At 44.4% G+C, this 72,089-nt stretch overlaps 1 protein-coding gene across 2 annotated transcripts; it reads right to left on the bottom strand.

Moving 5' to 3' along the window:
- Positions 1 to 29,825: 29,825 nt before the first annotated feature.
- On the bottom strand, positions 29,826 to 45,989 carry Il1r2 (interleukin 1 receptor type 2). Of its 2 annotated transcripts, none has more exons than XM_076833627.1 (8): positions 45,869 to 45,989; positions 45,048 to 45,297; positions 40,707 to 40,887; positions 38,087 to 38,265; positions 35,777 to 35,835; positions 33,788 to 33,923; positions 31,988 to 32,130; positions 29,826 to 29,971 (listed from the first exon to the last, which is right to left on the bottom strand). In XM_076833627.1, the coding sequence occupies exons 1-8, from the start codon at positions 45,987 to 45,989 to the stop codon at positions 29,829 to 29,831; spliced, it is 1,212 nt and encodes a 403-aa protein (XP_076689742.1). In that variant the 3' UTR covers positions 29,826 to 29,828. The 2 variants fall into 2 exon arrangements, with proteins under 2 accessions (XP_076689742.1, XP_076689743.1); XM_076833628.1 differs by having other exon boundaries at positions 35,777 to 35,839; positions 38,091 to 38,265; positions 45,048 to 45,309; positions 45,923 to 45,989.
- Between the last annotated feature and the right edge of the window lie 26,100 nt (positions 45,990 to 72,089).

Here is a 72,089-nt window from a genome sequence, read left to right as displayed (position 1 = left end):
TGACAGAATAATCAGCTACTTCTGAGGTTCACACTGGGCTCCCTGATTTGAAAGCCTCAAAGACTGAAATGAGAAGGCAGCTGAGGGTGGTTTGTGGCTGTCAAAGACTTCACACATTGGAGCCCCCAGTTAACAGTGAAACCTGTGACTCATACGGATATGTTTGTTATTCCCCCTCTCGTGGAACTTACGCAAATATGGAATTAGATGAATTATTTCAATAAATCATTTGGTTTTCCCTTGAAAGAGCTCTCTTTGGGTAATTGAAATTTTTTAGAAATTGTCCTGGGGTTTGGTGCAAGATGGCCTTGGAGGCCGGGTGGGGGGAATGTAGGAAACTATCCCTCCATTGGCTTGGGAAGAGCCAGGCACAAGTTCAGGTGCCACTCTCGCCCCTTCATCAAGTTCCAAGGGGGGAGGAAGCTAATGACTTTGACATGCAGGTCACCACCACATATATGCACATAAACACACACACATACACATTCACCAAACCATCCTCCCTCAGCAGGAGACTGCAATTGACCTGTCAATCACAGTCAATCCTAGAGCCCGCATCATAGCAGACCCATTGGAAAAACCAACAACCACCCAAGAGATGACAGTCTAGTTTCTCTAGTCCTGGAGTCTAGTTTCCTCCCCATTCTTTGTTAGCTTAATTGAGAACTGGCTCTGCCATTCTGAGTTAGTTCAGGAGAACACTGAACTGTTCTCCTGAACAACTCCAATTGAAGTCACTTCTAACCAAAAAGCAGCCAAAGTTCACCAGCAGATTTCCACTGAGCCCCACATCAAGTCGGCTGCTCTTTTATTAAAATAGGGGTGTTGAGACCCACCTTGTGGGGCAGTTCATGGCAATTTTCACATTGTCACACAGTCCCTGTGTCCAGATCCTGAATGGTGATTTACGAGCATGGGCTCCCTCTCTAGGGGCCACATGTCATAGTGCCGATGTTCTGGACCTAGTCTCAAAGGCGGGATGACTGACAGAACTCGGCTCTCTTGGTTCTCTTACCCAAGCCTGCCCTGCTTCTGAATGTCACCAGAGGGCTACCTTTTCTGATGATTTTCTTCGCTTTGTGGGTTCTTCAGTCTCTTTAATGGCTCTTCACATTATTGACCTTCTACCTACTTCCAGAAGCCACTTTGCATTTTAAAAGAGTTGTTTTTAATCTTCTCTGTATTAGAACATACACAAGTGTCAGAAGATACATAGGTTCCTTTGGTAGAGGACCAAAGAACCAAAGTCTTTTTTTTTTTTTAAATCAAGGTGTTGGTAGTATTTTACTTTTTATTTTATTTTTACTTTTTAGTTGTAGATACACATAATACCTTTATTTTATTTATTCATTTTATGTGGTGCTGAGAATCGAACCCAATGCCTCACACGTGCAAGGTAAGCACTCTGCCACTGAGCCACAACCCCAACCCAGGACCAAAGTCCTTTTTAAAGAGACAAAAAAAAAAAAAAAAATTGGGAAAGGATCAAACTACCCATAACAAACACAGGCTCTTGGAGCATCTGCGACTAAGGGGACATTGGAACACAGGAAACAGTAAAGAAGAACTGCACCAGAACATGGAGGATCTTTCCAGGGACCATGCTGGACATCAGCCCAGAAAGTATGTTCTGCACCTACAGCAAGAGCTGCCTCTCAAACTTCATCTCCTTGTGCTGCAAGCAGTTTTCACTTTGCATAAGGACATTTTGCAGAGGGCACTAGAGGAGCCTAACTTAAAGGAGGAGAGACCAGCTCCAGCCTGCAGTATTTGAAAATTCGTACAGCAACCAACAAGAAAGCAAAGAAACTTGCTTCCAGTCTTGGTACTAGAGCTTACACCCAGTCACCGTGTAATAAATGCAACAATGAGTGAGGGTTGAATAAGCACACAAGGATCTAGAGTGCTGGAAATACAGTTAATGGGACTGTGGGACTCTGCAGATATATTCTGGTCAGTTAAAGATGATTCTTGAACAAAAGGGAGAGAGGCAGAATATTTTCACTTCCATATCAGCTGAATTAAAAGTATGAAGCAGAATGAATGACATAAGATACAGAATCCCATCAGCATTAACCAAAGAGAAAGATCAGGGGAAGGATGGACACCCTACCATTGTTCCCCAGAGTACCAAATGTCCACAGGCATCTGATGAGGAAGCACTGGTAGTTAATGTGAGGAATCCATGGGTACACTCCTTCTTATAACTAATAGATGTGCACATATTCATGTCAACACTTAACCATCTAGATAAGGTTCTCACCTTAATGGTTATTATGAATTCCTGAGTCCAAGAACTTCTGCAGGTATTAGTGAGGAGGTGTATTTGTACCTGGGGATGCAGGATCTGAAGGCAGAGCACAAAGGACAGTCCACAGAAGCAGCCCCCTCAAACACAGGGTCTGAGTAGCCCCAGCTGAGGGCTGTGAATACCGCGTTGCACATAGGGATATAAGGATACCTGCAGTAGCCAGTCTCCCTGCGTGCTGGCTGGGTGGGAGGGTTCCTACGGTTGGACAACTCCCTCCAGCCCATAATCCCCACCTCCTATTTATGACCCTGCACATTGAATATTAAATCAGGATACACCCTCAGAAATGAGTACAGGTGATTCTCGTGGCTAGATCATAAAAGTCAGAGCAGCCTCCTCTGCAGACTTTGGGATCAGACCCAGAAAGCCAGTTGCCATGTCATGAAGACATACTAGCTGCCCTGTGGAGACTGCACATGGCATGAACTGAGGTCTCCTGCCCACAGTCAGCCCCAATTTGCCAGCGATGAGTCATCACTCTGCCCCACTCGAGCCTTGATTGACAGCTGCCCTGGCCAAGATGTTGACTGCAACCATATGAAAGACCTAAGACAAAACCACCCAGAATTGTTGGCCTTCTGAAACCATGAGCTAAGAAATGGCCGTCTCATTGTGAGCCTTGATAACACTGCATATCGTCAGTGTGTTTCCAAATTCGACTTGCTTGGTTTGTTAAGAATGCTGTGGTACTGCCGGGCATGGTGTCCCACACCCGTAATCCCAGTGGCTCAGGAGGCTGAAGCAGGAGGATTGTGAGTTGAAAGCCAGCCTCAGTAACTTGGTGAGGACTTAAGCAAGTTAAGGAGACCCTGTCTCTAAATAAAATACAAAAAAAAAAAAAAAAAAATGGGCTGGGAATGTGGCTCAGTGGTTAGATGTCCCTGGGTTCAATTCTCAGTACCAAAAAAGAATGCTTCAGTACTAACCGTGAACACAGCTTGTATGAGTGGCACTGAGGACAGCATGTCAGATGACGAAAATAATGACAGTGGTTCAGAATCTTCAGACCCAGAAGTCTGCATTTTGCAAGTCTGTAGTAACTTTGCAACACTGTAGTAAATTTTCTCATGTGTACTATTTCAACCAAAATGCACCAATCAATAACAACTAATGTGTTCACTTTTTTCAGGTCAGAAAAATGTTCTCTAAACTGTCATGAAGAAACCATGTTCCACAATTTGGATTATTGGACTTAAACTATATTCATAAGTATTTTGTGCATCCTACTTCTGCATCAAAGACAGTTTAGTAGTTAGCAATTTTTAAGTAATACTGCACTTTTTTAATTGAAAAAAAAAAGCTTCACATAATGGTCACAACCCACTTTCTCACAAAACTATTTGGCATAAAATCTTCAATGATTATGTGGTGAAATTTGGTAGGCAAGACAAGAGGTTCTGGAATAGGGAAGGCTGAAAGAGCTTCCTTTTAGGAAACACCAAAGACCAGGGTTCAAGGTTTGTCTCAGCTACAGGTTTCGTAACCTTAGGATCCCACCTCCAAGCATCATTAATAAATGAAGTTGGAGACTAAGTTTCTAACTCGTGAAACTTGGGGGACATATTTAAGCCACAGCACCTCCCACGGAGATCTTTTAAAGTTGTTTAATGTAAACCTAAGAAAACTATGTTTGAAATCCTACCCTTTCACATCCAGGGCCTGGTCAGCACCCACGGGATCCCTGACCCCAAAACCGTAGGAACCCTCCCACCCCGCCAGCATGCTGGGAGCCCAAGATGAAGCACGGCATCCTGGGTAGGGAGAGCACAAGATCAAGCACCCAAAGAGCCACAGAGGGCAAGCTCCCCACCCACTCCAGAGCCACACCTTCCTGAGAATTTCTAGGAAGTCCCAAACTACATCCTCTCAACAAAGAGGAGGAAGGGCACGCAGTTGTTCATTTAGACGCCCACTTTGGGTGATTTGGGACAGTCAGTTTTAAACAAAAGCGACTTTCTCTGGATCTTAAGAGCGGGTTTTCCCCTCTTCACAGCATCCTCTGGCTTGGAGGGGTCTAGTTTGGCTCAAGCAAGCTGCTTCTATAATTCCCTCATATTCAATTTTGGTCTAAACTTTAAAAAACTTACTTATAAGATTCATAATGAATCTTAAATGAGGTCTTTGGGTTTCAGTGTTTAGATCTCTCAAGCTCGGGGCTTTGGGCAGTGGTCCTCTTTCTATGCTAAGGACAGGTATGACTCCAGGCCTCACATTTGCTGTCTTTGGAGGATACTCTTGAAGAAGGCCAGCTGTTGATTTATCACAATTCCCTTGGGCAGAGTGCAGTGAATAGGATAGAAGCATCCAACATTTACCACAAATTCCTTTGAATGGGGGTTCTATCCTTTATATTCTTTAATACCCCTCATTGGAGGTTTCCTTGGCTAGGAAATTATATCCCTAACTTGTCTGCACATGATCAAATTGAATTCCTTCCACCCTTGTAAGTATTAGGCTAGGCAAGGGTGGGGAAAAAGCACTAAATAAAAGGATCAAGCAAATGAAATTTTGCCAACTTCATAACATGAGAATGGGTGCCTTGGTCTCCCTATCTGCCTATTCCATCCTTCCAAAGAATAGAATACATATTTAGTAAATGGAAAAATCTGATCATCCCGCTTATTAACCCCTTACTGTTACTCAATGTGTTAGTCAGCTTTCTGTCATTGTGACAAAACACCTGAGATAACTGACTTAAAAGGAGGAATGATTTATTTGGGCTTATGGTTTCAGAGGTTCAATCTATCCTCACTTGCCCCATTGCTTTGGGAGTCTGGCAGCACAATACCTCATAGAAAGAGTGTGGAGCAGAGGAGGTCTGTTCCCCTCTTGGTGACCAGGAAGCAAAGAGAGACCTGGGAAGAGGCTAGAGTCCCCTTCAAGGGCACGCCCCCAAAGACCTACCAGACTCCCGTTAGGCCCCACCTCTTAAAGGTGCCACAATCACCCATTAACACCGCAGGCTGGTAACTGTCACAAGCCATCCATGGGTTACATGTGGGTCACCGTGCATTGAAGCCTAGTGGATAGAAACATCTGGTGTCTGGGAATGACCAGGGGACATTTTTTCTAGTCAATGGTCCAGAGATATTGTGAATTTCTATCTCCCTCTGGCATGTCCCACACAGGACCTGAGATGGGTGTGACCTGCCAAGATGCCAATCAACATACTGACTGCAAGACATCACAAAGTAAAACTCCGCCCTTGAAACCTTATCCCTGCCTTTGATGTACCCCCTTAAATAAACCACCGGAGCCATCTTCCCTTTGTCTAGTTGCAGCTTTTGTGTGGACTGGATGTATCAGGGGCTCCACTTTTGTAAATATATTTCTGACTCTTTGTATTTAGTTCTTCACTAATTATTTTAGACTTTAAGTTTTCAGTTGGCTTATACCCTCCTCAGCAGGAGGAAGAACCCCCCAGCGAGACACTGATGGTAGCCTCCGTTAGGTAACCAAGCTCTTAACACATGAATTTTTGCGGGATGTTGAAGATCCAAGTCATTACACTCAGTAATTGAACCAGTGTTCCAGTATCATGGAGATTTTATAAGTGAGTGGTCAGCAAACCTCAGCCACAGGACAGAATCCTACCCTCCCTCTGTTTTCATAAAGTCTTACTGGAACACAGCCCCACCCCACTCCATGACTGCTTTTATGTTATGTCGCACAGCTGAGCAGTTGCCACAGAAATGTTGTGGTGAGCAGTGCAATTAAGTATGTGTTATCTTCTTTCCCTAAAAGCCTGCAGAGAGGATGACAACAGTAGCTAACACTCCAAGTGCTCACCGTGTGCCTCTCGCTGTTCTGGGTACGTAGCCTGCTCATTTCATCCTCTCTCAGACTTTGGAATTATCCAGTGAAATCATACCAATTTCATCAGTAAGGAAACAGAGACAAGTCAAGGAAACCCCTGCAGCATCAACGGTGTTCTAGGGTTGGAACCTAGTCCCGGGCAGCCTGGGTCCAGGCACCACACCCTACTATATAGCTGCACTATACTGCCAGAAAGTTCCACAAGGCCCCTGCCCTCCTGTGGCATGTTCTCCAAGCTGCCCTTAGATGCTGAATCAGGCCCCACAGTTACACCCATAAGTCGTTGGAAAGAGATGTCCCTACCGTCCTTAACAGTCTGGGATCAGGGATTTCAGCAGCTGAGTCTGGATAGGATGAACCTGGCCTTGGGAGCCTGAACATCTCTGGAAACCATCAAAGTTGAGTTTCTGGCCTCAGTTCAAGGCGGCCTGAAGACCCCAGTGGCTATGTGCACACAGAGGCAATAGCCTTGAGTGAGTTCTTTCCTGGGACACAGGCCAGACCCTGCACTTCTGACTCCCTCTTCCTGGGGCCCTTCAAACCACTGTCTTAGAAGAACTAAGCTTTGACTCAGCACAGTGAGGCCAGCCCTTCTAGAACTGACCCCATTTTAGCTGTTTGCCTTAACTGGATGTTAACACACAGCACATTTGATTCCTCCACTAAGAGGAGGAATAACAACCTATCTAAGCTCCTTAGCTTTGGTAACAGATGGTTGTTTCCATTCTGTTTTGTAAAGAGCTTCACCAACCAGCCACCAACAGTAGTTTCCAAAGCACTGGCTGGGATTAATGTCCAACAAGAGGAAAGTTTCCAAAAAAACAAGGCTCTTTGATGGGAGAATCCTGAAGGCTTCGTGTGTCCCAATCAAATAGGTTCCTGGCTTCCTCCAGCTGTTAGCCTGAATCCCGGTTTTTGGCTTGACTTAAAAAGATGAAAGTAATCTCACTCATCCACACAAACAGAGGAAGTTCTGTCACATCTGTCTTATCTACTGGAAGCAATGCAATCTCCACATTTGCCCTCGTTAAGGGACGGGAGTGATATGTGATTGACATTCATATCTCCATTGTCTTAGCTATGGGTAGAAGAGGCATTACCAGGGCAAAGAGCACTGTGTATACATTACTACCAACTTAAACATTTTAAAAAGAAACTTGTTTCAAAAAGAAGACAAACTACTTCCTGTTACATTTCAGTCTTAAAATTAATCCTTAGAAGGAGCGAGGAAAGATGTTAAAAAGTCTCTAACTCAACTCCCTTGCCCTACTAGTAAGAAATGTGACATTAGGACACATGCAGTGCTTTATGACCAAGATCATACAGTTACCTCTAATGTGGGTGGAGAAACCCAGTCCAGTTATCTAATGAAAACAGAACGCGCGCACTTGTAGAAACGATTCAAAGAAAAGTAGAACAATTCCTATCCCAGAACCTCTGGCCTCCTCTCCAGAGAAACCACATCGTTTCATATGTCCTTTCAGAGATATTTGAAACTGAGACAGTATTAGTATATATGTATAGAAACTTCTCTTCCACGAGTCTCCCCGTGCCTGGGATCACCTGGCTCTCGCCCTGAATCATCTCCACAGTTGTCCTGGATGCCTCCTGACCTGTAAGCCCTGGGCTCCACCAGGGCCCACACCCAGGCCTTCCATTGGATGATGGACACTCTCACACCCAGCCCCCTCTGAAGACCAGGGTATCCAGCTGGCTGTCCACGTGCTGCCCACCTCAGATTGCTCTAAATAGATTTGAACCAGAAGACCTTGAAACCCAGAAGTCATGAAATGCGTTTAGTGATGTTACCAAAAGTGTATATCCTGACATTTGATAGTTCACCAAGTTGAGGAAAATCTTTTTTTTGCTTGGACACCATTCAAGAATAAGTCATCCTGCCAAGAGGAGTTGAAAACATCCTTCCCTTGACTGCAGCAAACCCCCAGAAGCAAGACCCAGAGTCCCAGAATAGGTGGAGAAAACAGAGCCCATAGCCACCACTAGGAAAATGCTTCACATTAACCAAGCAGCAGCCAGAGTTGTGCAGAGCTGGGCCAGGCACTCCTTGGCCACACCATTGACAAACAGTGTGCTAGCAACCACCGCCTCCTCCCACCCCCATTTAATTGACTCCTGATTGCAAACCGAGCTGTCCTAGGTCAAACTCCCTTTTTTCCATGACTCAGTATTTTCAACTCTTGGAAACTCACTTTATGCAATTAAAAAATAAAAAGCCAGAACTGATCACTAAAAGAAATTAAAATTCACATTTGTGCTTTTAGAGCTATTTAAATCCCACGCACTTTAAAAGCAATCTAGTAAATCTCTCTTTGGCCAGAGTTTTCTGCGTGGGTGGAACAGACTGGGATTTCTTTTAAATTTGATGATTTCTGAACTAAAACCACGTGCCTCGCTTTCTTTCTATTTCCCTTTAGTAAGCATAGCCATTTTCATTATTTCAAGAACCTTGACCTTGAGATCACATTCAAAATTTAGGTCAACTGCCTCAAAAATTGTCACTGCGATTCAATCCTACAAAAAAAATTTTAATAACATATATAAGGGGAAGGAGTTGTTTCTTGTAAATCTACTTTCACTTTACCAGTCTTTTGATCTGCCAGGGCAGTTCATCCCCCAAGGGAGACAAAGTCTCGAGTGACCAGAGGGGTCTGGAGAGATTTCCCTGAAAATCTTTGAATTGTGACCTTGTCATTTTGCTTAAAATTCTAACAGGAATGAATCTCTCCTTTGCAGGAATTCATTTAAAGGCAAATGCTCTCTACAAATGACAGCCATGAACTTTATTATCCAACAAAATAAAAGAAACTGAGCAAGCGCTGGAGCCCCCACTTGCAAGGTCTTTGTCCACTGAATTGTTTGTCTCAGTTAAATGGGTGCAATAGGAGCTGCCCTGCCTTTCCCACAAGTTGTAACAAGGATTAATTGAAGATTAATGTAAAAGTCTGGGTCTTGATTTTGTTGCTTTAGGCAGGCTGTAGAAAAGAATTAGGGGGCCGGCGGTCCAAGAGGAAAAGGAGGCCCACAGATGTACTGAAAAACCCGGAGTGGGCCTCAAATCCCTGCTGTGACTGACTGGGTGGCGCCAAGAGGAGGTTGTGAGACACTGAAAGGGCTGTTTTCTCCAAGGTCAACCTCCAAGTTCAGGATGTTCCCAATGAGGCCTCAGCACACTTTGCCCTGCAGTGCTCATGGAAACTGCTCCCAGGCCTTTGGCAAACGCCCCTAGGGATGATGTTCTTCAGCGTCAAGTATTTTTTTTCAAATCTCCCGGGAATCACAAGATATGCTCGACTTCTCCTGCTCCAGAAACTGGTGGGGAAATTCATTTTCATACTCAATGTATGGATCTATTCTGCAGATAAAAACCACCACTGTTTTGCAACCCAGAGCTGCCGTTACTGTCATCAGGGCTGGGCTCTGAGTAGAAGGCATCAATCTCTTTTGTGAGCAAGACCATTCTGGGAAGGGACTTAGCCCTGGTGGGACATAAAGGGAGAGGAGGAGGATAGTGACTCCCCAGAGGTGTAGGAAATCAACCAACCAATCATGAACTCACTGTAGTCCCAAAACTTCAAGAACCTAGGCTCGTAGACACTATTAACGTTTGGCCTAAGTCTGTTTCCATCCTTGGGTAATAAAACCCTGCCCAAAGCTGCCAAGCTGCTAACTGTGTGAAGGACCTCAACCTAACTTGGTATGCAAACTGACTTCACCGTATGAGCGTACCACAGCTGAATGAATCTCAGCCAATCAGAGCAGCAGAGCTTCAGCCAATCACAGGTTGCCAACTGATCAGACCACGCCCATATCAGGCAAAAGCCCACCTCCCAGCCAGGTTCTTTCGACGTCACTTCCTTTTCTCTGGCTGTAAACACAGCCTGACCTTGGGGTAAAGTGGGGCATCCGGGACCACCTTCAGGCCCAGCGTGCTGCCTGATTCTAGAACTTTTTTCTTTTCAAGTGAACAAGTGAACTTTGTTCAGTTAAACTGGCCTCAGTTTTTCTTTTATAAGACCTAGATTTTGGAATTGCTATCAATGCTAATATATATATATATATATATATATATATATATATATATATATATATATATAAGCATTATATATATTTATATATAATGAACTATAATTGAAGAAGAATTTATTCTGTGACAAACACTCATCATATATCACCTTGATTAATTTATTCCCCAAAGCAACCTCATAAGAGAAGTATCATCCTCCTGGTTTAGAGATTTTAAGGAACCTGCTCATTGTCCCAAGCAAGTGAGTGGCTGAGCTAGTATTTGAACCCAGGCCGGCAGGAACTTATTTTGCTACTAAATCACTATATTACCTCCTGGTCTAACACATTCTAGAAAGGGGAAGGGCTGGAGGTGAAAAATCATTTGAAGCTAGAATTGTTGCTTGATTTTTTTTTAATATAAAATGAATTTGAGGAAGAAGGAAGAGTTCATCAAGACAAAGAAAACAAACTCTTTGATCCTTAGGAGCTCTAACATGCCTTCTCATAGACATACCGGTCAACCATTCTTAGTGTTCCTTATAGAACTGCTATCGTCCACTGTTGATTTCCCTGAGTAGAAAATACCAGGTCTTTGTAACCTACCCAGGTCTGGAAGCCCTCACCTCTCCTGGGTTCTGATCTTGCTTCATAGGTGCCCCAGGTCTAATAATTGAGTGACTTCACAGCACAACCAGTAGGAGCGTAGGCATATAGCAAGTCTAAACAGGAAACCTGGGGACCAAATCCAACTTTCAAAATAAATGAATACGTCTCCATGGTAGAAAATGAGGGAGTACCTAGGGAAATCTCCAACTTTGCAGATGACTCTCAAGTTTTACAGATAATAAAATGGCAAGTTGATAATACTGTAAGATGATCTGACATAGTCAGCAGGAAATGATAGCTGTACTTCTCTGGGAGTATTTTGTGATTATAGTTTTCCCCTGAAACGACTTCCAGAAACAGCCATCTCTGCTATTTTTCTAAGATAAAGGTCCCCAACCCACCTTATTATAGCCCTGAAAAGAGATGCTGAGGGGTCACTGTGGCCATTTCCTGGAAACATCTTCCCACTTCTTTCCCTCCCCTGGTTGTCCCGCCCAAGTTAAAGGGCAGGAAGGCAGTCGCTGTCAAAAACAAGCCCTCATCCTGTGGGTACGCAAAACCCAGCCTCAGCCATATTTGGAAAACTGCATGAACTTTGGTTTACCGCATCTAAGAAAAGACACATAAGGCTGAAGGAAATTCTCAGAAGCACAATGATTGATCCCGGAGAGGTCTGTACCTTGTGTGGAGAATAAACAGGACCAGAAGAAAGAGCACAGGGAGAACCGGGCAAGACCACTGACCACAGCTGGGACTCTGGACAACGCTTTGCCTCCTCAGCCTCTGCACCATGGCTGGTGTGTAGAGAGGGCTTAGAAAAAGCCTGGTGGTGCAAGGCCTGCTCTGGGAAGGGGCTCTAAAATAGTGAGGGTTCTTCAGCCAGAAGAGACGGAGGCCCTGACCATGTTAACATTGTCATAAAAACCAGGGAACCTTGTGAAAAGAGACCATCTTCCTCAGGCCGTTGAGAGGCTATCCTGTGCCCTCCCTTTGCCTCCTCCGGACAACCAGCTCTTGCTAGAAAGCACCAAATGGACCCCCAAGGCCAGTCACAGTAACACAGAAACAGCAGGGGCCACTGGAAGAGGACAGCAACCTGGCCAGCGGGGTCCATCCACCCAGGGGTCCTTAAGGGCTTCCCTCACCCTCCCACAGCCCCAACCCACACAAAGGTATGAGTTCAGCGGGGTGAGAGGTGAGAGGTGGGAGACATGCTCCAACACACAACAGCAAGGGAGAAGTGGTAGCTGCAGGGTGGGCCGAACACTCGACCCCCACCTGTCTGGTTCCTTGTTTGCCTCAAGGTTGAACACTCAGCCCCACTCAGGGTTGAACACTCAGACCCCACCCATCTGGTGCAATGGAAACCCACATCTAGGTCCTGATGACACCCTTAACAACTACTGTGTGATCCAATCATTGGATGCCAGCAAGGCAGCTTGCAGACCCAGAGACCCTATTAGATTTTGGCTATAAAAACTCCTCCTCTCCCTCTCCCTCTCCCTCTCCCTCTCCCTCTCCCTCTCCCTCTCCCTCTCCCTCTCCCTCTCCCTCTCCCTCTCCCTCTCCCTCTCCCTCTCCCTCTCCCTCTCCCTCTCCCTCTCCCTCTCCCTCTCCCTCTCCCTCTCCCTCTCCCTCTCCCTCTCCCTCTCCCTCTCCCTCTCCCTCTCCCTCTCCCTCTCCCTCTCCCTCTCCCTCTCCCTCTCCCTCTCCCTCTCCCTCTCCCTCTCCCTCTCCCTCTCCCTCTCCCTCTCCCTCTCCCTCTCCCTCTCCCTCTCCCTCTCCCTCTCCCTCTCCCTCTCCCTCTCCCTCTCCCTCTCCCTCTCCCTCTCCCTCTCCCTCTCCCTCTCCCTCTCCCTCTCCCTCTCCCTCTCCCTCTCCCTCTCCCTCTCCCTCTCCCTCTCCCTCTCCCTCTTTTCTCTTCCTTCCCTGTTAATCAGATACCACCGTATTAAAGATCTCTTGGTCACTCCCAGTGTCATGGTCACTTTCCTGAGATGAAGATTTTAAAGTGAACAAGACCAAGTCTTAAAATCAGAACTGAAGTGTTCTAATAACCCATTACTGACATTTATAGAAATAGATCAAACGGGCATTAGGGAGATTCCCTAGCCCCACAGATGAGGAACTCATCAAAAGACAACTTTGGGGATTAAAAAAATAAAATCATGTTATTTATGCCTTTGCCCTCAAAAGGTGAGATGCCTCACTAAATTAGTTACCCATTAATGAAAGACAAGATCTTTTTTCGCCCCCTAACAACGTGTATACCACCACTACCCAAAGTTATTTCGGAGGTCACCAGGGAATTATAATGAAAGCACATGTAAAGTGAGGATTTCGGGACTCTGTATGAATCACCAAGGTCTCTTCCAGGAACCTGTCTTGACATAAGTTCTACAAACCTCTCCCTGCCTGCCAAGCACCCAACCCAGGCTTCTATTTCCCCCTCTTTCACTGTGGCGTCTCCCAAGTTTGTGTTCTACTTTCTGCTTTGCTTTGTCTCAGAAAACACACCTGTAATTATAACAGTAGGTACCAAGCCCTCATGGAAAAAAAGTATAGTTTTGAGGATTTTGTATGCTAATGTTTATAAATGAATTTGTACGTCTTGTGCCAGTGACTTAAAGTTCAGTGATGAGAATTAGGAACACTACTGAATTCCAGACATGGGACTGGAGATGTAGCTCAGGAGTAGAGCACTTGCCCAGCAGGTGAGATTCTCTGAGTTCAATCCTTAGAACTGCAAAAAGTAAAATAAAATAAAAATTCTTACTAAAAAGCAAAAAACATAAACCCCAGGCTTGATTAACAGTGCCGCAGTCCGCCTGCAGCAAACTAACCGGGGGGTGACGAATAACTTGTGTACGTTGATACAGCGGGAGTGGAAGCCCTTTAATGTAGGACAGGAGTGGTATTTATACATTTTACACAGCTTATCTAATTAGCATAAAATAGATACAGCAGTCAACCAATAAGGAATCTCCACACTTAATGGCTCGCTTTTGTTACTTCACAAACCACACCCTCTGGCATTTTGCCAGGCACCATGCAGACTTGTTTACAGACTTTAACATTTCTCTGGCAAAATACCAGGTGCCATCCTGACTTGTTTACAGACCTTAACAAACAGAGAGAGAAATGAGATTTCTAAACTTCCCAATGACTACCAAGTATATCAGAAATAACTTAGTTCAAATAGCTAAGTTTCAACCTAATTTTTTGGCCAGAAATTAAAGATAGTAATATCACTGTATCCTACTGATACTGAGGGATACTGCAGCCAGCACAGGAAATAGAAAGTGGTGGCTGTATTCCAGCTATTTATTGTTGATTAGCTGCCCCCCAAATTAGACTCTTAACCAAACACAAGTATGTGGTTTTATCTCATAATTTTGTGGGTCCTTATTTGAGCGGGGCTCTGCCTACGTAATTCATCCGTTTCATGTGGCATCAATAGAGGTTACATGGTGGCACACAGCTGGAACATGGTCTTGTCTGGAGGTCCTCTCCTCCATCTGGCACTTTGGGGGATGTTTAGAAAGCTGGGCTCAGCTGACACTCTCAACCGAAGCACTGACCTGGGGCCTCACCAGCATGGAGACTCTTGAGTGGTTAGATACCTTCAGTGGCCACTCAGGACACCAATAGCAAAGTCTCCCACACAAGAGGCCCAGTTCCAAACCACAGGGATTCCTATCAGCAAAGCTTGGAAATTCCAGAAAGTCACTCTGTCTCAGTCTTTGATTGATCTTGCAAGTCGTTAATGCCAGCCGGGACTTAGGGGAAGGAGATTTTAAACTCCACAGAATTTGTGGTCATCTTTAATCTGCTCTTAGGTCGTTAATCTACAGGCCCTGTTGAAATCCCCTTTGCTATCTGTCTGATGCTTGGATTAAATCATCACAGGGCAATGTCATTTCTTCACTCCTACCCAGTGATATGGTACTTCAGGTACCATAGCAAAATCAGAAATTTTACATTATTTTTAGGACTGGAAGAATGAATGACTATTATGAAAGCATTATGCCAACATTGATATTAATAATCTTTATAATTCATTTCTTTTTTATAAGTTTTAATAATGATGAGGCCAGCAAATTTAATGTATACTGATAAAATTAACATATAATGATGAGGCCAGCAAATTTAATATATAATGATAAATTTAAATATAATGATGATGGTAAGAACAAATATGAGTTTTGAAACCACAATACCTTGGTCCAAATCCCTGCTCTGTCATCTACTGGCCATGTAAATTTTGACAAGGGGTTGAAATTGTTTTGTTTGGTGTTTTTTTTCTTGGGGTACGGAGGTACTGGGGATTGAACTCAGGGGCCCTCAACCACTGAGCCACATCCTCAGCCCTACAGGATCTCACTGAGTTGCTTAATACCTCACTGTTGCTGAGGCTGGCTTTGAACTCTTGATCCTCCTGCCTCAGCCTCCAGAGGTTCTGGGATTACAGGAGTGCACACCATGCCCAGCCGGGTTGAAATTTTTGATCCTTAGCTTTAAAATGAACATAACATTCATGGCAAGTATCTCAAGAGCCCTTGGCCTTTCGCTTTGCGAGAGAGAGAGAGAGAGAGAGAGAGAGAGAGAGTGTGTGTGTGTGTGTGTGTGTTGCTTGGGATTGAACCCAGGGCCTTACACAAGGCATGCACTTTACCACTGAATTACATCCCAGCCAATAAACCTTTTGCATCTGTGTACATTTCTTCAAGCAAAAAAAAAAAAAAAAAAAAAATGTGGAAGACCTTTATATACAGATATCCCTCAGTATCTGTTGGAAATTGGTTTTACAACTCCCCTCCCCATGGACACCAAATTTCACAGATGTTCACGTCCTTTCTATAAAATTGCATAATATTGCCTGTAACCTATACAAATCCTCCTGTATGCTTTCTTTATCTCTAGATTACATCACAGTGTACAGGTCATCAACAGTTGTCACACTACATGGTTTATGGACCAGTGATAACATTTTTTAAATGTACATGTTCTGTACAGATGCGACCATCATAGACCTAAACACATTTGTACCTGTGGTTGGTTGAATTTGGGATGTGGATTCACAGATATGGAGGGCTGGTGGTACTTTCCAGGAGATCCCAGTGGACACGAGCTCCATTGGCCCTGGTGGGGACCTCTATTACTCACCTTAGCTCCATGTTTCCTGAATTCCTGGCCGACTCTCCAGTATCTCTCACTTCTGCTAACTGGAATTGCTTCCCTGATAGACTACTTGACTCCAAGTCCTTGTGTCAGGATTTACTTTCAAGGTAACCACAATGAAGGGAATTCTAACTTTACAGGATTGTTCTAAGCATAACACAAATTCAGAAAATAATAATAAAAAGAAGAAACAAACAAATGTCTGCACATGGTTGTCCCAATCTCTGCTCTTTTCAGGTGCCCCTCCATTCTCCTCTCGCACACCAGGCCAACCCTGTCCCTGCTCCATCTGTCTCTCCTAAGGAGGAGCATTCCCCCTTCCTCTCTGTGTCAAAATCTCACCCGGTGGGTGGATTTCCCTGATTATACCTGCTCACAGCTATAACCACGCTTTCCATGAGTTTATATTATATTGGGCTCATTATAACATCTTTGCCTTCTCTGTGAAAATTCAGCTCCCACAGGGCAGGGAGCCGAAGAAGGAAAAATTTATATCTGTTGCACGAACAAATGAACAAAGAGTCAAGATGCTCTTTCCTCCTTTCTACTGCGCTCCCTCCAACCGACTCACACAAGCACCCTGGGAATCCCCTCCAGGTTCCCGCAGTGCATTGTGGAAACTTGTACACCCCACAGTCTCCTCTCCAGGACGGTTCTGATGTCTGAGCCTGTTTGTGTGTTTTCTGTCTCCTCTCTCTACCTGCCCCCTCTTCTTTCCCTCCCTCCTCTCTCTCATACAGTTTGAAGGTTTTAGCTTGTTTGGTTATTCTCTCTTGCCCTTTCTTTTCCTCTATTCCTTCCTTCCTCCCTCTTTCCCTTCCTCTCTTTTCTCCTTCTCCCTCTCTTACTCTTTCTTCCCCACTTCCCCTCTTTCCTCTTTTCCTCCCTCCCTCTCTCTCTTTCCCTCCATCTCTCTCATCTCTCTCCTTCCTTCCTTCCTTCCTTCCAAATTCCAGCATGTAAACTCTGTGGTCAACAAGAATCCAGGCATGTCGGTGTCAGCCCATCCTGGTTCTGTCTGTCTGAATTCCCTAGGATCGTCCAATTGCCTGACATCCAGCTTTGCCCCAAATTCATCCCCTCCCCCAAAGCAGGGATCGCCAGCTGTCCTACAACCCTACAATGTTCTCATGGGGAAAGGAAGTAGTTCCAGGAGAGGGAAGTCAGGCCTGAGAGCCAGGGGTGGGGCTCCCCGTCACAGGTGTGAGCAGGGGCACTTGCTGGAAGCCCCCTGCTCTTCTCAAATCATCCCACAGAGACATTTTGCTAGATCCCTAGGAAACGGGGACTTTAACAACAGAAAAGCAGACCTTCAGAAAACGTGTTAAGGCAGGAAACGGAGTGCACGGAGCTGGGGTATGGCTTTCCTAGGCTTGTGGGAACAGGAGAGCCCATATGACGGTTCTGATCAATGAGGCAGAAGCAGAAGTCTGCATGGGGCTATGAGAAGGGTTTCCAGGGAACGGTGAAGATAGGGCTGAAGTTTCCTTTTCCCTTCTGTCTGCCTGGACTGTCGACGCCACATCTGCTACCCAACAGTCATCTTCTAACCATGAGGAAAAATCAAAAATGAAGGCAGCATGACTCTGACATCACTGAGCTGCCAGGCCTTCCTACCTCAGGGAACGTGAGAAAAAACCGAGCACCCACTTTTATTTAAATAACTCTCCATTTGTTCTTGGCTGTTCCATGCAGCCGAATGCATCCCCAATTGATACAGATCTAGAGCTAAAGAAGATTTTGGTTGCTGTTTGCATTTCCCCATGTCTTAGGGCCACCACAGACTGGCTCAGCCGGGGAAAGCATGCTCCACCTGTGGAAATGTCCTGCCAGCTCTCGTCCCACACGCTTCTGGAGCACAGAAAAATACTGCACAACCCACTAGTGTGCTTCCTCCCAAGCCCTCACCAAGCACAGCCTCTTACTCATGCTGGTGTTCATTGGATGTTATTTGAAAGTATGTGCTTCTATGCAGGAAATAACAGAGAATCTCCTTTGGGCTACTGAAGAAAAATTGTGATTTAAGAAATATGGTGACAATGATGTCAGTCAGCATAGGGGAGTCAAAAGGCCATGGCCCACCTATCTTAACCCCAATCCAACACTAGATGCCCTGTATTTAGGGGACGGTGGAAAAGGGACCCTCACAGCACCTACTTCATGAATTTTCTCCCTTGAAGAATCACCATTTCAAGTATATTGCAGGAAATTTTTCTTTAAACAGTTAAATGAACAAGGGAAATCTACCTATCTTTCTACATATATATAAACAAAATGCTCTGGCCATCCGAGAGCCCTCTTATCAGGATCCTTTATCTCTGGGAGAGTTCTGAACTCACTCCAGGCTTTTGACTTTGAAGATAAGTCTCCGAATTTCCTCAGGATGGAGGCTGCTGAGTACAAGCTGACTCAGAAAGACAGAGCAAGTCCAAGTGCTTACCGAGAAAGTGTACTCAGCACCTGATAGGACTCCCGAAGGAGTTTATTCTAAAAATATTTTCATTAGAGTCTGAATTGATTTAATCACAGGCTTGTATGTAGTCAGGGTTCAGCAAGTACTCTGTGTCCAATTGTGATTCACTTTCAGACCTTTTTAAACAGGAAAATGTGAGTCCAGAGAACAGAAAACATTTAGAATGGTGTCAGTGATAATCAGGAAAAAAAAATCTCCCTTCCTGCTCATACCAAACTCCCAGGCTTCCCCTACTTTGCTGACAGATATATATATATATATATATATATATATATATATATATATATATATATAGATAGATATAGATAGATAGATATATAGATATATATATCTATATATAGATATATATATAGATATATATATATATATATATATATATATTTTTTTTTTTTTTTTTTTGGTAACAGGGTATGAACCCAGGTGCTTTACCACTGAGCCACATCCCCAGTCCTTTATTTTATTTTCTATTTTGAGACAGGATCTCTTTAAGTCGCTTAGGACCTCCCTAAGTTGCTAAGGCTAGCTTTGCACTTGGCAATCCTCCTGCTCAGCCTCCCAAATGACTGGGATTACTAGCATGCACCACCAACCTGGCTCTCAGGAATATCTTAAGTCTAAAAACTAAAAAAGAGATTTTGAGTGCTCTTCTTATAACAAAGGAGCTAAAGATGCAGTGGGCAGAGTCTGGAAGTGTTAGATGTTGGAGAGAAAAGACTGGTTTCTGAAGAAGAGGGAGCAATTCCTGGAATATAATTCAAGTCTCCTCTTTTGATTACAAGGAACAATCTCCGTGTTAGCCCTCCTTGGGATTAACTGAGGCAAGTTACTGAAGCCTTCAAACCCTCCATTTCCCCCACATGTAAATTAGGGGAATCATTAGTGGTTTGGGTAAATGAATAAGATCATGTTTTAAAAAATTACTTAGAGCTGGGCACAGTGGTGCATGCCTGTATGCCCAGCAGCTCAGGGGGCCCAGGCAGAAGGATCGAAAGTTTAAAGCCAGCCTCAGCAACTTAGTGAAGACCTAAGCAACTTAGCGAGACCCTGTCTCTAAATAAAATACAAAAAGGGCTGGGGATGTGGCTCAGTGGTTAAGCACCCCTGGTTCAATCCCTGGTACCAAAAAAAAAAAAAAAAAAAAGTGCTTAGAGGCTGTCCTGCTGGCTCAATAAATGACATCCACTCCAACTGTGATGGTCACCTGGTATTCTGGGGTCCAGTAAGAGGGTCCTCCCTGCCAGCTTGGGGGCTCAGGAAAGACTTCCAGGGAAGACCTAAACAGGAAGAAAGATTCAGCCGATTGGACAGAAGAAGGAGTTACCAAACCCCAGGAAACGGCACATGCCAAGGCTCCAATACAAGAAAAAATAGAGACTTGAGGGGAATTGCAAGTGCAACTGTTTGGCTAGCCACGGGCAAGGGGAGATGAAGCCACAAAGCTAAGCACTTATCTGTTCATTCAGTAAATATTTTCTGTGCACCTGCTATATGCCAAGCCCTATCTCCTGGAAGCTTAAAGAACAGTAGTGAACCAAGCAGATACAAAGCCCTGGTCTCCTAGAGTTTGCTTTCTAAAAGGAGACAGAGTAGACAAGACACCTGAGCTCAATAAGCAGACTAGAAAAGGTCTCTACACCTTACGTACGGAGTCTGGGGGCATTTGGCAGTTATTAAAAGGCCTGAAGCAGAAGAGTGGCATGAGCAGGTGTGGGCTCTCGTGGGAGGGCCAGAAGTGGGAGGCCAACCTGGAGACCAGGGACCAGTGAGAATGCTAATTCCAGAAAGTGTGAGGCTGGGCTACTCATCAGCCTGAAATGGAACTGTGACTGCAGACAACAGGGAAACTGGCATATGTGAGAGCCGCACCTGTGTGTGGCCCTAAAAATGCCCCTGCCCCCACACTCCTGGGTTTCATCATCTCTCCACTTTGGCTCCCTCTAGTGGCAGACGGTAGAGTGTTCAGACTCCCAGGGGAGGATCTGATTGGTTCAGCCCATCTCACGCCTCCCTAGGGACTGCATCCCTCAGGAAGGGACCTTGGCACGGGCTGTTTCCTGGGGGATGCATCCCTGCCTCCTTCATCAGGGACCTGTGGTTCTGGCAGCTTCCCTCAGATTAGGGCAGAGGGCCTCCTCTTCATTGCCCTTCTATGTCTGGGTGCCCTATTTTGGCTGTTGAGGGCTCATTCACAGTTGCGAACTTTCCTCCTCAGAGCACATGTCCACCACATGCGTTTCCCCTCTCATATCTCATGCTTTAGAGACACGAAGATCAACCAGACCTGGAACTGGCCCTCAAGTTCCTCACAGTCAGGCCAGAGGGAAAAGAGGGAAATGCAATTAGCCATCACAGAAAGTAGAAAGCACTAAATGCTTGGAGAATTCAGGACTGCTAGGGATTATTTCATTGTGTGGAAAAGGATTTATAGTGGTGGTGACATTTGAACAGGGCTCAAGAGAAAATAAGATTCAGAGAGGAGGAAAAAAAATGCAAACAAAGCCAATTGTAGGAAAGTCAACAGTTGATGGGGAAGTTCTTCCTCTTGCCACTTACCTTGAATGCATAAGTCATTCATTCACTCACTCATTCATTCATGGACAACTGCTGGTCTATTGTGTACTCATACAAATGTCCCAGCAGCCGTAGAATGAGACTAGGCCAGACAGGAAATGAGGACCTGAACTGCAACTTTCAAAAGACTTTGGTTCCGTCCCCTGGAGCCTGACTTTCAGCAGCATAGACCAGTGGCACGCCAACTTTTTGACTCAACTATCTCTTCTGTTTCTACTTTCCAGGGAAAGAACTCTCTTATAGTAATGAAGAATTGGGCAGGAAGAATACAAATATAAGTTGTCGTAAAAGAGTTGGACATAACCAATAAATGTTTATCTTTTGAGAAGGCCACACAGCGTCCCCACTCCTTATATTTCCAGACTCTCACCCCTGGGAGAAGAGATGTGCTTAGTCTGTCTCAGATCTCCTTCTGTGTCTCTTAGGAGGCAGGTGATGGACAGAAACCAGCTGCTCCGGGCTCCTCTGTGACCTAAATTCTCCAGGGTGTTTCTGGCATGCCCAGAGAGACTGATTGTAAGCTGTCACATGGGAAACCCATGAGACAGAAATCTAGAAGACTATGCTAGGGCAGATGAATGAAAGAATGGGCGTGTGAATGCATGGATTTCTGGTACAGAAAGCAAAGAGCACCGGGCACCAGCCCTCAGGCAATGGAAAATAAAAGAGGTTAAGCCAGGGGTGAATTCCCATTAGAACCACCTGCAAGTACTGGCAACTCCCACAACCCAGGCTACTCACAGCAGAATGCCCAGGGGTGGCCCAGTCACCAGCCATGTGGCTTCTATCTCCCCAGATGATCCCAGTCTGCAGCCAAGGCTGGGAACCTCCCACTTAACCATTGTACAGTCACTCAAGGTCCATCCCTCCACTTCTGAAAGATATTTTTGTGAGAGAAACAAAGCATCTTGAACATTCAGAAGCCGAAGGGAAGTCACATGCTGCTAGCACATGCTGACAGGGCAACTCTCACTGAAATCCCGGGGTACAGGCAGTGTGGCTAACCTGCTGGGGGCAATTATGCAGCCCAAATGGGGCTGGGAAAGTACCCTTTCCTTGGGAAAGGTGCAGAGATCTAGAAAGTTCTAGAGGAGGAGGCCATGGCAATTGCTGACAACAGAGAGGAAGCTCTGTCACCAGACAGGACTGAAATGAGCGTTCTCAGGAAAAACCATTAGGAGAAATTCCAAATATGCTGGATGGGAAGAAAGTCACCAAAAAAAATAAGACCCCAAGCCTGAGCAATCAGGATACTCCTGAAGATGAATGCGTCATTCAAGAAAGCACAGGGTCCCAGATACTGGAGTGAGAGGTAAGATGCATGGGTGGAATTCCCCCCAGAAGCAATGAGCATGTGATTTCACTAACTCCTGTTAAGCTAATTGGCCAAAGATGGCTTACATTCTCAGCTCATGGATTCTAGACTATCCATAAGAGCAGGGGTGCTCAGCCTTTGTGTAAAAGAACCAACTGAAAAACTTGTTAAACTACAGACCCTGGATCACCCGGAGTCTCTAATCAACAGGCCTATCATTTCTAGTGAGTTCCTGGGGATGCTGATACATCTGGTGTGGGGTCTCTGTGGCAGAGAACCAGCAGCTCGGCTGGTCTCCATCTTTCCTCAGTTACCCTCAAGGCTCTGCTGTGGCCACTGTCAACACTCAGTACAGGGTCCTAGAGCAACGTTTGTCTGGGGAATCACTCCAGTGCCCAGAAATGGCTTGTTTTAAAAATGTAGGGCAGATTGGTCGGGCTGTGCTAATCTTGCTTTAACACCTGGAACTCTTCAAAGGGGGACAGATGAGAGGCCAATTCAGTGCCCAAGATCCTAGGGAGCCACACCCTACCCTCCAAAAAAAAAAAAAAAAAAGTGACAACCCAGACTGAAACCCCTCTTGTTGGGGCTCAGCAAGAAAGAATTATGGAAGGGGAAACTAAGATTTTGATCTCAAAAATTTTGAAATTTGCTTTACATCCCTTTTGGATATTGCCAAGGCAACATTTCAGGGCAACACTAACGTTTTGCTGTTCACACTTGCAAGGTCTTATGGTGGCTGCTTTACTGCACTTAACAAAGGATACTTGGTATTCTTGTTTAAAAAAATAATAATATTGGGAGCATCTATTTTGTTGGATCTTTACTTTGGGCTATTTAATTTCCTTGCAAAACTTCTGATGCTCATTTTAGGCGATGCCAGATGAAGTTGTATTGACTGCCTGTTTCTGATGGTTACACACCTGGAAGCCTGCGGCCCTGGAGAGACTGCCCCTCCCCACCTGCTCTAAGGAGCTCTCACATTCTGGATTACTACACACCTGCCCAACTAGGGACGGACCCTATACCCCAGAGCTCGTTGATAATTCAAACCAGCCAATCATATCTTGCCTCCCTGCCTCACCCATCTCTGCCCCCACAGAAACTTTCCCTCTGCCTCCTGACCAAGCCTCATGGTTCCCATGCCCCTTCCCCATGATGTGGCATGCCCCCTCCTCTTGGGATCTGTAGTATGTACTGTATTTCCTTTAATGCACTTGTCCTTTGATCTGTTGGCCTCACCATATCTGCATGATAATAACATCTATATTTTCAAACAGCAATTTGTAATAGGGAATACAACAAGGTGAATTGTCAGCCTTGGGGACAGCACAGTTTTGAAACTAGTTTAATGTATATACAGTTCTTAACCATTTTTGAGCTTTCTGGGGGCGAAATCTTCATTATCCCCTGAAGGGCTCAGGAAAGTTCAGGGAGTCACACCTGTATTTCCCTAGGAAAGCAGGCTCAGGAAGGTCAAGGAGCAGGACTGTTTTGATGGACAGCTCATCATGCCAGGGAAACCCAGCAATGCCTCAGTGGCTTGGATTTGTTTGGGGGTCCCAGAGGCTAAGCCAACAAACCACTGGGAAGCACTGTAGGAAAGAGGGACACTTGGTCCCCCTTTCTGATGCTTCCTTTCCTAGGATCATGTTAGAGTCACTCTGGTCCCCTCACAGAGTGATTCCAGACACATCTTCTGGTGAGTTTGGAGGGGGACTGAATGGATGTGGCTCATCTCTCCTTGGGACCCACGTTTCCCCGGGAAAGCAAATATTTACTCTGCTCCTTCCTGCCTTAACCTTGACTCAGACCAGCCCCTGCTAGGGCCCAGCTGTTCTCCAGCTGTGTTCAGTTCTGCAATTTAGTTTCAGGACACCCACGGTTGCTGCACCACTAAGCTACACTCTCTAAGATGTAAGTAATATTTAAACTAAATAAGCCTCAGTTCCCTTATCTTGAGAATGCACTGTAAAATACTTGCCTGGTCAAGTTTACTTTTAGCATTATATTGGGTAAAGTCTAGCACAGTGCAGACAATAACATGTTGGTTTTCCCTTCTTTGTTCTGTTTTCCCTGCCTCCCAATTTTTTTTTTTTTCATCTAAAACCTTCTCCCCTGCAATTTTCGCATCTATCTGTGTCAACCTGGCCCCAGTGGATTGGCCTCCCTCAGGGACCTGGTGACTGTAGACTGAGCGGTTTCTGAAGAACCAGTGGGCAGGAGTCTCTTTGCAGGAAGCTTTGTTTCTCTTTGCTTTGTCTGAGGAAGTGGTTTTTGCAAACATGCCAGAGAGAAGGATGCGCTGCTGGAAAGGTATGAGCCCTGTGGAAAAGGTGACAACACACCACCTCTGCTTTGGAGCCTGGCCAGCCACAGGAGCCACGGAAGGGGAGCTTCCATGAGTGCACAGGGAGGCTGTAGCCCAGAATGACAGCTGGACAGCTTGTCCTCCCGACGCCCAGGGCAGTGCCCTTGGGGGATGACGGTGATTTTTTTGGAGCCCAACGACATTAACAAGTAGCCCTGAAAAAGTGACATGCATGGCAGATGCCCATGGGTGGAGTCCACACGTACGGAAAAACAACCTCAGAAACACAAGGAGCATCTGTGTGTCCAAGCAAGCTCTTGGCAGGAGGTCATGGTAAAAAAGCAGTGCAAGTTTGAGAGCAGGAGCAGAAGAGGAATTTAGCTGAGCGCTGCTAATAGGACCTCATTTGTTCACACAGGCCTGGAAAATCCAAGTAATGGGTCATCTGTCCACACAGCAGGCACTCTGTAACGGCTGTCGACCAGTGCCAAGACGATGGGCCCAGTGCTGGGGTCGCATCAGTGAGCAAGAAAACCCCTGCCCTGAGAATTTTACAGGAACTATACGTCCCACTCTTTCTTTGTAAGAACCCCTACCATCTCTCACAGATATTTGAAATACTAGAGACATCCCATTCACCTTTTAGTGCCTAAATAATTATTTGTGTCTGTTGGGGCTGTCCTTGGTTAGTTTCAAGAGGTGACAGCTTATCACCTAAGGCTTATTTTATTTCTCAGAGGCAGTGCAAGGAAGTGTCAAGTGTCCACACCTCGTCTCCCCCTTCCCTACATCTTTCATAAAGGCACACTTTAACCTTCTGAAGATTAAAACAATAAGCTCAATCTAACAGAAATGAGTCACATTAAGAAGCCAACTTGTTCAACTTGTGGGGTTTAACATGGACTCAGGTGCAGAGAGTTAGGTTAATCATGATCCTTGATTCAAGATGCACGTTCTCCATTGGTCCCTGAATGATCTGTTTCTTCGTCTGTTTATTTGATAATAAGTTAAACAATAAAAACCCTCTGCCCAACATGAGACCAAGAAGAACCCGATGCAACTTACATCTTCCTATCCATCCCAGCTCTTGTCCCCAGGCTGTTGCCTGACATAATCACTATCCACACACACATGTAAAAGCACGTATGTGACACAACTTTAACCATAGATGTATGAGTGTGTGAGAGAGAGCTTAGTTTTAGTTGTTTTTCACTTTATGTCAAAGAGCAACGAGCTATAAGCAAACATTTCTTGGATTTACTGACTCAATAATATATTTCTAAGATCCATCCATATTTTGTTGCAAGCAGTTCATTTATTAGAGTAGTTACCACTATAAAATCCACCGCCCTATTTTACTGCAGTTCCTGTACCCTACTCATGGGGGTTGCTCCTAGATTTCATTTTACTCTTTACTAAGCAAGTTTTCAAATACACACAAAAGTGGACAGAATGGCCTAAGGAGCCCAGAGTAGCCACCATGGGTGTCGACTGTTATCAACACTTGGCCAACCTTATTTACTCTTCCACCCAGCACTGGATAATTTTGAATCCTATCTCAGCTATCATCCCATAAATAATTCAGTATGTCTCTTACAAAGAAACAACTCTTTTTAAAAATTGTATCAACCCCAATATCACACTTATTCCCTATGTGAGCATGAATCCAGTTTTCACAACTCCCTGCTCATAGAGCTTTTCCTAAACAGCATGGCCCCATGCTTCGCCCATTGGGGAGGAGGAAACACAGAGCCAGGCTGCCACGGAGGTTCTGAGACGTCGTAGGCAGTCCTTTCTGGCTGCAGTCAGCTTCTTTTCTGGGTCAGTGCTGAAACTGCCAGAATCTGCAGGTGGGGAACTCCAGAGAGCTCTGGAGGAGCCCCAGGAAGGAAGAGAAATAACGCCCCAAGGTACCCAACCTGCAGATGCAGAAGCCATTGGTGATGTCCTCACGTGGTCCTTCCATCACAAACCTGTTTCCTTCCTTTAGTGGATAAAATCCTGCTATGATTAGGGGCTCCAAGGCCTCTGCCTCCTCTTCCTACTTCCTCCCCACCCCCACCATATGCTTAGAAAATAGAAGAGAGGACGAGGAGATAAAGATACAACAGCTGAGGTCAAAAACCTTCAGGGGTTTCCTTAGTCTGAACCAGGTGGGAGGCAGTCTTGTTCTATAACAGGCCAGAGAGTAGGTACTTTAGACTTTGCCTCCTCAACTATTCTGTCTTCAAGGAGTGAAAACAGTACGCAAACAACCGGGAGTAGCTATAATTCGCACTTTATAAAACCAGAGGGCAGATTTGGCTCCCAGGCTGCAGTTTATCCACAGTCTAAACAATACAACTGTTCTAAATTCTGGTCTGTTCCTACTCTGGTTTTAATTATTAAATAGTTTACAACAGTTAAAAAAAAATTTAAAGGAAAGATAAAATGTAAAATAGAGCTTAATAGTCAAAACAATTACTATGATTATTCCCATTTTTCAAATGACAAAATTAATGAACTGTGACATTAAAGGACTTGCCCCCAAACTACATGGGCAGCACTTGGACTTGGACCCAGAAAAATCTCTTAAAAGTTCTTCTTTCTAACTTTCCTGTTTGTCCACATGCAAAGTTCAATACTGCTGTAACCATAAATTCTGCATGAAACAATGCATTGCTGCCCCTTAACATTATAAATATTTGTCTCACAATCTTGACAGTTATAACCGATAATTGTAGCATGATTTTTCATCATTCAAATAATAGCGTTCACTAAATTAGTTCATACATCTAACCGTTTTCTTTCAAGGGATTATTTCTTAAGCTAAGTTCCTGGGCATCTCTTTGGTACCAGTCTGACTGTTAAAGCGCTATGCTGGGGAGGAGAGGGCTGATCTGTGCCATTTGCCAATTTTTATGGGGTAATTCTCTGATGATGGTGGATTTTTAATTGCCAACATGACATCACTGAACAGCGATGGGAAGAGAGGCAGATGCTTCGCACTGACAAGTGGATGCAAGTTGGCCCCCTGGACCCCTGGCTTGGTCCATATTGCCTTTGTATTTCCCAGGACCAAATTTTAAACTGAATTACAGGGTGTGTAAGTGATGGCTTCCTAACAGCCTGGATCTCCCTCTTGAGCCTTGGTATCTCTGAGCAGCTTTAATTTGCATCTCTGATTTTCATCTTTCCACGTGGTCCCTACTCACGGTCTCTAGCAGGATGACGAGCTACTACACTGAATGTTCGTGTCTTCCTAAAATTTGTATTTGGAGACCTTAAACCCCTATGGTGCGGTAGTGGGAGATGATGCCCTGGGAGGTGACCGAGTCGTGAAGACAGCCTTCTCTGAACCGGGAAGCTGCCCTTGCCACACACCCGGCCTGCTGGTATCTTGATCCTAGACTTCTCGGCCTTTAGAAATGGGAGAATTAAATTTCTGTTCTTTATAAGCCACCCAATTTATGATATGTGATTATAGCAGCCCAGCTAGATGAAGAAAGATACCTTTCATAAAACTTTATGGGTTAAGAGTTATTAATTCTTTAACTTATCTGACATGATTTCCTTCCAACTTTATCTTTGCTATTTTATGGTGTAGAAATTGTGATTAAGCCTATTAATCTTTTCTCTTGCAGTTCCCTGGCAGATCTTCCATCCAGGTGGGGAACACAACTAGGAAATGAGCAGGCACACATACAATGGGAGGTCCAGGGGGAAGAGCATCAAAGGACGAAGCAACACGAGGGGACGAAAAAGCCTCTGAGAAAGCCACACTTCAATTTAAACAGAGCCATATTTGTGTCGTTTTGGTCACAGGTATATCTCCAGTCCTGTGAAGGTGGCATTTAGTGAATATTTATGGAATAAAAGAAAAGAAGATGAACCTTTTGTGTTCACTCCCCATAAGGGAACTAACTGCAAGAGAAAAGACTGATAGGTTTAATCACAATTTCTATAGGATAAAATAGCAAAGATAAAGTTGGAAGGAAATCATGTCAGATAAGTTAAAGAGTCAATAACTCTTAACCCATAAAGTTTTATGAAAGGTATCTTTCTTCATCTAGTTGGGCTGCTATAATCAAATGCCATAAATAGGTGAAAGAAGGAGTCAGGCTGATCTTCCTGCCATTTGTTTTAATTCAACCCACTTATCCGGGTGTAATTCTTTTGAAGTATGATATAAAAGAGGCTCTGGTTCTATTTTTTCCAATTTGCATATAATTATCTCAGTGTCCTCCTTTTTTTCAGAAGTGTTGTTTTAAAGCTGGGTCCATTTCTCCAATTGCTGATATGCTCCAGCTGGTGTCTTTTTGGGGATCATCCTGATTCTTTATTGATCACTATTTTTGGATCCTCTTTCCCAAAGAATTCACCCACTGTATTGATTCTTCTGCCTGAGCATTTCTAAGTCATCCCTGCCAGGATCAAAACAAGACTTCCCGCTCTGAATGGCAAACTGTCCACTAGGCATCTACACCACCTTCCACACAGCCTAGACAATCTTTATACTTTATTGAGTGAACAGATGAGTTTCAAAATTCATTCAGAGGTTTTCCACTCCTCGTTTTTTTAAAATCCATCACAAGTAGCGGAAAGCTATGCCAGCCCACCCATATGCACATTTGCTCCTGTCACTGAGATTCAGAAAAATAAGGACTACAAGACTTCAGTCCAGTACAGCCCCCACAACTTTGTTACACAACTGAAGGAGAGAAGAGTCCCTCAAAAGGACCCAGCCAGTATGGAGGGAAGGGAGCGGGGAGAGGAAAAGGAAACACAGTGCAATGAGCCTGACATAACTTTCCTGGGCACATATATGAATACACCACAGGGGATCCCACCCTCCTGAACATCCACACAAAATTAATTTTTTAAAAAAAATAACCATGGGGGCTGGGGTGGTGGCTCAGGGTTCCATCCCCAGCACCACATTTTTTAAAAAACTAAACAAACAAAATAAAGATACTGTGTCCATCTATAATTTTTTTTTAAAAAATTAAATAATAATAACTGGATAAATGGCAGAAAATCAGTAGAGGGAAGGGAACAGGGGTGGGGAAGGGAAGGGGAAGGAGGGGTGCTGGGGCTGCATTCCGTGCTTCGATAATCATGTCAAAATGGGTTCTACCGTCATATACAACCAAAAAGAACCAATAAAAAAAGGAGGAGGAGGAGGTGATCGCGTTGGCATTCCCACTTCCTTTATTGCACGGGTTTGGGACGGGAAGTCTCAGAGGCCGGTCTGGAGCGCTGTCAGCCCACGTGCTTTCTCAGTTCTGTGTTTACACCGTCTGTACATCCAAATTCCCCCCAAAACCAAGAAGACCAGCGACAAGGGAGCCAGCGCAATGCCCCAGGAGAACGTGGAGGAAGCTGTGGGGAAAGCAGAGGCACATCAGGATGGAACTGTGTCTCACAGCAAAACAGGAGGGGCAGGGTGGGCTTCCAGAGAAAAAAGGAAGCAGATAAATGTGCATTGGTTTCCAGAAAGTAGGGTCCTTATGCCAAGATCAAGGACATTTGAGAATGACATCTGAGGCAATAAAGACACAATCCAAGGTAGATAAGATCTGTTAATCAAAAACATCACAAAGTAGGGGCCCATGCCAAGGGACCAAGTGTTCCAAATGTGGACAGTGTGCACTTAAGCTGCTGTCTGTTTACACCTCAGTGAGCCATCTGTGACTTGGCCAGGGAACTGTCTGCCTTTCTTCAATGAGCATGGAGATCCTGAGGATTCACCAGGGAAAACAAACTTAGAGCAAGGTCCCTGATGCCAAGATCATTGCTTGAATCCAGCAACTGCATATTCTGTTCCTTGACATCTCTAGGCTATGGAATATAGGAAGAAACTGTAAACCAAAAGTTAAATGGTAAATATGGGAATAGGGTGTTATTAAACACATTGTTTTTGAGGCTGGAATTTCACCTTTTTTAAGCTTTTGTTTGCCATAATCTGGTTAGACACTCAGGAATCAATATACTCTCAACCTGATTCTCCTGAGGATTCCTATACCTTAAAAATCCACCCAGATTAGAAATAAATGAAGCTTGTGATTTTTCAGCAGCCAGCTGAACATGCTTATTGGTCCTCAGGAAAGGCTCAGCCTGTGCCCTCTGGGTTCTGTCACAGCATGCCCCGCCAAGGACACACAGACACAGGGCTCTGGTGACGGAAAAACGTGAAAGGTTTCCAGCATCAGGACCAGACGAAGCACGGGTTCCTGTTTTTTATGGGATCCCCATGTCCAAATCTGTACAGTGACGATCTCACTATCTTCTCTGCCAGCCTGCTTGTTATGAAAATGATCAGAGGGCTGGGGATGTGGCTCAAGCGGTAGCACGCTCGCCTGGTGTGCGTGCGGCCCGCAGGCCCGGACGGGCGTACGGCCCGGGTTCGATCCTCAGCACCACATACAAAGATGTTGTGTCCGCTGAAAACTAAAAAATAAATGTTGAAATTCACTCACTCTCTCTTTAAAAAAAAAGAAAAAAAAATGATCAGAAACACCACGCTTCACAGATATGTCCTGGTTCTCAAACTTCAACAGGCAAGGAGTTTTGGGTCCACGGATCTGTGTTTCTAACTAGTGGCTCAGGTGGTGCAATTCTGGTAGCACAGAGAGCTGAGCAAAGCTGTGCTGGCTGTTGATACCTCTCCTGAAACTTGGCCAAATCATCAATCTTCCAAATGAAAGTATGTCCAACAGTTTCCTCCTAGCAAAATGTGGACATGTGCAAGCATAGTCAGAAGGCATCACTGAGATCCCTGGGGGGGGATTGCTTTGGGCTGGGGGCTGTTGTCTTTTTGCAGTCTGTCAACAGAGAGGACATTGTCTGCACCTCCCTTTCCTGCTCAATGTTTGAACGTTCAGGGAAAAAAAAAAAAAAAAGATGATGACATGAGGGTCTTGCTTTCCTTTTTTCAATGTCCTTAAGTGGACACCAGGTTAATTTGGCTACAGCCTTGCTCTTACCCCTTGTAACCTAATGGCTTTGACCTTAAAGCCACCCTGAACCCTGGTATCTTCCAGTATCTTCCACCCTCTTCTAGAAGCCATGTGAGGACAGCTGAGCCTGGTGATCCAAGGCAGAACCACAGGAGGACACAGGGTAGCTTAAAGTTCATAGCAGAAATTATTTTGCTATTTAACCTTTGCCAAAACTTATCTTGCCATCTGAACTTTGTATTTGAATATGATCTCCCAATGTCCAGCCTCTATCACACCAAAAAAAAAAAAAAAAAATATTAAAAGTCGGAGATTTTCTTTCTGGGCTCCCCTAACAGGCAATGCAAGAAGACCACCCAAGGAATCTTCTGGAGAACCTGTAGCTTTGTTCAGCATCCATTCAACATGTTGTTTTCTCCTCTGCCCCCCATATACATACCTTCTTTGACTGTGGTTCGTAGTGTCTGAAAACTCAGTGTATTAAGGACGACACATTTAAAATCTGTCTCCAAATCCTCTCTTAGGACTGGATTAAAAATCAGCGGCACTTCAATGTAGTTCTCATTGTTTTCTGAATATTCCCTAGGTGAGAAAATATTCACTTACACATGGTATAAACATAGGCATCTAAACAGTCTCAAACTAGAAGCACCCATTGTGCTTAAATTGATTTAAAGTTTCATAAAGTTAGGAGAATTTTTCATCGTGATTATCTGGGAGAATTTCTAAGCCTCTTTTAGAAGACAGAGTGTCATTGAAGATAGACTGACGTCATTGTAATAGGACCTCTGTTAGACTGACAACTTACATTCTCATTTTGGTTCGGATGATGGAAAAAAAAAAAAAATCTTTTTTTCTGGTATTAGGAATTGAACCCAGAAATGCTGTACCACTGACCTATATCCCTAGCCCTTATCATCTTTTTTTTTTTTTTTTTTATTTTGAAACAGAGTGTCACTAAATTGCTGAGGCTGGCCTTGAACTTGCAATCCTCCTGCCTCAGCCTCCCAAGTCACTAGGATTACAAGCATGTCCATCATGCCTAATCAAAATTTTTATTTTTAAAGACCCGTGACAAACAAAGATCCAGTAGTGGTAACAGAAACATTTGTTTAGGGGAATCTTGAGTCTCTCACCAAGAAATTATTCACATATTGAAGAGGAGGGCACCTCTAGGACTCCATCCCTCAGCAGTGTCACCTCCTCATTTCTATTGCCAACTGTCACTCTGAAACTCTAGTCCAGGTCAGAGGGCTGCAGACAACAGAGTGGAAGAGCTCTAGTCAGGATATCCGCCATTCACAATGTCAGCGGAAGCTGAAGACACTTCACTGCTATCTATTTACATGAATAAAAACCTTGTGGAATGGATCCACTGGGACTGCTTTTGTTTTATCTGGAAGAAAAACGTGTTCCTTTAAGTAAATGAATAGCATGAGTGAGCTGGCACAGGGCATTTAGTGGTGGCCAAGTCTTCCACAACAAAGACTCGCAAGCCAACTGTTATGCTAATCCACGACGTTTTTATCTACTAAATCGCATCCAGAAAGAATTTTTTTGATACTTCTTTCAAAAAAAGACAAAAGAAAAGCAAGCAAAAGTTCAGGCTAATTCAAAGCATCAAAACGGTAAATTTAAAGAACGCTTTAGGATTTGGAATGTGGAATGGTCTCCCTCCCTCTCACACAAATGCCTCCCATTTATGAAGTCTGGTGCTTCTAGATTCAGAGTGAGGAAACATTTTCTGGAGATGACTGCTTATGAGAACTGCATTCTTTCTTTTATTTTGACACTCTGACAGCCTACGATTCCCCCAAGAAAAAGAAGAGGCATCCGTACAAATACTGGAGTTAGCTCTCAGTCTTTTGTCGGAATTCATGAAAATATTCAAGAGTGAGGTTGCCAAGTGGCAAAGAGAAATGTATTAACTCCAAAATGTTTTTTTTTAAGCCTGCAAAAATCAAGAAATGAATCTTTAAACAGCTACAAAATGCAACATCCATATCAACTAGTCAACTGAAACTTAACTCACATGGGTCTAGAAAAAGTTTGATTCTCAAGATAATTTTTAGCAAAATAGAAATTTTAAAATTCAAAACTCAAAACAGTGTGAAAACCACCCCAAAGGTTACTTTTACTGTGGTATGTGTGTCAGATTGATAGGCTGGATGTGACAGTGTCTCCAGAAGGAAGAGGGAAACTACACAGGTCTCACGACAGAAGGCCCTCACCCACTTACTGGCGCGGCCCCTCGGTCACTCGGCCTCCCGGGTAGGCGCTCTCGATTTGGGCACTGTTAGCTGTCCACCACAGCAGGGTGGTGTCAGGTGTGCCGGCTCCCAGAAACACCTTACACGGGATTGTCAGTCTGGACCCTGTGTTTAGCAAGACACGCACATCCAGCATCAGCACCCAGCATGGGCAAAAGAGTCACCCCAGACCCTCACATCTGTCCACAGCCAAAGCAGGGGACCCCCTCCTTGTCTTCTCAAACACCCCTCACTGGCCAGTTATTTTCTGGAAGGAAAATTAGTTTCCCCAAATGATTCTGTTCACACAGAGCGTTACTATTTAATATTCAGCTTGACTTCACCATGACCACTCCTCTTCTCTGGGACATTCTGAATTCAGTGGCTGCCTTCTTCCACCATGGATCCCAAACAAATCCAGATCCATGTGCAGATTCTCTCTCTCTGCCCACGGCTGCTCTCAACATGAACATTTCCCCCTGAGAACCCCAAGGTGGCTGGCATTTAGGATTAACCCTCTAAAATCCTATTTCATTTTCTAAGGACAGCGCCCTCTACAGTTATGTAATGTGATGGCGCTGGACACCCCTATAATGCCTCTTCGCTAAGTCACCAAAGGAAAAGGTAAATCCTGCCCAATTGTTTCTTCCTCCTGGGAATATGTATCCAATGGGGTGTCTTTTAATGCACCTAGCCCCACCTCAGGCTCAGAATGCCCTCTCTTCCCCATCCTTTGCCACTCCAGTGACTTTAAACGCTTCCCCTAGGCATGGGAGTGCCCTAAATCCAGGTCACATGACCGCACCATGCACTGTAGTACACTGAAAGCAATTGGTGGGGAATTGGGTTTCACTCAGCAGAGGGACAATGGGTGCTGGGGCACTGGCATCCAGGGAGCACCAACCAGTGTCCCCACTACCCTGGTTTCCTAGCAGTTTCCAGAGTCAAGGTGGCCATGCAGGATGCAATTCATGTAGCAGCCAGCTATCCCCACAACAGCTCAAAAGCCCTCTTCCTATGGCCTCCATTTAAAATTTAAAACTCAAACCCAAAGCCAGACAGAAGTGAAAAACCATTTTTCTAAAGCACTCCATAGCCAGGGTTTGATAAATGAGCATCAGGCCTACCAGTCTGTTATACAAACACAAACACACAAAAGGGTGTGCGTATTGACATACAGACCTCAATCTCTAGCCCAGCCTGCCCCTGAGTGTGGCTTTTTGAACTTCGCTAAGCCTCCATGTCTCCCTGGGTGGCTTTTCCTTGTGAAAAATGGAATTAGCACATTCCCACAGAGAGGATGTTGGGATCAAATAGACCCCATTAGAAACTGTAAATGCTCAATGCACAGCCATCCCAACCCAACACTCTCATCAACCGCTGGTAGTACCGCCCACTTATGCACCCTCACTGCCTACTACCAGGGACTGAAAAGCAAGTGTGCTGGCCAGGACAGCCTGTGCTCAATTAGGGTGAAAAAAGGGAACTTCGCTGGACATCTTCAACATGTTACTCAACCTATTGATAGCTACTGCGGTGTCAAGAAACTGTCTCTGACCGCTGCTGAAGTCACCTAACCAGTGGAGTCTCAGAAAGATCAGCCACATTTTGGTAATGTGAATTACTTTGAATTTACTAAAAGTGAAGCTCTGTAAGGATTTCGTGCTGTTCATCTTTTCCTACAATTAATAACAGCTGGCAAAATGTTCAGCTTTCTACATTTAAATTTTTGTAGGTAGGATATTCATGAAGTGAACTATCCTTGCTTTCTAATAATGTCATTTTTAATGACAAAAATGTTCCCTCCCGTTTGTCATCTCAGCCCCACAAACTGGGTTCTAAGGTCCCCACCCAGGCACACTGCCACCCTACAGGGACAGGTATGGTGTGGTCAGCAGACACAAGGTCCCAACCCCCCGACACTGTGATTTCAGGCACCACTGCAGGAACATGGGTTGTACGGTACTCGCATGCCTTACCCAGAGATGTTGATATGGTCTGGAGGGGAGAAATAATCACAGGAATGGTCTCCTCTTTTCTTTCTGAGAAAGATGTAAGGAAAAGAGATTCCATTAGGGCAGCCTTCACTTCAATGTGAGACTCAGGTTTCATTGTTCAGCTAATCAACCAAGTTTTCCTTCACAGTGGGGCCAGTCATTGTGGGAACTGACCTTTTGTCTGGCAAAGGAAATAGGCTCTCCACAAAATCGAGCATCTTTGGCCAGTGCTTTTCCCAGCAGAGACATTACTGGAAGAGGCCACAGTTACACATTCCTCTGACAGTCGGGCTTTGTTCTTTCCTCTGTGACAAACCATTAACTGTTGCCTTCCCAGGCTTCCTGAATGTGTGTTGATGATGGCCACGGGACAGGTTTTACACAAAGTCCCCCCACCCCAGGATGCCTACACAGAATACTGAAGCTTCTTCAGGAGCAGGCACAGGGGCTGGAGGGCCACTTGTAAAGCTACCCAGAGTGAGAAATACAGTAACCCAGCTGTGGCTGCTAAATGTCTTGTTAATTGAGGAGACAAAACTCTGGGAATTGGAACCAGCTTGAACAAACTGGACACCTGAAGTGGAGCAAAAACGACGGGAAGGGTGCCAGGAAAGCTGGGAGCTGTCTGCATGGCGGCCTTACCATCCTCACTTCTATGAAAGGGTATTTTGAAATCCTGGCGTGAGTAAGCATTAGGCATAGGCGGAGGAGCAGATGGATTCGTGACTGTGGCCAGAGGCTTATTCCTCCTTTCAACGTCACATTGCTATCATATGCAGGTTGAGGCAGTCAGGTAAGAGAAAGTCATGGCTTATCTCAGTGACTCAAGCGTGAGGGGGCACCAGCCTCACCCTAGGGAGGGCTTATGAGACAGACTGCAGCCCCTCGACATCCAGTTTCTAATTTAGTACTTCTGCGTTAGACCTGAGATTTTGCTTGAGTAATCAGTACCCAGGTGATGCGGCCCTTGCTGGTCCAGAATCCCCCCAGCCACCCACCCTTGAGAGTCACTGCGCGGCAGAGGGTCATTTCGCTGCGCAGTGTAATATGTAGGTCGGCCGCCCCCTAGTGTTCCTGGGCAGTATCGCATGAGCGAGATAATAATTAGGGACTCGCTGAAAGAACATCGCAAGTCAAACTGGCTGTGGGGGAATAAGAAGTTAATATGAATGAATTCTCTGCAGGACAGTGAAAGAAATGGAATCTAGGGACTTCCACTTATGGAAGAGGCGATGTTCCTTATAATAAAACAATCTCTGGATTCTCTAGGAAAAGTCTCCCTCACAGGCTCATTATAAGTCCCCTTAGAAGAATCCAATTGTGCCATTCGGTAGGTAAGGAAAGTGGCATACTTCCCAGGACAGCGTCCAAGACTCACGCATCTTCTGCCCCTGGCACCTAATTCTGTGTCAGGAGGTAAGCAATATATGTCCAGCAAATGTTAAATGCTGGCCAATCCTGTTCATCACAGTGTTTTCAGGTATAATTAATCCTGGTACAGGCTGAACAACCCTAATCCGAGAATTCAAAATCTGAAATACTCCAAAATCTGAAATTTCTCGAGCACTGACATGATGCCATGAGTGAAAAGCTCCACACCCTGAAACTTTGTTTCATACATAGAATTATTTTAAATACTTTATAAAATTGATCTTAGTTTTATGTGCATAAGATGTGCATGAAATATAATTTAATTTCATGTTCGGATTTGGATCCCTTCCCCAAGGTATTTCATTGGGTATGTGCAAATATCCCAAAGTCTGGAAGGAAATAATCCAAAGCCCTAAATACTTCTGGTCCCAAGCATCTCAGATTGGTGATACTCAACCTGTACCAAAGGCCACCGAACACACCTTAGGAGAACAAAAAAAAAAAAAAAAAAAAAAATAGAGAAAGGAATTTCCACCGGATAAGCTGATGCAGCACCTTCTGGTTGAAAAATCCAGTAAAATCTTAATATTCTAAATTATATATGAAGTTGCAGCAGCCATGTTCTGATCGCCAGCCCTGTAGGAGCAAATCTTTGATGCAGATTTTTAGAAGAAAATATCCAAGGAAACCGTTGTTCAGCACCCTTAGTGGTGAGTTTTAGCCTCCATCTTATTACCGCTCAGGGATTCATTCACCTTTCCTCACACCACCACCCTGATGGCTTATTAGGCTGATGCTTTTAGACAGTCCTGTTTTCCTTTGCCTTTCATACCAAAGATATTCTAGGGATTCTTTGTGAACCGAGTTTGTTCTGACGCTTGTTCTTGAACCAGGAAGGACAGGCACCTTGGTGGTAAGTACTTACTGTTGACGCGGAGTTTGACGTTCCTGGTGACATTGTACTGCCTGCCCTCGTGGACATATGTTATGGCACATTTGTAGTAGCCCGCATCCTCCACAGAGACATCATGTATGAGTAAGTGTGTGGTCCCCTCCACGCTTATAAATTTCTCATTGTTTTCATCCAAAGGGACAGAACCCTTGAGGGAAAATATATTTGAAAATTACATTATATAATAATACATATCTCAAAAGCTATGATTTGCATCATCAAAATCAACCAGTGTTGAATTTGCAACCCAAGAATTTCCCTGGAATTTACTTCACTGATTTTATGCTTTGGGCATAATTTTAGCTGTATTTTTAGGAAAAGAAATTTGTCAACATATAAAACAAATAAAATGGCTTGATTTGTTTAGCCAAGATATTTAAAGCATATTTGTTCAAGTACAGATATGAAAAAGAGATGAACTCTTCTTGGAAAAATAGGCCATTTAAAATACAACTTTATTTCTGGCTCAACTGCTTCCTACTGGCCTCAGGAAATACCCAGGAAGATCACTATTAAATAGTCACAATGACTTTGGACAACAATATTTAGAAAAGATAATGATTCAGTAATTACTTTAAAAATTATTTCAATTTTAGGAGTTGGTAAAGATTAGTCGGAAAAAAAAAACAACTAAGTGGGAGAAATGATGTACACTTTTCCTATAAACACCAAGTTCTGTGGATTCTCTGAAGAATAGAACCCACAAGAATGAGACCTCCAATACACGAAGAGAAGTGGAATAAAATTTAAGAAAACATCCTAATGAGAACACCATGTCCTGAGGAACATCTCTTTCAAAACCAAAGCTTACAATGGTCAAATGAAATCATGAGTCATTTCAGAATCTTACTCTGAAATGACACAGACAAAACTGAAATAGTTAGCCACATGGCTCACGCAGTATTGCTCTATCATACATCTAATTAAAAGGAGGGATCTCATGTTTCCTAGCGTGAGTAGTCAAATATGCAAGGTAGTTGTTCCAATGCTATGTGGGGAACAGGGTTAGGGCTTGGCCTTCACCACCCACCAGCCGGGAGACCTGGGGTAAATTCCTTATGTTTCCTGTCATCTGGGAAGCGGAGAGATCAACAATCCCTGCTTGGCTGGGCCACTTGTTGGCAAGGTTAGAAGGCGCCTGGACACAGTGCATGCTCAGTAATGCTTAGCATAATTATGGAGGGAGCCAGTGCCGTCCAGCCTCTTTATCCATCAAGCACTGAGCTAAGCGCTTCATACACACCACTCCATTGAACCTTCAAAGCAGATTAACTAAATGCTGCTTTACAACAGAAACAGGTTAAAGAGGTGAAGTAGCCCAGCACTGTGGCCACATCTCTAATCCCAGCAGCTCAATGGGCTGAGGCAGGAGGATTGCAAGTTCAAAGCCAGCCTCAGCAATTTATCAAGGCCCCAAGCAACTTAGTGGGACCTTGTCTCAAAATTAAAATTAAAAACAGGGCTGGGGAGGTGGCTCAGTGGTTAAATATCACAGGATTCAATCCCTGGTCCCAAAGGGGAAAACAAAAAGAAAAAGAAAGTAGTTTGGCTTAGGCTAAATGAAGGAACAGGGTTTAAATCCAGACCTATTTTCTCCAGATCTGTGCTCTCTTCCTCTCCAGGCAAAAATCTTTTATTTGCCCTCTTCAAGCTCTTTCTAAAACTAAAGAGAAGTCTTATACAGCTGACTGGGCTTCTTCCTAGGAGATGGTTAATATCTACTGTCAGAAAACCATCTCATAGTTTCCAGTGTTAACCAATTATATATACCTATCTGTAGATATAGTTTTCAGTTACCGGTCCATGGCCTATGTCAAATATTGGCAAACTTTTTCAGGAAAGGGCCAGATAGTAAATATCTCTGGAAGCTCACAGTCTGCCTGGGCCTCTGTAGTGTGAAATCAGCCACAGACAGTACATCCACAAATGACCGTGGCCGAGTCCCAGTAAAACTTTACTTATGGACACTGAAAGTTGAATTTTAGATAACAGTTAATGCCATGGGACATTCTTATTCCATTTTTTTTAAAAAAAAATGTTTAAAAGTGAAAACTATCCTTAGCTTGTGAATTGCACAAAAACAGGTGGGGTCTACACATAGCTCCCTGTTGACTCGTCTCTCTAAGAGCCAGCTCTTTTCTTTATCTTTCCAATGATCTCACTAAGAACCATTATAATATTTGATATTTTTCAACCAGTGAGGGGGAAACCTGTGTTCATATTTACTTCTTTAGCCCAAAGATTAATTGTCAGGTGCTTTTAAAAAAACTTAAGAATATATAAAATTGTCACATAAAATAACAAATGACCAAGTAAAAATCTATATATATTTTTTTAGCTGTTTCCTACTCTGGGTTCATTTTAAATTCTGACTTCACAAATCATAATTTTGAGGAATCTTTCTCAAGCCATGTAAAGAAGACATTAATTATAACCATTTTTAATCATTTAATATACACACATTTCAAAGATATATGATATATACACATATGAATACAAATGAAAGTATTGTCTTCAGAAATGGATATCATAATCTTTTCTATGACTATCCAAACACATTTTAATAAAATGGAATTTTCAGAGCTGTACCTTGTACCACCGAGTCTTCACGTCAGTTCTGTTACGGGTGAATTCCCTCAAATCAGGGCACGCTAACAACCCAGAGGCAGACAAGGTTAGGATTTGCGAGTATGAGATGAACGGCAGGGAAGCTTCTGTGTTCTCAAAAACTCTGAGCTCAATGGACATTTCATCACAGTGAGAAGCATTTCTGATTTAAAAAGGTGGGGGGAGATAATGAATGGCAAGACAAAGTAAAAATAAACAAAATTAAGAATAATTTCCCCAACCCTACCAAATTCTGAGTCTGCATTTTCTTGATTAGTTTTGTCTGTTTCTTTTAAATCTTTAGGTACAAAGAACATAACATCATAATTGCTATACAGAAGCAGGAATGTGACCTACACTTTTCACAAAGGGACCCTTCATGAGCCTGATTTCAATACCATTCAAAGCCATTAAGAAATCCCCAAGTCCTCTTCAAAAGGGTTTAACTAAACTGGATATGATACACATGCCTGTGATACCAAGACTTAGGAGGACAGCAGGTTCAAGGCCAGCCTCAGCAATTTAGCGAGACCCCCACCAACTTAGTGACCCCCGGCTCAAAATAAAAACGTTGGGGCTGGGGCTCAGTGGCAGAGTGTTCATCTAGCATGTGTGAGATCCTCGGTTCAATCCCAGCATCCAAAATATACAACAAAGTAGAAAAACATAATTATCTCAGCTAAGTTCCTAGCTACCTAAGACACAAGACAAATCAACAGAGGCAACGAGGATGGGATTTGTATGTGGGGTAAAAATTACTTGCCCAGAAAAATATATAACAACATCTATTCAAAGAAGCTACAAAGTGTGAAAAATACATGAAAGAAATGTGATAAGAAGTTACTATCTGAGAGTAAAAAATAATTAATTCAAATGTATAAGGCCAGTTAGTATCTGTATTATATTTCATATCTGGTTTGGGGGAAAAAGGAAAACTAGATTAAAAAAACCTTTTATGCACAAAGAAATGCAAAAAATTAACTCTCACCTTTAAAATTACATAATTTCACTGCAGGATAAAGAAATGCAAAAGGGGGACAGGTTCAAAGAACAGTGCACACCTGAACAATCATCATCAAGACCTGGTCACAGCGACTTGGCACATGCCAGGTCCTGAGCTGGGTGCTCTACCTGCATCATTTCATTTGTCCTCTGAGGTAGGGTTATTATATCATTTTCAGATGAGGGAAATTATAACAAAAATGAATTTCCTAAGGCTGTGTAGCTACAAAGAAATGAAATCAAGTCTGGAAACCCTGTGGGTTTCTGGGAAAAAACCATAAATTAGGGCAAACCAAACTTACCAGACATAACTAGAGTCACAAACTTGTTCACATCATTGATCTGGTAATTCCCCTTGGGAAAGAAACAGAGATTTGGGGGGCTGCTTGCTCCAGCAGTATCATTTTGACTATTTTGAGTGACAGAAAGGCTTTATGGGTTCTAAATCACAAGATCATAAAAGTCACAGGATAGGGCAGTCTTATGCCCTATGACTGTAGATGCCAAAGAATGTTATGGCAACTGCTGGTGATTTTCACTCTGTTAAATCCCACTCTTACAGTTGAAAGAGAGTCCTGGAGGTCAACCAGGTAAATGTTCCCACATGCAAAGAAAACTTGGCACACATTGGGATTTCCACTGCCCCTCAATCTTAGATCTCTTATTTTCCTACAAAAATAAAATAAAGGCACTCACTATGATTTTTTAAATCCAGTATAAAAACTAACTTTAAAACAAATGTGACTTTGCTCACCTCTCCTTGATGTTTGCATAGTGTCATATCAGTAGACCTAAGTACTGCCTTAAGAAGGACCAGGCATTTCCATATTTATTAACCATCAACCTGGGCTTTCCCCATGAATTCTTCACATGCTGTTACCTCACATAGCCATCTTAAGAAATCTCTTTACAGGGGAAAAACTGAGACCCATAAAAGTCAAGTAATAAGATCAAGGTTCCAACCAGATAGAAAGAGAAGGGCTAAGATTCTCCTCTGTTTTTCTGTCCCCAAGTTTTATTTCTTTGTACTATACCATTATGTTTTCCAAATAATGCTCCTGAGAGAAAGTTAGAATTTTTTTACCTAGAAGAAACAGGGCAAATGCCTCATGATATTGGATCTGGCAGTGATGTTCTTAACACCAAAAGCACAGGCAATTGAAGAAAAAAAAAATAGGTGAACTGGAATTACTGACATGTATAACTAATTAAAACAAGTTAAAAAAATTAAATAAAAAAAAGTATATGCATCAAAGGACACTATTAGAGTGAATAATCAACCCATAGAATGGGAGAAAATGTTTGCAAGTTACATATCCAGTAAGTGGTTAATATCAAGATATATAAATAAATCCTACAACTCAACAATAACAACAAATACAGTTTTAAAAATGGGCAACTTGCATAGATACTTCTCCATAGAAGATTCACAAATGGCCAAGAAACACATCAGAAGATGCTAATAATGAGCAAAATACGATTCAAAAACCACAATGAGACAGCAAAATACGATTCAAAAACCACAATGAGACACCATTTCACACACACATCAGGGTGGCAATTATAATAGATAAACAAATAAATAAAATTATGTTTTAAATATCTACAGATGGCAAGTACACGGAAAAATAGAACCCTTGTAAGAATGTAAAATGGCTCAGCTGCTGTGACAAACAGCATGGCAATTCCTCAAAAAAATCAAACAGAACTGCCAGATGATCTTTTGGGTATGTAGACCAAGAAAAATTGAATATAGGGATTTGAACAGATATTTGCATACCTCATATTCAGATTGGCATTATTCAGAAGACCTATACAGCAAAAATAACCCAAGTGTCTCCTGGTGCATAAATGTTTAAACAGAATGTGGACTAACATTACTCAGTCGTAGGAAATTCTGGCACAGGCTGTGACATGGATGAACCTCCAGGACACTATGCTGAGTGAATAAGCTAGTCACGGAATAACAGATCCTGCATCTCCGCACTTAGGTGAAGTATCTAGCCTTCAAATTCCTAGAGAGGAATGGCTGGAATGGTGGTTTCCAGGGGCTGGGGATGGGGAGGGAATGGGGAGCGGTTATTTAATTGGGACAGTTTTTCTGTGTGAGAATGAGAAAACATCCTGGAGACAAATGGTGGTCATGGCTGCACAACAAAGTGAACATATTCAATGTGCCTGAACTGTATGCTTGACATCAGTCACAGTGGCAAACTTTATGCTGTGTGTATTCCACTACACTTCTCTACTTAAAAAAAAAAAAAAAACACGAGGGTAGAAATAAGGGAGGACCATTCAGGGCTCAAGGATTCCACTGGAAGAGCTCTCTGAGCAAATTTGGTTCCCTCGTCCAAACAATCAGAGGTCAGCTTCATTCATTCGTAAGATCCCATCCAGCTCTAAAATTCCACTCAGGATTCTACCTTATTTCTTGCATCCCTACCACATGGACTCATCAGCGGGGAAAAAAAGAAAAAAAGAAAAAAAACAGGCCAAGTCCCTACTCTCCCGGGGCTTATGTTCTTCTGATAGATGGACAAATGTTAAATCCATAAACTCACACAGATGTGTCAGATGGGGAAAGGGCTATGGAGAGAAATAGCACAGGGCAAGGAGAGGGGACAGTGCTGTGTCCGCTGATATGACTAGGGAGGCCCCTTCCAAAGCAGTGACATTTGAGCAAAGTCTAAATAAATGAAAGAAGGGAGGGAGCCAGGAGAATGGCCAGGTGAGGGGTATGTCAGGAGCAGTTGAGATGAACATAATGTGGATTCTTCCCTGTGCACTGGATTTTGAAATCCAGACTATCATGGAAGAAGCTCCTTTTGTGGTTTAGATATGAACTGCTCCCCAAAAGCTCTTGTGTGAGATGATGCAAGAAGGTTTAGAGATGAAAAGTTGGGGTTATGAGAGCCTTAACCTAATCGGAAAATTTATCCGTTAGGGATTAACTGGGTGGTAACTGCAAGCAGATAGGGTGTGGCTGGAGAAGAGGGACACTGGGGACATGCCTTTGGGGCATATATTTTGTACCAGCTGAGTGGAGTCTCTCTCTGCTTCCTCGTCATCATGTGAGCTGCCTCCCTCTGCCACACACTCCTGCCATGATGCCCTGCCTCACCTTGAGCCCCGAGGAATGGAGTAGGTTGTCTATGGACTAAGACCTCTGAAATGTGAGCCCCCAAATAAACTTTTTCTCCTCTACAGTGGTTCTTGTCAGGTCTTTTAGTCAGAGCAGCAAAAAAACAAAATAAAACGCACAGCCCAAGGGTCCACTTTTGCCAGAGCCCCACTGCCCAGGCCCACCCCTCAGGGGCCTACCTGACAGTGCAGATGTAGGTGCCGGAGTCCTCCCTCAAGGCTGGTAAAACCCAGAGCGCGCCGTCCTCTGCCCACATCCGTGGCCCTTCTCCTGGGATCGTTTGAGCAGAGTTGTTTTTACGCCAGGTCAGAAGGGCCTGGGGGCTGATGGAGGCCCCAAACTGAGACCACACCTGGGGGCACCTCAGAACCACAGGCTCCCCTTCCACCCTGAATTCTGTTTTGTAATGCTTGCCACGAAACTGACAGTCTCCTGCAGCCACTGAAGGACAAAGAAGTGACAGTCAGGCTTTAGTCCCCAAACTTCCCCAGATCACAGAACCTCCCTGGGTCCCAGACTAAGGCTGGTCCTGGCAGAGGGACATAGCACATCTGAAGAAGATGTCCCATGTCCTGAGAGAAAGTGACTGCACCCACAGGCCATGAACACCCTCTGCTGCAATCTCAAATGACAAGTTCAGGGCTACTGTCAATTCTAATTCACATTCTGTTGGGAAAGTTAAATCAGGTTACTTTGTGACAACCGCCCCCCCCCCAACCAAAAAAAAATTTCAAAATTTTGGCCATGTTTTTTATTTGTTGACATTAAAAAATAGATGTCAGCTAAATTCAGATGGAAAATCTTACTTCTGACAAGCTGTGTGGTTAAAACTCAAAGGAACCATGTGCTAAGGGCAAGCCCACCACTTCTTTGCTTAGTTTCTTGGCAGGACCCTCACCCAGGTTGCAGCACACAGGATGGGCAAGAAGTCCCTGCCACCTACCAAGGCATGCATATTTATATCTTGCCTTTTGATAATAAGAAAACCTCACTAGAGAACTTTTCCCCAGAGAAGCTACAGGCCAGCCCTTTCCCCACAGGATTTGCTTCTTACCTGTGTGCTCTTCGGGCTGAACGGTGAAGGCTGAAATACCCGTTATCAACACATACAAGGTGAACATTGTTCCTGGTAATTTCCAGCAGACACAGGAAGTGGAGATCTGAGGTCCAGCCTGCTGTAGCCTAAAGGAGGAGACCAAGGGGTCACCAATAGTCAGGAGCTCCTACAGAGAGAATCCCTTGAAGATGGTCCCAGGGAATCATCTCAACGCTTCCCCTGAGGATGGAAATTTTCTTCCTAGATTTTTTTAATAAGAAAACTCAAGACTTTTAGATTTGCTTCTCTATGGCTCTGTTCACTGAACATTCCTTCAGGCAAACCCTGGCAGGCCTGATGACCCCCTTAAAACAGGGATTTCATATCCTGTTTCTTTCTCCCCAGAAATGTACCTCACAGACCCCTGCCCACCCCTCCCAACCGTTGCCTGAGGCCTTCCTGTGCACAGTCACGTCACCCCTCCGCCCCTTACCCTGTTGTCCTCTGTGGCTCTGTGTTCACTGCGGAATGTACCTAAAGCCTGACCGTGAGCACCGTGTGGGAAGACGGCTTCATTCATCCACCATCTAGCCTCAACTGCATTTGTTGGGCCAATGACTAAGCAAATGAACTACTGTAAGTCAGAAGGTGCTCCTACTCACTTGTCAGAGAGCTTTCCCTGCACAGCCGGCCCTCCGGATCTGGTGGTTCTGCATCTGCAGATCTAACCCATCCGTGGATGAATAATATTCAAATAAATAAATTGTACTGTTACCAATCAACCCAGCTTTTAAAAACTCATTTTGTCCCATTGTCCCAGATGTGCAACACCTACAGCAACTTACATATACTTTTCATAATACATAATATAATTAATTAATAAATAATAAATTACATTCTAGTAATAGTTATAATGATTATAAGAGTATTCATGTAATAATACATATAAGCTCTATATTATGATTTCCAACCTGTGTCAATTTTGTTGACATATTCATAGAATTTGACACAGAACTTAATGGGTTTTGATATTACCTGCTTTCGAGGAATTGTGTGACCCTGACTCACCAGAAATGACCTCGGGCCTGGGTTCTTTTGCTCCGTGTGAGATGGAAATCAGGAAAAGGCAACCAGTTCCATCCCAGTGAGGCTCTACTGGGGCTCACACTCCAGCCCAAGAGAAGCAGCACCCAGCATAGAGCTACAGATCCTCTCCTGAGGATTAAGGCTGCAAACCCTGTGTGATCATCAGTTTAACATGACTGGGGGCCACTTGGTGTAAGTGGTGCCAGTAATAAGTCACCTGCAGATTATAACAGAATCCCATTTCTTAGCCAAAGCATGGCCAAGAAGATGGAGGCTGTCCCTAAATCCCTGAGGACACACAGTAGCTTCCTGTTGAGTCAGGATCACACCATTTGAAGGTAAGAATCTATTGTGACTCTGAATGGAGTGGGAGGGTAGCTATATTTGGGCCCCCAGGACCTGGGCAGTATCCCCCATTAGGTTTCTTTACTGGACAAGAAGATTGACATAATCTGGGGTGGGGGTTGCGGCTCAGGGGTAGAGAGCTTGCCTAGCATGTGTGAGGTACTGGGTTCGATTCCCAGCACCACATTAAAAAAAAATAAAGATATTGTGTCCATCTACAACTAAAAATATTTTAAAAAAAGAAAGATTAACCTAATCTAATGAGTTTCTACCAAAGAAATCTCTTGCTCTCTCTTTTTATTTTTATTGGTGCATTATAGTTATACATAATACTGGAATTCACTTTTGTGCATGTATAAATACATGTGCAAAATATATAATTTGATCAATCTCACTCTTCAGTACCTTCCCTTTACCTCCCCATCTCCTGTTCCCTGATTTACTTAATCTACTGATCTCCCTTCGGTTTTTACTTTTATTGTTGTTATTTTAATTAGTATAAGATGATATTACTTATAAGCAGGATACATCTGTACCTGGACATGGCGTAATTTGGTAGATTTCATTCCCAGCACTTCCCATGCCCCTTCTCTCCACCTCTACTCTCTTGTCTCCCTTCTATTTTCCTGAGATCCCTCTTTTTTCCCTCTTTTCTCCTACCCACTCTTTCTTTCTAACTTCCACATATGAGAGAAAACATTGGACCCTTGACTTTCTGAGTCTGTTTTGTTTCACCTAGCATAATATTCTCTAGTTTCATCCATTTACCAGAAAGTGACAATTTTCATTCTTTTTTATGAGTAAGTAAAACTCCATTGTGTGTGTATATATATATATATATATATATATATATATATATATATATATCACATTTTCTTTATCCATTTGTCTGTTGATAGGCACCAGAGCCATAACTTAGCTATTGTGAATTGGTACCTATATCACTATAACAGATTGATTTTAGTTGTTTTGAATAAATACTAAGGAGCAGAATAACTGGATTGCCGCAGTCCAGCTGCAGCAAAATAACCGGGGGGTGACAAACAACTTGTGTAGATTGATACAGCAGGAGAGGGAGCCCTTTATTGTAGGACAGGAGTGGTATTTATACATTCCACACAGCTTATCTTAATTAGCATAAAATAGATACAGCAGTCAACCAATAAGGAATCTCCGCACTTAATGGCTCCCTGGCGTTACTTCACAAACCACTCCCTCTGGCATTTTGCCAGGCGCCATCCAGACTTGTTTACAGACTCTAACACTGGATCATATGGTGTTTCCATTCCTAGTCTTTTGAGGAAACTTCAAACTGCCTTCCAAAACGTTTGTACTAATTTTCAGTTCCACCAACAGGGTAAAAATGTACATTTTTCCCACATCCACTCCAAAGATTATATTTGTATTCTTGATGATTGCCATTCTAATTGAAGTTAAATAAAATCTCAGTGTGTTTTGATTTTCATTCCCCTGATTGGTAAAGATGTTGAATATTTCCATTTATTTATTGGTCTCTTTTATTTGTTCTTTTGAGAAATGACTATTTAGCTCATTTTCCCATTAATTGATTGGGTTGTTTGTGGAAATTTTGGGGTTTTGGTGTTAAGATGTTCTTGGTTTTTATACATTCTGGGTATTAATCCCTTGTTGGAATAGTAGCTGAAAAAGATTTTCTCCTATTCTGTAAGCTCTTTCTTCACACGCTGTTTCTTTTGCTGTACAGAAGCTTTTTAATTTGATGCCATCCTACTTATTGATCATTGACTTTATTTCTTGAGTTTTGGGAGTTTCACTGAGGAAGTCATTGCCTGGACCAGTGTTTTGGAGTGTTGACTCGACGCTTTCTTCTAGCAGTGTTTCTCAACGAATTCAAGGTCTTTGATCCACTCTGAATTGATTTTTGTGTCGATGAGAGATAGGGATCCAGTTTCATTTTTCTACGTATGGATGACCAGTCTTCCCAGGACCACTTGTTCCGAAGACTGTCCGATGCCTGTGTCTGTATTTATTTGTGTCTGCTCCTCTCTCCCGTTGGCCTGCATGTCTGTTTTTACGCTGATGCCGTGCCCTTTTGTGACGATAGCGGTGCTCTAATTTGAGATGGGACATTATGATGTCTCTGCTTTCACATTTATTGCTCAATACTGCTTTGGCTATTCTGGGTCTTTTATTCTTTCATCTGAATTTTCGGACTGTTTCTTCGACTTTTGCGAAGAATGTCACTGGTGTTTTTGGTGTGGATTGCATTGAATCTGTAGAAATCTCTTTAATAACCTATTCCAGGCTTAAGCTGTATTCTAGTGGGCCATCAGGAATGTGTGGGGACTTAGAATTGTCAAGGAGAGCTGGTGAATGAATCCCTTTCTCAGTCTCTACAGAAACTTGGGTCTGTTCTCCCTTTAGGAAAACAAAGGCACCCTGTTTAACATATAAGAAGGTCCACAGCCGAGGGGAAAAGTGACACTTCTGTAATAGGTGACCCAAGTGTCCCTGCCACATCAAGGGCTACCCAAAGCTCCACTGACCTCAAGGTGATATTTCTTGAGTGCACTGGAGTATCCCGAAGTCTCCTCGGGCCTCTTTTCAGTCTAGAGCTGATCTTACCCATTGTGGGATCGGGCCCAGATTTGGGCTTGAAGTGGGATGCTCTACGGCCAGCCCCCCTTAGGGTGATTTGGGCAACCTCCCTTCTAGCACCCTTCTTTCTCAGGTAGGCACACTGGTTTTCACCCAGGCACCAGGGCCCCACTGGAAGTTGGCTGTTGTAGATCTTCAGGGAGCTGTGGGTTACCTGGGATGGTCAAATCGGGACAGCCGAAAAGCTGCCCAGTCTGTTTTTACAGACTGCTAAGGCCTCATCTATCAAGGGCAGCAGCAGGATGTGGGGTCCTTCTTCGACCTTTTGTTACGTCCCCATATAGCTGTGGCAACCTCGGTCATGAAACCCATAACCACTAAGGCCCCTCTCTCCCCCAGTTCTGGATCGGTGTTGGTTGTTTTCAGAAAGTCTCTGATAAGCAGCTGAAGAACTGCAGGATTTTCTTGATTTTCTCGGACGACCTTCTGACTTCTATAATTATCATGTTCCACTAAACCTCTCTTCATTCCATCAGAAACACGGGTCGCAAGATGCTCCATTCTTGCTTTACTTGTTGGAGTCTGCAAGGTCCCCGATGGAATCTCTCTAGGGAACTGCATCTTCCCCCGGTCACTGAACATTGTGTCCAGGGTGCTTGGTGGTCAGCTACACCAGCAGTCTTCTGAAGAATTCGTTCCTTTTATCAGGGTGTGACCATGGGTTAATACTGCAATAATACCCCTGCACGTCAAGACAAAAGTTAACTTAAGGAATTCATCCTTGAATCTGCCAGGGTTCTCTGAGCAGCTACCAAAACTTTCCTTACACTGAGCCATTTCCATTACTGAAAAGGGGGCATGTATCTTGATAATTCCTCTGTCTGCATTGGCATTTCCCACAGTAGAAAGAGATCTCCTTCAGTAGGGTAGGGTGTCAGTTCCTAACTTCAGTCTCATTAGAGATGGGATCAGTGGGGTAGGTGATCTGGAGGTCAGAGAAGGAAAACTGACTCAAAAAGCAATAGAGAGAATGAAAAAAAAATTTCTGGAAAAATAGAGTTTATCCATCAAATCTCACTTGTACTAAATTATCATGGCAGGACAGTGTAATGTATCGTGCATGGAGAAGCACAGCCTACCAGGTTTTTCTAAGATAATACTAGTAAAGGACTTGAGCCCAATTCCCAAAAGTGACGGCCCTTTAGCCATTTCTGACTTCAGATGAAGGCCAACCAGGATCGGCATTCATAAACTGACTTGCTTAGCACAAGAGACAAGTTAAACACCAGATTCTCATTCATTTAGGGTGTTCTCAAGAAGTTCCAGTTTAGACCCCAGTGGTTCTCAGCTCTGTCCCACATTGAAATCACCAGGAATCTTTCAAAAATTACCATATTCCCCAGTCAATTAAACCTGGAGGGGAGAGGGTCGGATTTTTCTGTTTCCCCAGGTGTCCAGGAGCAGACCTGATGTAGCCCTTCAGGCCTCTGTTGCTTGTAGGTGAATGGAATTCCAATCTAAATAGTTTTGCTTTTTCTAAATTCCACCAGGAAGAGCTTTAGAGGGAAAGACACACTCTACTATGTGGAAGGTGTAGAATTCTGAGAAGGCAGATGAGATTCTGGCCAAGGCACTGGTGGGAGGCAAAGATCAATCAGGACGCCTGGGTCAGGGTCTGTAGGTCTACAGGACTTGGAGGCTGTAACCACACAGACCAGACAGAAGCCTCTCAATCCAGGGTCCTATCTACTTTCATAAAGTCCTGCACAGGGGGCATTTCTCCCCACTTCTCTTGCCTCTTACAGAACAAATGGAGCTGAAGAATAGCACTGTAATTTAAAGACCCACTTTCCAGGCACTGCTCTTGGCCCCCTAATTTGTATTGAGGCCATGCGATATTGCAAAGGGAAATTGGCTTCTCTCTAAGCTTGATGTCATCTAGGTCAATTGATCCCCATTAACATTTAGGCACCCTAAGAGTGAGTCCTTTGGAATCCTGGGAGTGTTTTCAATGCCTATAGAGTTGATGGCCAACAATTTAAAGGTCACTCTAATCAGGATAATGAGCATGTTCATTGGTCCCCAGATGGTAGCACTATTGGGAGGTGATAGAAACTTCAGGAAGTGATCCCTAGTTAGAAGAGTTAGGTGACTGGAGACATGCCTTAGAAGGAATATCTGGTCCTTGACTCCTTTCCTTCTTTCTGTTTCCCAGCTGCCATGAGGTGAGCATAATAAATTTTTCCTCCTTTAAGTTGATTTTCTCAGGTATTTTGTCACAGTGACAGAAAGCTGAATAATACAAATAATATGTACTTAAAGAGCTTGTCACTATATGCATTTTATTGTACTTCAGTTTTACCTCAATAAAGCTGGGGGTGGGGGGGAGAGCTTGTCACTAAGATGCCACTTTATTCCCTTTCCTGTGACATTTGGTTTTTGTCTTTTCCGGTTAGCCTAAGAAAGCCTCACAATACCTCTTTAATGTCCCAGGTAACCACCATCTGTCTTACTAGATGAAGTTTGCTCACTATACCAAAAACAAAAAGCTTCTCCCAACCATTCACCTATCACAAAAAATGCTTCCAGGTGAGTCTGGCAATGACCACAGAGCTGAATAGGAGGTAACACCTCTCTAATTTCACATCCAAGTGAAGGTGAGTGTCAGACCACACAGGTTCTAAAGTATTTTCAATTGACTTCTGTTTTCTAAGATTAAAATGGTGAGAGGCTTAAAAGCCACAGGATGCTTGAAGATAGCTCTACTCTTCGTTATCATCACAATGTATATACCCACCCTCTGAGGCAGCTGAATTCAGAGAGTCTATATTTTCCTTCTAGAGAACACATATCCCTCCTAAAGATAAGATTGCTGCTGTTGTCTTCAACATAGAACATTTACACCTATTTCTTTTAAGAAAAAAAAAACTTCAGTTAGCTAAAACAGTGGTTCTGCTAAAAAACCCTATGTTAAAAGTCAAAGGCATGTTTAAAAAAAAATTAAAAGGGGACTGCTGAGAAAGTAAAAAACATCAGCATAAGAAATCTTCATTTGAAACCCAACTTTAAGCTTCTACAAGATGTAACTCCCTTCAGAAACCACCTTAGCTACAGAAGTTGCTGCTCTGTGTGTGTGTCAAGGTACAGCAGTTGGTAAGATTTACAGAAACGAGGAGAAGGCTGGTGAGACACAGCCTTGGTAACTTAGGCTCACATGGGGTTTGCTTCGTCAGACAAAGCAAGTCACCAGCATACCAGCTTCTGGAATTCCCAGAAGCAGAAAAATTCTGCAGTCAGTGAAGGGACACAGGTACAGGTGAGACCTCTGCAGGACTGTTCAGAACTGGTTTCCAGTGTAGCATGACTATAGGAAGTCACCATGACTTCTACGTCTGTCTACACAGCAACTGATTCTTCTCCCTAGTATCTTATTTTGAAAGAAAGCTGACTTTGGGGAATCTTGATGTTTTTCAACCCCTTCTCCCCACATGCCCATTGTGTCTTTAACTGTAAACTTGTCTCCTCCTAAGCCACGGTGTCCTAGTTTGAGGTCTAGAGCCACACGCCTCTCCCACAGTTACTTTTCCCTGCATTAGCTGGGGGGGAGCTATTTTCAGCGTGTCTTCCATTTTCAGTTGAGACATCACATCTACTTTTACTGATAATCTAATGGCTGGGGCAGGTGTAGGGCCTGGGAGCAGACATCTGAATGAATATGTGCCCATTCCTGATTCCCAAAGCCCTAGAGTAAAGGCGTGGATAGAGATAAGCAGGTAAGAGCGGAGGGGGGAAGAGCAGAAAATCAGAAACACTTGCAAAACAGGAAAGTACCAGAAGCATTTCCACATAGCCTGCAAAGACTAGAGGCGTTCTACCAGAGCCACAGTCTAAAATGCCAGGGTGCCCGAGCCCATGGCGCTCCCTGCAGGCCTGTACTGTGTACTGTGCGATACACACTGCAAAGCACAACTAAGCCAACAGACTGCTCAACAGAAACAGGAAGACTACAGAGGGACCCGGGGGCAGGGACAAAGCCCTGTTCAGATGGGGAGAGCTGCACAACTGGGTCCAGCCGGGGCAAAACCTCCAAGTCATGGGACCAGGAAGCCCTGCCGATCAGCTGTGAGCAGGACTGCACCTACTGCCACGTTGTTGGTCCCTAGAGGACTGTCTAAGGGGAGACCAGAGTTGCCAGTGATGTCACCAACCAGTCCAGCCCTTAATGTTACCAGCTCAGCCTTGGTTTCTTGTGCTCAATTTGAGACAAAAATCAAGAAAAGGCAAGTAGTTCCACCCCACTGAGACTTTGCTGGGGTTCATGTTCAATCAAAAGAGAAGCAGCACCCAGGGCAGAGCTACAGGCCTGGCTCTCAGAGGAAGCAAGAAGGAAGGTGTTTTAGTCTGAGGTGCTCACTGTCACACCCCCCCCCCCCCCCCCCCGGGCAGGCAGAGCCACGCAGTAGGCTCATGGCGAGGCTGCAGCAACGGCTTTTCATAAGCTTTGAAGGAAGCAGGTGGTGTCAATGGAGCTCTCATGAGAAAAACCTTCTTTTCCTTAAAGGTTGTGCTTGGGAAATCAGGCCTTATACTGTCTCAGCATCTCTAGTGAGCATGCACAGAGTTTTTATGGCCGTTATTCCCTGGAAAAGACAGTATAGAATTATTGCATAGCATTTCCGTTGTATTTGGTACTATGAGTGTATTTAAAGTAGACAGGAGGATGTGTGTGTGTGCAGGTTAGAAACAAATAATAAGCCATATTATGCAAGAGACGTGAGCATCCTCGGGTTCTGGTATCCTGGGGATCCCTGAGTCAATTCCCCCCATGGATATAGAAAAACTGCTATATCCCCTGTGGATTAACTCTTTATTTTCTAAATCATTGTAACATATATTTAAAAGCAATATGAGGCCAGGCAGGTGGCACATGCTTTTAATAGGGAGGCTGAGGCAAGTTTGAGGTCAGCCTCAGCAACTTAGCAAGGCCCTGTCTCAAAATAAAATCTAAAAAGGACTGGGGATATGGCTCAACGGTAAAGCACCCCTGGGTTTAATCCCCAATACCCCAAAAATTAAAATTAAAATAAAAGCAACATGAGGTACAAAAAGTGAATATTTTACACGAGTTCATGAATCATTTCTTTCCCCAACACGGGCTTATCAGACACCCATGTGGTCCTTCACACACCATATCACAATTGTTGGTTTCACCAGCTAACCACTGCCACAATCACGCAGTTTCACCCTTCATCCCAAAGGGAATGGGAAAACAATGATCATTTCTTTTGCTCACAAGTCTGTGGGTCAGATGGAGGTTGGTCAACCTAGGCCAGGCTGGCTTAGGCTTCGCTCCAAGTTACAGGCAGAGGCCCAAGTCTGCTCCTGTGTCTCTCGTCCTGCTTGGTCCCGTGAACCTCTGGGAGATGATCTCAAGGAAGGAAACACAAACATGGACCAAAGCACCCAGGCCATGCTCAGAACCACCTCGCTCTTGTCTGCCCACATTCCATTGGCCTCCGCGCGTCACAGGGTCAAACCTGTCATCAGTGGGGTGGGGAAAATAGTTTCCCAGAAGGGTAAAGAGGTGGGAGCAGCCATGCCATCCACCACACCTGTTTCTTATCTGGCTCCCTGGGGGTGGTGACGATCCTGAGGGCAGAGGCTGGGTCTTGTCCACAGCCCTCATGGCCCACCTAGTGGACCCAGAAAGTTCCAGAATATTTATGATTGAAGGTCTACCAAAGATTGTGGAAGGGGTAAGTGAATCCATAAAAAGCACTGAGTCTGAACCACCAACAGTCCTGCGTTTCCTTGTGAGTGACTCTCAGTGAACCCAGATGGGTCTCCATTAACCAGCAGGGTTGGCATTGAGGGTGCTCTAGAAACCCTCCCTCAGGATTAGGGAACCTTCAGTATCCAAGGGCTCAGAAATGCCATCTCAACTCCTCTCTCTCAGAACAAGGAGCCCTGGGACCTGAGGTCTTCCCTTTTTAGCTTGGTGTCTGAACTGGAGCTGTCTCCCCAGGGCTCTGCCTGCTTCCACGCAGTTCTCTCCTTCTCATGTTTCTGAAGCACAAGTATTTCCAGCAACATCAGCTGCAACCCCATTCTCAAGCTTGCCAACACAAAAGTCACATAAATGTCAGCCAAGTTGCTCTGTCCTCTTTGGACACACATCAGGGTATAAAGTCCACATCTGTACTGGCCCCTACCAGACTCACGAGTTTTCTAGTAAGGATGAAAAGAAGTAGAAATTAAACACACTGTGTCTAGCCAATAATGTATATTTGAATAAGAGAATAAAATCAAAGATGCCAAGGCAAGGGTGAGTGTAGTAGCTACTAGGACAAATACTAGAAATCCATTCTTTCATTTTATCTCCAGGAGGTGAGCACCATGCCAGTTCTGTGATGATGTATTAGAAGAGATCAAAGAGGTTAAGAGGCAAAGTCTTAAAGCTACTAAGCAGGATTTGCAGTTTAAATTCAGGATTGGTTATTCCAAAGTCCTTGATCTTCAAAAACGGACTTTCTGTCAAAGATACAGCCAGTTTCCTCTCCTTCTAGTTGTCCTCCTGCTTCCCCATTAACAGAATCCCATATCCTCAACAGGGCCCATGAACAACCCACGCAAAGACCACATTTCCTCTTCTCTTGCAAGTAGGAGTAGCCACGTTACAAAATTTTGGCCAGTTTAAAAATTAATAATAATTTAGCCAGCTAAATGTGGAAATGTGTGAACTTCCTTGTAAATCTCCTTAAAAGGAGATTTAAAAGTCTCCTTTTACCAATCCAACTATTGGGTATATATCCAAAGGACATAAAATGAGTATATTGAGGAGATATCTGCACAGCCATGCATATTACAGCATAATTGACAAGAGCCAAGATTTGGAATCAACCTAAATATCCAACAATGGATGAATAAAGATTATGTGATGTTATATATACACCATGGAATATCGTTCAGCCATAATAATGGGTGAAATCCTGTCATTTGCAACAATAAATGCAAAACTGGAGGATATTGTGTTAAGTGAAATAAGCCAGACACAGAGACAAAAATTGCATGATCTTAAACATATTTGGAATCTAAAAAAAAACGTTGCCCACATAGAAGTAGAGAGCAGAACAGTGGCCACCAGAGTGAGGGGACAAAGAAGATGGGAAAAGTTGGCCAATCGGGGTCTGAAGGCACAAGGAGCTAGGAGGAAGAAGTACAATTATTCTAACTACACAATAGTATGGCTCCAGTTAACAAAAATGTATTGTACTGTGGGAGACCAACCTTATACGTGACTGAGTCACACTCCCCGGCTGGGTGCTGAGGCACTCAGTCACAGAAACGTGGCAGAGCTTTCCGCACCCTTCTTGGGTTCAAGGGTCGGTGTCTCGTGCGTGGGTGTGTCTTGCTACAGCCCCATGCTCACCTGTTCCTTTGTAATATAACCCCTTGCCCAGTTTAGGGTAGAATCTTCCACGGACGTGCCTTGTGTGTGTCCCCTTCTCTTACTGTGCCCTTGGGTGTGGCCTACCCAGGTGTCAGTCAACCTGCTGACAGTGGACATCATGAAGATAGATTCAGCCCCCTGAAACCTGACCCCTGGCCTCATTTGAATAGCTTCCCTCAAAAAAAGGGGTCAGCATGTGCTCTCGCTCTCTCTCTTCCTGCGGACCCTTAAGGTCAGAGGAGCCGTCACAGCGACCCCAAAGAAAAAGGTATTTGTGTCTCTTGAGTGGTTACTTCATGCAGCCCAGTTAGCCCAGTTTAACTGGAGTGACCCCTGAGCCTTTTAGTTGCAAGAACAGAAACCTGGCATTGTACATTCCAAAATGGCTAAAATATAGGTTTTTGAATGCTCTCACCACAGAGAAATGATAAGTATGCCAACCAATATGCTCATTACCCTGATTTGTCCACCATATAATATACAGGTATCCAATCATCACATTGTACCCCAAAAATATGCACCATAGGGCTGGGGTTGTGGCTCAGCAATAGAGTGCTTGCCAAGCACATGTGAGGCCCTGGGTTCGATCCTCAGCACCACATAAAAATAATTAAATAAAATAAAGGTATTGTATCCAACTCTAACTAAAAATTAAATATTAAAAAAATAAATAGATAGATGTGCACCATTATTATGTGCCATTAAAGAAAGTAACAACAACAGAAATCATCCTTCCACCAACCATCCTTTCTTCCAGCTCAGTATGAATATGTTGACTGGACTATGGCTACCATCTTGGACCATAAGGTACAGATGGCTAACTGAAAGTGATGGGACAGCGAGAAGGGGACTTGAGTCCTTGGTGCCTTGTGAAGCCATTCACCACCCTGGGTGGCTTCTCTTATAAGCCCAGGCTTTCTGGCACACGCAGCCAAACCCAGCCCCAGGATGTCATCTGTCTGACTCTGCATTTGTAGAAAGAACCCTGGGGATGGTGCCCTCCTGTGTCCTGCCAGATGCCACGTTCTCATGGCCCTCTTTCTGACACTCAGCTGTTTCAAGTAGAGTTCCTGCTCATTGACTGAAAAGTCACTTTGACTCAGGAGTCCCTTCACAGGCTCTCTTCGGATGAAAGCAACCCCCACCCCCAGGCTCACATTCTATCTGGGTCAGGCTTAGCTTGGGCTTATGCAAAGGTCTATAAATGTGCTTTAAATGGCCCTAACACCAGAAAGTCCAGCTGTGTCCACTCAGGGGCAGTCACTCCCTCAGCTTCACAGAGTTATGGAGCCTTAGAGAAGGCTTCTCCAGTCTCTTCCTTGGACAAGTCATGAAAGTGAGTTTGAAGTAAACCCTCTTCTCCAAATCGCAGAACTGGTCAGATAAGGAGGAGATGCTTCAACTGGAACCTTGCACCAATGGAATGAAATCCTAAAATATTTTCCTCCGGCACCCTTACCCCCAGCCATGGGGGGTTTGTTTTGGTTTCTCTCCCTCCCTGAACTGGGGCAAAAAGAGGCGCTTTACTGTGCTTCTGCAGGAAGTGGCTTCAGAGAAACAAGCCACAAGCACATAGTAGTAACAGTTTTCAATAATCAAAACCTCAGAAATAGGCTGGAACCAAAATTGCACCAGTGTGGGAAACAGTAAGTCTTTGGCAGGCCCAGAGTAGGGGGCGGAAATAATTTGCAGAGATTTTCAGCAAATGGCTCTTCTTTTGCCCTACTTTCTCGAAGTACGTTCTAAAATCCCAGACAACTTGATGCTCCTGTTGGAATCTGAGTTGACCTTCTTACTGAAGAAATAAATTTTAAGGGCTTTTTCAACCCAAGTATTTGAGTTTTAAATCTATGACCCTGTTTTTTTTTTTTCCTTGTCAAATAACCATATTTCTTTCACTGCCTTCACTCTGAGAAAACAGAAGGTTAGTGTGAAAAGCAAGACTGGGCATAAGAAAATGACAAAAATGTGGAAAATGAGTAGAAAGTTGAAGGAAGGAGAAAGGGCTAATAGTGCAGCTGTGCCCGAGGCCATGACAACCATACTGGGGCCCCGGGGACACTAAGTCACCTTTGATCCCTGACTGTCTACTTCTGGCCCCAGACTCCTGCTCATGGACAATATACATAGCCCAGGCATATGTAGATATTGACACCACATGGGGTTTTTTTTGCATTTTATTTTGTTTTATTAGAACATTCTAGCTATGCATTCATCTTGATAGATTCATACATGCATGAGATATAATTTACTCCATTTCAATCCCCAGTATTTCCATTTTCCCTTCTGTCTTCCCTCCTCCGGCTCCTACATCACCTTTTAATTTCATTTTTAAAAGTTACCAAGAGATAGAAAAGTTGAAAGAATGGGATGGCCAACACCAGTATATATTTCACCTAGATTTACTGTTGATATTTTTTTAATGTTTTTTTAGTTGTTGATGGACCTTTATTTTATTTATTTACATGCAGTGCTGAGAATCGAACCCCGTGCCTCACACATGCAAGGTAAGTGCTCTACCACGGAGCTATCGCCCCAGCCCACTGTATATGCTCTTTTAAATCCTAGAGTTGAAAAGATTTTTGAAGTATCCTGTCCAATTTCCATATTTTTTTGAAATTTTTTATTTGCTCCACTTAGTTGCTATTTGTTAATATTTTGCTGAGTTTGTTTTATTCTCATTCTCTCTGTCTCTGTGTGCGTCTGTCTGTATACATGTATATACACACACATGCATGCACACACAAGTATACATGTACATATTTTCACCTAAACACTGAAAGTCAAACTTCACTCCTAAACACTTTAGATTATATGTAGGAATACATTTTTTAACAGATTAAGAATGAGCAGATATATGATAGCTCTGGAAATGAATCTCAAGCATTTAAAAGAAGTAAAATTTTTATTGTATGGTATATTTGAATATATCCAGGACTGAATTAATCCAGAAGATTAAACTTCTCTTTCTTATTATTCTCCCCCTTGTACCCAGAAGGTCTCAGGCAACTGTCCCAGCTCTGAGTCAGGTAGAACAGTCATTTAAAGAACAAAACAGATGGCAGGAGTTGAATATTAGTGAGGTCAACTAGCTATCAGACCTTATTCCCTCCCATCACTTAGTCACTTCCAGTGTATCAAATGAATTCCTAAAAACCCACATATGTTTCATCATATAAAAACCATTTGAAACCCATGGGAAAATAAATATTTATATCAAAAGTAAGCTTGGGAATTTCCTACAAATCTAAAATATGTAGGAAAAAAATAAGTCTTAAGACAAGCCTTCAGGAAGCCACAGAATTTTAAAGGTATGGAGGATAGGGAATATCTGCTAGGTTCAAATGCAGAGAAACACAGGGCCAGGTGCGAGGCAGCTTTTGTTGGAAAAGACACTGGCTCAAAGTGGAACTCCTGATGGTTTGTCCAAGACGTACTTTTGTTCTGTAGAAGAGAACAGCTAGTTTGGGGAGGATTTTGTCCCAGGATTAAGGGAATGTCTCGCCCTTGGTGTGACGGCTGGCCAATCCTTGACAAGGCTCTCCAGCTCCCTGGGGAGGACTGCGGAGAGAGAATCACTTCCTGGAAGTCATGGCCTAGGAAGATCCCTCTGGTCCAGGAAAAGCAGACCTGGAGAGGCTGAAATACAGCTCCACCAAGTGCTTCACACCCTCTGTGGCTTTTTATCTTGTTTTGTTTTTTGGACAGCAAATACTCCTTCTCACCAAACCTTGGCCAACTTCTGTCCCAAGAACCACTGAGGAAGAGCCCCTCCATCAATCAACCCGACCTATGTGCCCGTTCATTCCACTCCGCTAGTCACTGGTTCCATTCCCACTAAGCCTGGGTCATACATCACCCCCAGCACGGAGGACCATCAGCTAAGGTTTCTTTCACCTTCCTCCTGCCTCAGGCCCTCACAAGAACACTCCTCCAGCTACAAAAAAAACAAAAAAAAACCATCATGCTACAAAATGTCTGATGAGGAAGCTTAGCCCACAAGCCTCTGGGCAACCACAGAACAAATCCCCCCAGGCCTCAACTTCTCCGAGCCTGGTATTGTGTAAGAGGAGTTTGCAGCTCTGGACAACCCCAGGGGATAAAACTCGTGAGTCTGGTCTGAGTCTGGCAGAGTGCAGCCTCCCCACTGTAAACGTGGAACAATAGAAATAGATATATCAAAGTCACTGGCCCAAGGATTCAGAGCTAGCATCCTGATAAAGTGGGATGTGAACCCACGTGGTGCAGTCCTTAGTCTCAACACCTCTCTCTCTGCTCTGTAGAAACATCAAAGCCTACCCACCCAGTCTTCCCAGGGTCCCCTAGAGCAACTAAGCCTATCCCCTGACAAGATGTCCACTTCTTGTCTTGGGAAGTATCTGAAATGTCTCTGTCATTTTGGAGACTAAATTTGCCTCCCTCTAAACTCCATTCATTAGTCAGATTCTACCTTCGGGAGCAGCTCAGAAGTTTGTCTGCCCTTTCCAGTAGTCCCTGAGTGCTAGAGAGGCCACACAGAAGAGCCCATGGAAAGTACGGGAGAGACCAAGTGTGCGTCCTGCCTTCCCTCCATGTAGTAGGATCACCCTGAGCAGCTACTATAGCCTGCCTGAGCTCAGTCTGTAAAATTGACATAATCTAAAGGGCATTTCAGGCAGGTTAGATGACTTGATGTAGAAAGACCTCAGCGCAGATCGGCAAAGCGAAAGTACTTAAGCAATATAGCTTTCACCAACATTTTACAGAAGCAGACTCAGGTACTTGGGGAGGTGACTTGATTAAGGACACACTGCTGGCAGATCTGAGTGAGAAGGCAGAGACTCTACTTAGTCTGTACTCTGCCTCCTTCCTGCTTTGGGTCCATCCCATAGCCTGGGAACTTTCTAATGTCACAGTCAGTTCAGTTACTATACTATACTAGAATTGTGTTACTACGCTAGAAATGAGTGCATCATTACCTAAGGGAACCAAATAACTCCAAGTGCATAAATCCAAATTTTATAAATATTCAACGTATAAACACACAATCCTAAGTACCACACCCAGAAACACACACATACACATTCATAAGGCCTGCTATGAATTCAAAGACCAACATCTTAGTGTTACAGCCCTTGAGCGTCTGGAACTGGAGACTGGACCTGGATCCTGGCTTCACCATTTACTAGCTATGTGATCTTAGGCAACCACAGAATCACTTACACAATCTGGGCCACAATTTCTTCATCTCCAAAATATAAAGGATGTGCTGATGAGAACTCACTCCCAGGCGCAAAACCCTAGATTTCTAAGACAATCTGGATTGGAGCTTTGGCTGTGGCCCTGGGCATAGCTTCCATTTCAAAAGCATCAAATCAGGGGGTTTAATCAGACACAGAACCAGGTTTTCTGAAAGTTCCGTGGCCAGCCTATGGCAGAGCCAACACTCAGGACTTTGGCGTTCTCCTAGGCACTGGAGTTCTAGCACTGTTGGACCACTGCTAGGTATGCTCTCAGGGCGATGGGAAAGACCAAATGCTGCTGTCAACCTCTTGTAATCTGAGCATAGGAAACAGCTCAAATATCTGAATAATCAAACATCTAGAAAACTTGCCCATCTAAAACTCCACGCAGACAGAAGAGACAAAGACAAAAAGACCCAACAGGATCCTGACACAGGGCATGTGTATTTACTCACAAAACCATCTTTGAAGGCTTCCTCCAGATGCTCTTTCCCTTTACTGGTATGAGTGTGGCTAGTCTTTCAGGGCCGTAGATCGTATTTTCCGCAGGTGGCCACAACCACATCTCCCATCCCACATGGTCTTCTGTAATGTCACAATCCCTGCACTCGATTGGTGGAGGCCAGCTCACCTCCATTGAATGTGGGCTGGCCTGTAACGCATGTGTGACCAACAGAATGCAGCCAAAGTGATACTATGTGACCTCTGGAGCTAGGTCAGAAAAATCCAGGCAGCTTCCACGGGCTTCCCCTGGGATGCTCACTCTGTGGGAAGCCGGCCATCATGCACAGAACCTGTCCATCTGGAGACCACCTTTTAGGGAGGCCACGTATTAGGGACTTTGGTTGAGCTATGGGTACAAAACAGCCAAGGTTCCTAATGACTTCCCTGAATCATAAAGAACAGTTCAAATTATGTTCAAAACCCTCTTTCTCTAGAATGGGACAGGATATAACACTTTTTACAAAAATAACATTTTTGATTACCTCTCAAAATGGAATTAAAATACATTCCTATCCTATATTATTCTACCATTATTCTTCCCAGGAAAGAGGAAGAACAAAGCCCTCCACAGGAAGGAGGGAAGGAAATGGGGAAAATATAAAAGTAGAAGAAAATGTCCTTTGGGATCCAGGGTGAAAAGAGTGAAGTTGCAGGAGGCTCCTATTTCTTATTCTGGACTTAGATCCTGAAGGCAAAGACATAAAGATGAAAAAGAGTGGAGCTTAAAGCAGAGGAACTTTTGCTCCACTTCCAAATTGGGTGTCTACAGGAACCCCTCTTTGTTAAGGTTAGGAGCCCTTACCAAGATGGGGGCACTAAGGAAAAATGGAGACAATGGTATATGGCGTGTTGATAGAAGGGATGTGAGTGTTCCTTTCCTACTGCCCTCAGTTCCATGTCCCTGTGGAGAGATCCAGACGTTCTGCTGTGTATCCGGTGGAGAAAGGGAGGTAAACTGAGATCTGGGCTAAGATGGGCCACCCTGCTGAGGCACAAGGTCACCGAGAGATAGGCAGCAGGGTATTCAGAAAGAGGGGGGCCACCTTAGAAAGCACAGCCGTAACAGTTGGTGAACAAGCACTTTGCCAAGGCACTGAGCTCTCTGCCCTCGGCTGCCTCTGCTGTCCCGAGGCTCCCCAGAGATCTAGGTAGTCCAGCAACAGAGGCTGCAGCATCTGTTCTGACTGAAAGGCGCTGGTGTCCTACTGGTCACTGAATACCTGGACACGCCTGGACATTGGGAGGAAAGAAGCAAGTCACAGCCAAGATGCTGAGGGCTGTGGAGCCAGTGAGAGCCACAGAGACAAGTTGGTCACAGATTGGCTCTGACCCACCTTGAGCACCAGGTCCCAGTAGTAGAGTCACCTCATAACCAGGAAGAGGTAGGGACGTCTCTGGGGAAGCCAGCGAAGACCCCCAGGACGGCAGGTGTGCACCAGCCACCCTCCCTTCCGTTCTCTAGGAACACGGCTTCCTCTACTCTAGCCAGCCTCCTCGCTAGAAGAAAGGGCCAGGTGAGAAAATGGAAGTCTGCGCATCTACCCAAAAGTAACTGGATCGGTCCAAGGGAGGCAGGGTTGCACTGGGGAAGTAGACAGGGATAACACCCAGTGGGAGCTTGAATTCCTCCTCCCGAGTAGGAAGGGAGCCCAGTGAGAGTCCCCCTGGAAGAGTGAGAAAAGGTACATTTGGGGACAATGATTTGTCATAAGAATAAATTCTCTCCAGGCTCCATCTACTGTAGAAATATTTCCTTCCAAGATTGTTAAGTTCTCAGAAAAGACGTGGTTTTCTTTATTTTTTTTTTCTTTTTATGCTTTGAGAAAATTACCTCCCACTCCCTGGAAAATGTGTTTACTTAGCATGGCCTCTCCGCTGAGGGTCACCGAGGGCCGCAGCCACCCTGACCCTTGAATCCAGAATATCGATGGGAAAAGTAAAAGTCAACAACAACAAATGCCTAAAAATACCAAGAAGTTTTTTAGGCGTCCTGTGTGGGAAAATCCCTTGCCACAAGAAAACCCAGCCCTTGGTCCAAGGACAGCCCAAACTCTCTGGGTTTTCCGCAGGCTCCAGAGGTTCCCCCAGGAACCCTCTGGCTCTTCCCTGGGGCTGTGGGGAAGTGTCAGGGTCCCTTCCCACACTTCACCCTTCTGGCTTCTCTCTGCTTCCCGAGGCTCCACCAGCTCGCTGCCATTGGCAAGAACAGCTCCATGAAGGTGACATTCTGAAACCCTGGGTCCTGCCCCTCCACTCCAACCCCCCTGACTGAACAGCAAGATATGGTAGCTACAGCACAGGCAATGTGCAAAAACACTTGGCTCTTTTTGACTCTGGGGCACTCAAAGAGTTCGCCTCTATGTCTTTGGCGTTAGGCGCGACACAGCACTGGGAGGAATGGTGCCACTTCCAGACTCGCTCATCTTTCTGTTGGTGTCCGACCCTCCAGCCCTCTCTGCTCCTGCCACGGTGATGGCTGAGCCCTCGGCTATCAATGCTGCCATGGTAACACGGTCATGCCATCCTGACAGGCTGAGGCCTGCTTCCATCTACTGATCCACCCGTGGGCTCCTGTCTGTTCCTCCTTTGGTGAAATAGGAATGATCCCCACCCCTTCCAGCACTCGTGTCAAAACAGTATGATTCCTGCAAGTGGACTGCGCAAGTACTGTTTGCAAAGCGGCCAGTGCCCTCGAGTGGCTACGTGGAGCCGTCACAGTCTGACACGGTTGACCAACAATGACGACATAGCATGAACAGGAAATAATACGGTAGTGTCTTGAGATGACCTGTTCCATGTTATCCCTGCAGTGTAAACTGGATGCATGGCACTCAGAAAGAGAAGTATCCTCAAAGGACGTTGTATGATTGCACAGCCAACCTAACCTATTTGCTATAAGTCAGATGTCTGGGCTTAGTTTTCCCAGAGTCTCTGCACAGAATCCCACAAAACTGAAGTCAAGTGTGAACTCTGTTCCTTCCTTGAGCGTAGGTTCCTGTTCCCAGCCCACACAGTGGTTGTGACTGGAGGACTCAGGTCTCCCTTCACTTGACCTCTGCCCACCAGGGGCCATCCTCAGGCCCCAGAGGCCACCTGGTCTCCTACCCCATGACCCTCTCCACAACAGGACAGTTTGTTTTTTCAAGGCTTACGGAAGATCTGTCGCTGCTTCAAACATCTCTGGTCCCTTGACCCTGGCCCCTACCCCTCCTATAAAGAGCTCTCCTGCCTATGTCAGGCCCACTGAGCATGCTCTTTCTTTTGATGATTCTCAAGTCAACTGATTGGGAACCTAAATAACATCTGTAAAATCCTTTCGCCCTCACCATATATGGTCACCCCATCCATGGGTGTGCTCTTCCATCTAGTCACATATTCTAGCCTCACTCAGGTGAGAGGATTATATAAGGGCATGAATCAGTGGAAGTTCGAGTCATCCTCGAATTTTACCTATCACACACATATAAGAAAGCATTCTGATGAATATTAGTTCCAGGAACTTTAAGATCCACCCAAATATTTACCTGAACTTATTCATTGCTCCCAAATAGGAACAGTCTCTCAAAATTTTCTAAAGCCTTGTTACTCAAAGTGTGGTCCCTAGACCAGCAACTCCAGAGTCACCTGGGGACTTATGAAAATGCAAGTCCTCAGACCTAACCCATATCCACTAATCAGAAACTGTCAGTGAGCCCAGCAATCTGTGTTGTAACAAACCTGCCAGGGACTCTGATGCAGACCTAAGTCGGAGAACCCCAGCCAAAGGCATTGTCCAGATGAAGGGTCCCCAGACGGAAAGCAAGTGGTGGTGACATAAAAAGGCCACCTGAATCTGCACTTCTAATACTACTTGGACCGTGTTGTCACTCGAAAACCCACTCTGCTCTTCTGGGATACGGAGAGGAGGGATTGGGCTCTGGGGGTGTTTGGATCACCTGGCTCTGGTTGTCCCCCAGTTGGAGGTTGTGCCAGGAGTGGAGATTCGAGGAGAAGCCTCACTGACAGGGCTGGGAAGGGTGCTTCCAGACCAACTGACACTGCACCCCCACAGCCCCACAATCCCTAAGCCAGGCTTCCTTCTTAATTCTTAGGAGAGCCACAGGAGAATACAAAGAAAATGGCCATGCTTTTTAATGTGGCTCAAAGGAAGGAGCTCTCTTCTGCTTGTGCATGTGGGAATACCACACTGAGCTGGGGGAAAACAGGCCCATGACCTCTGGGAGGCAAAGCAGGGGAAACCAGGGCAGGGAAAGGGTGGGCTTGGTGAGAGGTGGGATGGAGCACCTAGAGGGAAGCCAGGAGCCTTCCACTGCAGACAGGGAGCACTGGGACATCCTGGGAAGAGCTGGTTCAATCCACCACCTCAGTCGACACCAGAGGAAACAGAGATGAAGAGCTTTGACCAAGATCCCACCATGCTAGGAGGCCAAGCCAGAGGGGCTGGGGATTGAAGAGGGAAGCCCTCCAAAAGGGGATGGGGTTCTTACTTAAAAAGAGTACAAACAAACACGTATGTGGCACCTTCTTTGGGCCAGGCACTCTTCCAAGTGGTTTTAGCATTATTCAGGTTCATCGACTGTATGGTCACTACTTTGGGATGGGGAAACTGAGGCACCGAGAGGGTAAATTGCATAACATCACACAGCCAGTAAAAGGCAAAGCTGGACTTTGAACATCCAGTCCACTTAGCCCCAGGGGTACACAATTCACACCACTGTGCTTCCGCTCACAGACAAACTGAGCACCACCGGGTGCCCAGCTAGCCCTGAGAGCTCAGGTATCGGAGAAGGCACATGCTCTTAAAAGATCAAGCATTCTACACTAGAAAAGTCCCAAGAGCCTTCCAGGGGAGAAAGCCTCCACACTGGGCATACGTCTCCTAAGGCAAAGGTCAGTCCGTTTTCCTCCTGTGGCATTCCAGAGGAATTGAGGAAGGTCCTTAGAAAACCTCTGATCCAGCCCCTTTTATGGAAGAAAAACTGAAGCCCAGAAACATCAAGGAACACTCAAGGTCACCTTCACACAGGTGAAGAAGGTCACCAATGAGGAAGGTCACCCAGATGAGTTACCTGAGGTCAGGAGAAATCAGAAGAGTTGCCTGAGGTTGTACCAGAAGCAGACTCTGGGGTTCTGACCCCCAGGTTTCCCTCTCTCCTCTCCTCCTCTCCTCCTTCTCTCCTCTCCTCCTCTCCTCCTTCTCTCCCTCCTTCTCTCCAAAGCCTCTTACCTGCAGCTCTGCATTCTTGCCCCTTGTTGCTTCTTGCCTGGGGAAGGCTGCCAGGCCAGACTTTCACCTTCAGTGGAAGCACAGCTGTCCAGGCAGGGATTTATACCCTCCTGCACACTGGGATTTCCTAACCAAGCTGTGTCACTGGCTCCAACTGGGTGATGGTGGACACACCTTTTTCCTCCTCAGGGCAGCGCCCCCAGGCCATGGTGCTTGATCACCAGATGGGGAAGTGGCCAAGGAAACTCTGGGTAAGTTTCCCTATTTTTTGTGACTTTTTAAAAATTACGTATTTCCAGCTGAGAAGTGGTTTTAAAGTGCTGTGTGTTTTTCGACTCAACCATGGTCCCATTAAAGGTAAAAGGAGATCTTTAAACCAGCAGCACAATTGGTCTCCAATCCCATCTCCAAGGAATCATTCTGGGATCTGGGGAATATTAAGGTTAAGTCTATGGTTTCTTCTTTTTTTTAAGATTCATTTTTATTTTTATTAGTTTTAGGTGGACACAATATCTTTACATTTATGTGGTGCTAAGGATCAAACCCAGTGCCTCGTGTATGTTAGGTGAGCACTCTACCACTGAGCCACAACCCCAGCCCCTGGTTTCTTCTTTTTTCTTTCTATTTTATTTCATTCTTACATGACTTTTTCATTGCCAGGTGATAGGTGTTATTTTTTTAAATTTTTTCTTCCAGTTTGTGGAATTTGTCTGAGTAGTTTCTATTCCGATTGATAGTGGACTAAGTCACTAAATTACATCCATATAAAACAACTATCTCATCTACCTTCTATGGGGCCTGAAGGTGCTTTGGCTTGCTCCTCTGACCCACAAGTGTCCCCTCCATGAACGGTGAGCCCGACCTGCAGCTACCTCTGGAGCTTGTTCATAGACACCCAGGTCCTCTATAAACCACACCATGCACAGAACCAATTTTGGTCCTCTCTACCAACACCTCCTACTTCATTGATTCAAATCCACGTTGGTCAGTCCAGACAGGACTTCAAAGAACTGGTGGCCCAGGGCTCTCCTTGCTATGAACAGGAAGCCAAGAAGAAGAGCGAAAGAACTTGGCCATGGCCTCCCCCAAAAGGCGAGCACCAGACTTGAACCCTCCTGAGCCAGCAGCCCTCCACGGCCTCTGCTGTCCTGGGTTCTCTCACATACGTTAGGGAATGTCACATAGCCTAAAGGGGTGCAATTCAGGGTCCCCCTATTGGTGGATGGAAAAGAAGAATGCTTTTCAAAACATACTTTAAAATCAAACTTATTAACTCTGATGACACTTTCTGCCCGGTTTATTCAAATCTTCACATTCTTATAGGTGAAAAAGGCAGATATGAAAACTTTTTTGCAGGAATCTTGGGAATTTCATACCCAGAACAAATGGCACAAAGTCAAAGGGCCCATTTGGCCCTAGTGTTATTCTCTTCCTAGCAAGGAAGGTCACTCTCCTTGAGAGGTTTCAACTCAGATTGAGTAAATAATATCCGAGAAAATGTTAGAACTAGATGGAAACTCGGGGAAAATAAAATCCATTCTCCAGTTTAAAAAGAGAAAACTGGGGTACAGGCACTTAGGAGGGCCGAGAGTGAAATGACATGATGGATTTTGACTTCATGAAGGGTAGCATTCTTAAGGAAGCTGGGAATACCCCAGAGTGGAGTTTGTTGGACAAAGGGTATATTACATTCCCACATACGGGTATTCTTTTTGCAAGCATCGGATGAGAAAGTAATACTTGTCCCATACTTTTGACATGGTAAGATTGAAAAGGAAGCTATAAATTTGTTGTTAAACCAAATAAATTTTGAGGGTATGAATTCCCCCCCTCCAGGAAGCTTTTCCTAAATACCTTCATCACCCCAGAAGAAAGGGCATGCACATAATCGAGTCCTCCTGGCCACGCTCACTGTACCTGAGGGAACACCTCCCTCCCAGCTGATCTTCCTTGTTGGGGATCTTCTTTGCTAACCAACACAGGCAGCCCACGGCTTAATGCTGCCCAGAGGGGAAGTGAAATCATGCAATCTGCCCTTGGCCTGAAGGGTAACTGCTGATCCTGTGACCTAGAAAGAGGAATTTGCATAACCTTCCTTTTTTATTTTTTTCTATGGGACAAGTCCATCACAGAGTCACAGGATTGCTTGAAGAGTCCTTTCAAGAACTAATCCTCGAACTCGATAGTCACCTGAGACTAAGCCCCCCAGCCTGCTGTAGGAGTCACACAGGGCAATGGCTACTTTTCCTGTATCCTTCCACCCTCTACTCATGAGCCACCATCTGCGGCACTTTCAGCTCAACTTCTCCACTAGCTGATGGGAAATGCGCAAGACACAGAATGTTCTAGAGTATCTCGAAATCCTCTGAGGTGAAAGTTGCTCAGGGTGTTTATTGCGCTGATTGAAGCAATGATCCTTCACTTTTTAGAATGAAGGAGGCCTTTCCACGGTCAGTTTTGGCTCACAAATCAGCAGCACTCTCTAAAAACCCTGTGGCTAGGCCCTGACCTCTTTGCTTCCTTGTGATGTGCAGACCAGCAGATGGGGGAAGGTAAGAAGAAATCTTGGAAAGAGGAGGAAGGCACCTGTTGGTCACTAGGTCATGTATTTGTCCCCAGTTTTTTAGGACGACCTCAGCTTCAAATACTCCAGCATATTACCGTCACCAATTCACTCATTCTTATCAGATCAGAGTTCCAGAATTTAGCGGCTAGAAAATATAGTCATTAAGCCCCTAGGACAAAATTTAGCTATAAAACCTCACAAAGAGAATTTTAAGGCCTGCCCTGGTCAACTTGTCAATCACAGGAAAACACTCTATGTCTTCTTCATGGAGCAGAAGGATAACTGTCCCCTCCACATACGTAACTTACAGACATACTGACGGTTTAGATATTGACTACAGGTGGGCTGCTGTTGTAACAAGTGACCACCGCTAGTGGCTTAAAACAATTGTCTTAAAGCTCCAGAGGTTGGAAGTCTGACATGGGTCTCAGTGGGATATGATCACGTATGAGCAGTGTGGACTTCCTTGTGCAGACTCCTGGGAGCATCTGTTCCTGTGCCTTCTGAGCACCTGCAGGTTTTCTCATTCCTTGCTGTAACCCCAGAGTGGATCACATCCCCTTCTTCTCCTTAGGGTTTCTCACCTCCCTCTTAGCAGGACTCTATTGATCACCTTTGGGTTCCACACAAATAGCCCGTTATAATCTCCCTCCTCCCCAAATCCTTAACTTAACCACATCTGCTAAGTCCCTTTTGCCATATTACATGGCCTGTTTACAGTTTCTTGGGATAGGGACCATAGACATCTTTGACTCCATTATTCATCCCATCATGAGCTGAAAGTTTCCTTCCAAGTGTCGGGCCAACCTGGGCAACACAGCAAGACCCCATTTCTTTAAAAAGAAAATGACTCTGCATAATTATGGATTGGAATGCCATAATTCCTTCCACGCCCAAGGTTAGCCTTGAGTTTCTGAGATTGACAAGAGCAATTTGATTTTGCCACTCAGTACAGAGAAAGTCCCATCTTCGTTGTGGAAGAGCTTTTGTGTTCCAGTCTTTCCTTTTGGTTCCTTTCCCCCCATAATGAGTTTCCAAGAGAGAAACTGGGAAAGGAAAAGAATTTCAGGGAGACCAGTTGCAACATTGATGGCCAAAGGCCACTCTCTCTCTCCAGCCTGTTCTCCCCCAGGACCCAAAGCATAGGTGGCAGGCAACTGGAACCCGGTCCCATCTCCATGCCTCTGCCCCTCCAATGAGGACCCAGG

The sequence above is a fragment of the Callospermophilus lateralis genome, chromosome 14, assembly GCF_048772815.1.
Source record: "Callospermophilus lateralis isolate mCalLat2 chromosome 14, mCalLat2.hap1, whole genome shotgun sequence".
Taxonomy (NCBI): Eukaryota; Metazoa; Chordata; class Mammalia; order Rodentia; family Sciuridae; genus Callospermophilus; species Callospermophilus lateralis.
The sequence above is the reverse complement of the archived record's forward strand: the minus strand, read 5'-3'. Positions and strand labels throughout refer to the sequence as shown.

Coding starts and splice junctions, on each gene's coding strand:
- Il1r2 (XM_076833627.1), bottom strand. CDS start 45,989: ATGTTCACCTTGTATGTGTTGATAACGGGTATTTCAGCCTTCACCGTT. Junction 38,266..40,706: donor TGAAGACTCGGTGGTACAAG/GTACAGCTCTGA, acceptor TTTTCCCTCAAG/GGTTCTGTCCCTTTGGATGA. Junction 29,972..31,987: donor ACGAACCACAGTCAAAGAAG/GTATGTATATGG, acceptor CTTTCCCCACAG/CTTCCTCCACGTTCTCCTGG.